This window comes from Thalassophryne amazonica, chromosome 15 (genome assembly GCF_902500255.1).
Source record: "Thalassophryne amazonica chromosome 15, fThaAma1.1, whole genome shotgun sequence".
NCBI lineage: Eukaryota > Metazoa > Chordata > Actinopteri > Batrachoidiformes > Batrachoididae > Thalassophryne > Thalassophryne amazonica.
Window position 1 is genome coordinate 13,460,062 of NC_047117.1, and position 70,548 is coordinate 13,530,609.

General features: G+C 40.7%; 4 protein-coding genes across 6 annotated transcripts; all 4 read left to right on the top strand.

The window, feature by feature from the left end:
- The first annotated feature begins 2,271 nt into the window (after nt 1-2,271).
- On the top strand, nt 2,272-11,515 carry LOC117525825 (perforin-1-like). Its single transcript, XM_034187752.1, has 7 exons — nt 2,272-2,360; nt 5,480-5,751; nt 7,524-7,603; nt 9,044-9,089; nt 9,260-9,396; nt 9,494-9,632; nt 11,498-11,515. Exons 1-7 carry the CDS (start codon nt 2,324-2,326, stop codon nt 11,513-11,515), a joined length of 729 nt encoding a protein of 242 aa, XP_034043643.1. The 5' UTR covers nt 2,272-2,323.
- On the top strand, nt 11,405-33,183 carry si:ch211-14k19.8. Of its 2 annotated transcripts, XM_034187813.1 has the most exons (12): nt 11,405-11,747; nt 14,920-15,285; nt 15,601-17,013; nt 17,047-17,490; nt 19,227-19,315; nt 19,401-19,459; nt 22,293-22,456; nt 25,761-25,926; nt 26,008-26,199; nt 31,013-31,237; nt 32,782-32,941; nt 33,016-33,183. In XM_034187813.1, exons 1-12 carry the CDS (start codon nt 11,702-11,704, stop codon nt 33,088-33,090), a joined length of 3,399 nt encoding a protein of 1,132 aa, XP_034043704.1. In that variant the 5' UTR covers nt 11,405-11,701; the 3' UTR covers nt 33,091-33,183. The 2 variants fall into 2 exon arrangements, with proteins under 2 accessions (XP_034043704.1, XP_034043703.1); XM_034187812.1 differs by having other exon boundaries at nt 15,601-17,490.
- A 5,001-nt stretch (nt 33,184-38,184) lies between these two features.
- On the top strand, nt 38,185-47,013 carry actb1 (actin, beta 1). Of its 2 annotated transcripts, none has more exons than XM_034189084.1 (7): nt 38,185-38,197; nt 44,476-44,600; nt 44,913-45,152; nt 45,544-45,790; nt 45,869-46,060; nt 46,139-46,320; nt 46,399-47,013. In XM_034189084.1, exons 2-7 carry the CDS (start codon nt 44,478-44,480, stop codon nt 46,540-46,542), a joined length of 1,128 nt encoding a protein of 375 aa, XP_034044975.1. In that variant the 5' UTR covers nt 38,185-38,197; nt 44,476-44,477; the 3' UTR covers nt 46,543-47,013. The 2 variants fall into 2 exon arrangements, with proteins under 2 accessions (XP_034044975.1, XP_034044974.1); XM_034189083.1 differs by lacking the exon at nt 38,185-38,197 and adding an exon at nt 43,596-43,721.
- A 5,311-nt stretch (nt 47,014-52,324) lies between these two features.
- On the top strand, nt 52,325-68,356 carry fbxl18 (F-box and leucine-rich repeat protein 18). The gene is made up of 7 exons (XM_034188420.1): nt 52,325-52,519; nt 54,363-54,560; nt 57,322-57,671; nt 60,656-60,791; nt 60,870-61,957; nt 66,057-66,275; nt 67,763-68,356. Exons 1-7 carry the CDS (start codon nt 52,493-52,495, stop codon nt 67,917-67,919), a joined length of 2,175 nt encoding a protein of 724 aa, XP_034044311.1. The 5' UTR covers nt 52,325-52,492; the 3' UTR covers nt 67,920-68,356.
- Nucleotides 68,357-70,548: the final 2,192 nt, after the last annotated feature.

The following is a 70,548-nucleotide window of genomic DNA, read 5'->3' on the forward strand; positions in this document are numbered from 1 at the left end:
CAGTCACTTCTTGTGTGCTTGATTTTTGCATTTAACACTTGCTTTTCCTTGTACCTTGTGTTTTTTGTTTGTTTGTGTGAATTCTAAAGTTTTCCATTGCAATTTTGAATATTTTTCCTTTGAGTTCCTTCCAGCACTGGTCTAGGTCATCTGATTCTGGTGGAACTATGTTTTCACATTTATTATCATATGCTGCATACAAGTCTGTTTTCTTTAGGTTTTCCACTTTGATTTTCTTAGTTGATCGAGAATCGTTTGTCTGTGGTTTCTTAATGGTGAAATTTGTTATCAGAAGCTGAAGGTCCAAAAACCCTCCTGGCATAACTTTCATGTCATTGATAATGAATTACTCAGGAGATAAGACAGTCAATTAATGACACGGGACCATATTGTCCTATGTTTTTGTTCCAGCAGTATTGTGTCATCATGTGGTTATTCTGGTGCTGGAACAAACCGGCAATGATTGCAAGATTGTTCCTTATACAGAAATCAATGAGTCATTCTCCATCTTCATTGTGAGGTTCTTCCCAAATGATCCCAGAGTGATTTCTATTCCTTTTCTTCCCCACCCTTCCATTAAAATCTCTGATTATATTATGTGCTAACAGAGGGAGTATCTGATTGATGGTCGGCTCAAGTTGGTTATAGAAAAGGTCTTTTTCTTCTTCTGAATGTCTTTGCCGTGGACTGGTCGATGTCAAGAACAGTTGCTTGATTGATGCTGCCACCTTTTGTTCATATGGCTGCGCCCTCTGAGGTGTGGATTCCATCAGACTGTCTCGCGTGCTGTTGTAGGATGACATGTCATTACCTGCTCGCAGAGTTTCCGGTGCTCATGCAGCCAACCTTATCGTCGTATGCCACCAAGCATGGAGTGGAGCACCACATCGCCACCATGGTCCCGTCTGTGTACTCCTGGGAGAGACAACTCAACCCAGTAAAGTTCGCCAACATGGAATGCCTTGGTATCATCCACCGCTCCAGCAGCTTGTGGGTGCCACCCCTCCATGCAGTTCTCAAGCCCGGTGGCGAGTGGTGCCCCTGTGGTGATTACCACCAATGTAATGGAGCTACCATTCCAGACCGCTACCCAATGGCCCACATCCAGGATTTTCTGGTGCATTTGGTGGGTAGGGTCATGTTCACTGCTGGAGGGCTGGCAGTTTACGGCTTTTGTCAATCACAAACCACTGACTTCACCATGGCTAAGGTGACTGAGCCATTGTTTGCCCGCCAGCGCTGACAGCTCTTACATCTCAGAGTTCACAATAGACAACATGTTGCAGGTAAGACGAACATCGTCACCAACTGCCCCTCTCAAACCATTGCTGCCGCTGTCCACCTCGGGCTGGACTATCCCCGCATGGCGGCTGATCCGCCCACTGATCCAGATATGCAGTCAATCAGGTCTGCTGCCACTGGACTGCAGTTGACAGAGATCGCTTTCCATAAGGCTGGCACCATGCTGATTTGCGACATCTCCATGGACAGCTGCGGATGGTCGTTTGTCTGGCACGGGCTGAAGAAAGGCGTGAGGGACTTGGCGGACTCCACTCCAAAGCGCCCCTGACACACATTCCTGTGCGTGAGTGGAGATTTGACCACATTAACGTAGACCTTGTGGGCCCCCTACCCTCCTCCTTGGGCTTCATGCACAAAACTCTGCCTCCTGTCTAGCTCATGCACTTTACCGTGCACTGCTTACCACACTTTCATATGCACCGCTGTACATCATCAGTTCCTGCACACCTTGAATTAGTTTACACAAATCACTGTTGTATTTGTCTACTCAGACACTTTTTGTATATCCTGCTTATTTGAATGTCACTGTAGTCATCTGTAATCCTGTATTTCTATTTATATATTACTGTACCTATCCATCTGTATACATGCTTATTTAGGGTTTGCTTCTTTCTCTGCCCCTGACCAAGGCAGTGTCTCTACATCTGGAGTTGGTCAGCGTGTCGGGCACCGGATTGTGGCTGCCCAGTGGTTGGATTGTATCTAACTGTAATTAGGATGGGTTAAACGCAGAACACAATTTTCATTGTATGTACAAGTATAATGACAATAACGGCTCTATTGCTATTACTTGACTTACACTTGGTATTTAATCCTTTTGGGTTTTTTTTTTTTTTTTTGCAACTTCTGGTTGGATGTCAACTGCATTTCATTGGCTCTTCCTGCACTCTGCACAATGGCAATAAAACTGACTCTAATCTAATCATACACATACATCACCTGAGGTTAAGGATAACTTCTGACAATTTCAAAACCTCATGCATGTGTGCACACACACATTTCCTCCTTCAGACTGTGTAAGATGGAAAATAAAATGTTCATTATGGAATTCCCTCCAGGTAAATATGTTCTCCTCATTAAAGTGAACTATAATTTTGCAACACATTTAAAAAATAAACCAACATTATAATGCTTGGATTTCAGTAGAAACTAACTTTTGACAGTTTTGTGAAATTTGAAAGGCTGTACAGCTTTAAGTCTCTCTTACATTTTGATGTAAAACTAACTTTGATCAACACAAACTAATATGCCTGCACTCTAAAAATGAACCGCTGTCTCAACGGGGAAAAACTGATGTCACAATTTGAATAGATTTTTTAAAAGTTATTTCAACTTAACTAAAGTTATTTCAGCTTAACTACAGACGTCTTGTGGCATTAACTAAGTTGAAAGTTGAAATAACTTTAAAAAAAATCTATGCAAATTGTTACATCAATTTTTCTCGTGGAGACAGCGGTTCCTTTTTTTATAGTGTGGTATGTCATGAGGTGTGTTTTTGTTCTGCAAGTTATATTTGAACATTATTTACCTATTTATGTGTATATTTCTGTACATATTTATTCATTTATTCCAAATTCATGTTTGCTCTCCATCGTCTTTCAGGGTTTCCCAGCATGCATTGTGCTGGTGTGGGTCCGCTGGGTCTGTGGTACCTGTTGTTAAGTGTGCTTTAACTAATTTAAGTGTGGAAAGGCCAATACTTGAAAAAAAAAATTGGTTAAAAATAAAAATCACTTGCAGATTTTGGATGTCAAAGAACTTTACAAATTTAATTAAGTCCAATCTGCACATTTTACTGTAGATGAAATAGCTTAATCAGAAGCTATGTTAATTTATATTTTTATATAATTTAATATAATATAATATATAATTTATATGAGCTATGTTAATTTATATTTTTATGATAATGCTCATAGAGTGTGCCTAATCTGTCACTGTATGGGCATTAAAGAAATGGTAAATTATTATTAATGTAGTGCATATTACGTACTTTTCCATTTATATTGTTATTTCTTTGTACTTCTGATTTCATATTTTTGGAACTGTAAATTAGTATTTTTTTTTTCCATTTAATCATTTGTGTACCTCTTGATCATCATTTGACTTTAAGACTTGAAAGCTTTTTGTTGACCTCCATATTTATGCTACAACTAATTCAAATTTCAGCTGTGGGTCTGTTTTTTCGGAATTTAGAGGGGGGAAAAGTCAAAGGTAAATTCACCATAATAGCTGTGGCTTCAGCTTTATCTAAATGTTTTAGTGGTTTGTGGGATAGTGTTGTCACAGTGAACTTTTTACTTGGCTAACTTTTAGTTTATCTGTGCCCATCACAGCTGATTTGGATCTGCACTAAATTAGGGTGCCCATATTTTGACTACCAAAAAAAACCAGGACACTCGGCTCGGCAATGAGATACTCAAAGTTAACTCAGACACCTTATAATTTTGATACATATTCTTCCTCTCCACACAGAAGATTTTGCAGAGTAAAATATACTCTGCCGAGACAACATTTGGTCCCAGTCCAATTAGAGTTAAATACACTCTATTATAGAGTGAAATCAGCTTTACTGTCTTGTCAAATCAAGTTTTTAATTAAACAGTCATTCACAGCATGATAGAGTTGATTTAGCACTGTGAAAGAGTATATTTAACTCTATTTGGACTGGGACCAAATGTTATCCAGGCAGAGTATATTTTACTCTGTAAAATTTACTGTGTATGGACAGAAAATGGTTATATTACAAAATACTACCTATAACCAAAGACACACATTCAGACAGGCTTCCCAGAGAAACCAGAATATGTCCTGGGAAAACAGGACATCTAGTCAACCTACACTAAATTTCACGTGACTGTCACAGGACGTGCATGAAGCATAGCAGGCATTGGCGCAATTTGGTGGGGGATAGGGGGGACATGTCCCCCCCACCTTTTCAACCAGAGGGGACAGAAGATGGTATGCCCCCCCCCACACACACACCTTCTGACATATATGTGTGTATTTGAAACATGCTATGCCAGTCTTATGTGCAAAACCATGTTAGAATAGTATCTTTGTTTCTGAAAGTTTGTATTTTTAGCAGCATTGAGTTGTTTCCAACACCTGTTTCTTGTTTGTTACATTTTCTGGGACTGTATTTGCCCAGATTTGAAACCAAAAATAGTTGCCTCTAGGGACTAGTGTCTACACATAAGTATCAATGGACCATATGCTAATTTACTAAATTCTGAAAGTTAGAAAAGGAAATCAGAAAAGCTATCTGGGACCTCAGAAAGCCCATCTGCAATTATTGCTTGATCTCCAAAATCAGTCTATGCAAGCGAAATTATGTTGAGTATGAGTGTTGTCATTAGTGCCACTTCGAAAATTAAATTCATGGTAAGTAATTTATCCTAAACTTATGATCTGTTGTTTTTTCAAACTTATGCAAAAACAAATCTTGAGAAAAAAAATACAGTATGCGATAATTAATAATTATTAAGAGCCTGTTCTTTCATATTTATGAATACATTTTACCACATTGTAGTTGTTTTTTTAATGAAAACTCAACTTATCATTCTTTTTCAGTTCTACACATGTGGTGATACCTTATTTACACCAGGATGTTAATAAAATCAATGCTGGCTATTCTCAGAATAAAGTACTTATATCCACAGTTTCAAATTGTACAAGTCAAATGGTGTCCAATTTATGGTCTTCTCAAAACATTAAAATTACTGTTCTGGATGCTCAGAATGCATCTGAACTTATCTAGAAACCGTTGGCTTCTGGGGCCTAAAGCGGCCCCCAGACCCCCGGCCTATGGGCTTCGGACCTGCGGGTCTCACACTTTGTCCCCACCAATTTCTAGTTCTAAACTGCACCCTTGATAGCAGGCTTCACTAACTTCACTGTGAAGTTTAGCGTTCAGAATATAAACATGCACAGGTTCAATGAAGAGTAAAATTTCCTCTGGTCAGTTCATGAGGTTTGTGTAGGTCTTCTGAAAGTGTTTTAAGTCAACCTGCTAAAATTCAACAAACTTTCATGAAGCAGAACATGTACGAGGAGTTGATATGAGCATCACCCAACATGCTGATGGGGAATCAAACTGTATACCTTCTGTGACTGCAGATCTCATCATCTTCAGTCAGTCATGTATATTAATGCTCCCTGTGATTTTCTTTGACCTCAATCACGCTCCACTTGTCCAAGCTGCCTGCTCTCGGCCTGACTCTCCTCGTCCTGCTGTTGTACCACTCCGCGGTTTGTCCCTACGAAACCGGAAATCGCAGCCAGTGTTTGTCTGCTCCCTTTGTGCCTGGCTACAACCTCGCTGGAGAAGGTTTTGACATTGTCACCCTGCAGCGCAAAGGAGCCTATTTGATTGACGTGACGACTTACCTCACTGAAAATGGCACATGTACGCTTTACAAAAACCCTCTTCAAGGCAATCAACTGCAAAAGGTAAATCACAAAGGCATGCAGTTTGAAATGATCAAATATCAGGCGATACACAGCTAAAGACTGTGAAGGTTTTACATTCTGGCTCATAAGTGTTTGGACAGTGGTGCTAAGTTTTTGGTATTTGTTTCTGTGTAGTTAATCTGTCTGGAGTACGTGTAGTGGCTGCACTCTGTGTTGTGTTGTTATAACTCTGCCCATTCACTCCTCTCTTGGACGCAAACTCACGATCCTTGGCATGGGAGTCGGACTCTCTAACCAGGAGGCTAAAACCCAGGACTCTGGCCTTGTGACCAGAGAATCCTTTTGAGCTGTTGGAAAGTGAGGTTTACTAACTACATATGCACAGCGACACCTGCGGGCCTCCATTACATACACAGTTCTCAAAAACTGAGTGACCATGCAAGAAGGAAACTAATGAGGGAAGCCACCAAATGTCAATGATAATTTTAAAGTTATAGGAGCTGAGACTGACCCCTGTAATGACACCAACCAGGCATATATGCATGTGTTCAAGCACAGTTTTTAATATCATCTTCCAATAGTTTCTCATTAATTATCTTATTCTGTGTATTTTGGGGGCAGCAAAATAGCGGCTAGTATGCTTCCACCTTAATCAGAAGATTCACATGGCCATTCTCCTTTTTCATTTGGCGTTACATCAAGAAAGACATCAGGCAGAAAATTTGTGCAAAGACGACATGCAGCTCCATAGTGGATCCACTGTGGTGACCGTGAACAAAACGGGAGAAGCCTAAAGAAATTAATATGTTGTCTTCATATTTTATTTGGATACTACATGACCCTTTGTGTCACACACCACGATTGACTGGACTGGTTAGTCCAAATAACAGGATCCCTTGAATAGGATGTTAATTTCATCGGACATCACACTGCTCAAGCTTGTTCGACCTTATGTTTTCAAAATGTCTGTTTTGTATTTTGAAGACCAATCTGAGCACACTATACAGTCTGTTTTCATCAGCAATGATGGACAAAACAAGTGACTTATTGATAGATATTTAATGTATCCGTTGGGTGATAGAATTAGAAATTAATTTATGCCAAGAGTACAAGTCACCTCTATGCACATTGAGGGATAGAGATATGCAACAAAATCTCTCTCTCTCTCTCTCTCTCTCTCTCTCTCTCTCTCTCTCTCTCTCTCTATATATATATATATATATATATATATATATATATATATATATATATGTGGGTGATTCTTAGACTACGGGCACTTATTATGTCCTTTGATCATATTGTATGAAAAACAGAAAAAAGGGGAACTTTCACACTTTTATAGTTATAGATTTCTTAGTTATTTTATTTTTAATAAATTTGCAAAAATCTAAAAAAATCCCCACCTTTTTTCAAATTGTCATTATGGGAGTATTGTGTGTAGAATTTTGAGGAAAAATAAATAAATTTCATCCATTTTGGAATAAGGCTGTAACATAGCAAAATGTGGAGAAAGTTAAGCGCTGTGAATACTTTCCGGATGCACCGTATGCGTGTGTGTGCGTGTGTGTGTGTGTGTGTGTGTGTGTGTGTGTGTGTGTGTGTGTGTGTGTGTGTGTGTGTGTGTGTGTGTCTATAGATAGATAGATAGACAGACAGACAGACAGACAGATAGATAGAGATGTCCATTATTTATCCAGATAAAGTTTTGCTGAAATTAAAATAAATCTCACCATAACTATAATATCTTGTGGCAGGAGAATAAAATGTGTATCATCCTGTACATTCTAACAAAGAGGTTTGACCTTTTTCAGATCCCCATTTCTGTATGGGACTGGCGTGCATACAGCCGCTGCAGGTATCTACTCGAAAACAGTGTCCACACATCTGTAAGGTAAGTCCTCACAATCACTGAAAGTATTTCAATTCAGCTTGTTTGTATAGTGAAAAATCACAATGCAGGTCATCTCAGGGTGCTTCACAAGAGAAGGGTCCATATTGGAGCAGAATCAATGAAAAACATAAGCAAAAATGAAACAAGAGATTTGTTACAAGTTAAAACTGACAGCAACAAAAAAAAAAGTAAAATAACAATAAAATTCAGGAACAGTAACATTCAAATAATTAAAACAAGGAGTAAATGCAAATGAGTGTTAGCTGTAAGACACGGAACACAGATTAGTCTTTAACTCGGATTTAAATGAGTCCATCCAATCAAACTCCCTTATCGCAACTGGCAAACTGTTCCATTAAAAAGGAGCCTGATAAGAAAAGGCTGTATAATCAGCTTACTTCTTCTTAAGCCTTGGAATACACAACAAACCTTGATCCCAAAAACGGACAGCACGGGCTGGTTCATACAAGCAAGTCAACCAAATATAAGTTCAAGAACAAGAACTTACTGAACATCCAGTTTCTCACTGTTGCTACACAATCCTCCAAGGTCCCAATTTGAAAAGGATTGTCAGCTGTCATCGGCATATAAAGCTGGGTGTCAATGGCATATCAATGAAAATCAACTCTGTAGCTTCAGAAAATTTGTCCAAGAGGTGTAATATAAATAGAGAGAGGACCAAAGGACCAAACACAAAACCCTGCGGTACCCCAAAATTTACTGGAACAATTTTCAAAGTGATGTTGCACAAAACGTGGATATCAGTTAGGCACAATTTCAACCAAGATAGAACCTGACTGACCTGGACTCTATTTACTACAATCTTTTCCATCTGAATCAGAAGCTCAAGGCACTTGACTGTGATGCCTAGCTTTCACAGGCACTTACGGCACACCAGGAGCAACTCTGGAATTAAGGACCTTGCCCAAGGGCCATTAGTGATTGTCCGGTTGGCATTTGAAATGAGGATCATCTTGTCTCAAGCCCATTGTTTAAACACTAGACCAGGAGTATTCAAGCCCAGTCCTCAAGGGCTGGTGTCCTGCAACTTTTAGATGTGTCCTCAGCCCAACACACCTGAATCAAATGGCTGAATTACCTCCTCAGTATGCAGTCAAGTTCTCCAGAGTGCTGCTGATGACCTCATTAGCTGACTCAGGTGTATTGAAGCAGAGGCACATCTAAAAGTTGCAGGACACCAGCCCTCTAGACCCCTGCAATGGAACATCACCTCCCCAACTTTCAAGTCTACTAACAATATACAGTGATCTACTGTATCAAACACTGTGCTAAGATCATGTATACTCGTAAGCAACAGCGTGCATCACCACACTGCTGCTTCCACATGAGTCCATCACCAACGCCATACCGCAATCGCTGTCGTTTTATGTTCAGACTCTACTCAAAGTTGGTTTTATAGCATTTATTTTGTGTTCACAGCTCACTGCTGTCAAGCTACTCCAGCCATGACAGCTTCAGCTGGCAGGTAGGAAATATCTCACAGCTGTTTCCCTCCCACAGATCACAGCGAGGGTGAAAAATATTTTCATACCTGTAACATCCTGATTTGTCTGTGTTTGAATGTGTGTGTGTGTTTGAGTAAGTTTACATTATTTAACATTTTTAAGACAGTCACCAGAATCTTCTCTTTATCAGCTTGGCATTGATTATAAGAAGTTTGTCAACCTGGAGGTTCGAGGAACACGTTCAAGGGCGTATAACTTCGCTGAAAACCAGAGTAGATTTGACCGCCACACATTCAGCAAACATGAAACCACATGTATCCATTACAGGTAGCATACTAAGACCTTGCCTCAATTTTATTATTATTATTTTTAGGATTCAACAGTTTGCAGAGTTAATTGTATCATTCCACCTTTTGTTTTATAGTTACAGACTGTCAAATTATCCACCGATCAGTGCAGAGTTCCAGCGGGATATAATCAGGCTACCTTCTAACTACACCAATAACACCAGTGTGGATTACCAGAGGATCATCGATACCTACGGCACGCACTACATCCGCCAGGTCAGTTCATATACACACATCACCATTGTGTTGTGCCAAAGAAAACACATATCTGTAAATAAATATCAAATCTTATCATATACCTATAAATGATACGGCAATATGACTGTATAAAACACTAAAGAATAAATAGCAATACACCCTTTTCGCGGACGGGTAATATTTTTCATACCACCCGAGTAATCAGCCAATCCGGACAGCGGAGCGGCGCCACAACGAAGAGGCGCGGTCAGAGGAACTGTGAAATACTGGTGAGTCACTATTAACAATTTCTTACATGTCCAACCTCGTAGGTTGATCGTTAAATTTAAATTTGTTAGTTCTAAAAGCCATCATAATTATCTATAGGAAAATGTTCTATTTTTTTTCTGCTAAGGTTTGAACTTTGAGTGTTTACACAGGAGAGAAAAGTGAGAAAATGTTAATGCCTGTTTGAGAAAAGTGTATAAAGTGTGTAGTGAGGGGTTTTACAGCCTTAAAACGTCTATAATAATTGTAAAAAATAATGCTGACTACTTCGCGGATTTCTAGATTTTATATTATAACTTGATTTGAACCAAGAGTATTGCATTACTTCTGCATTAAGGTGTCTCTAAGTTTTAATTAAATTTAGTTTGTCACAGAATTTGTTAAATACAGGATTAAGATAACTCGAGAGGTATTTGGAAAGACATTTATCAAACAAATTCCTCTTGGACCAAGTTGAAATTGCCACCAGTTGTTGTGTTGTCAGTAGAGTATGATCATTTAAGATGTTCTACCTGTGAGGTTATTTGTTCAAATAATTTTTTATTGATGTTTTTGTAGGTGTATATGTTGATTAAAATGAATTTCAGATTGCCGATGCTTATGATAAGAATTAACAAAGTGACTGTGATCATCTTCCATAACTGATGTGATCTGGCCTTGTTGGTGGTGTGTCGCATACTTTGCTTTGGGCTGGATACTGTTTTCAGTCAAAATATGAGAAAAACAAACACAAACACAACTTTGGTGTAATATTCTTAAAAAAAAAAAAAAACAGTAAATAACACAAATTAGTGCATGTTTGGGGAAAAAAACAAACCACAGTGATTTAACTTTAAATTCAGAGTATACTGACAGTCCAGGATGGTCAGAACCAAATGATAAACTGGTCACAAGACTGGCAAACACCAATGTGCAAAACCTGCATATTTGGGGAATTTAACAAACACTATTTTACAAATAATGCCAGACTACACAAAACACCCAGATTTTAAAAACATGTGGCTTATGTTCATCATTGACATGAATTTTATGACCTCAACAAGCTGTCCACAAGAGAATCATGTACATGAGGCGTGTCCGTGCAGACGCCTCCCTATTGTGACAACCTGCCCCGGTCTCCCCGACTGCACCACGCAAATGATGCACCCAGGTCCAAATTTTTCGTGGGTGGGGAGGGGGGGGGGGGGGTCTGATTCATCACAATGAGGCTCATTAAATGCTGATGTAATATTATCACTAATATTTTGAAAAAAAAATGTATTTTAGACTAAGAAATTCTGCCAAACACAAGGTTAACAAACTTATAAAACTTTCTCTTGGTCTTTCCTTTCTTGACTTTTCTTCATTTTTACTTTTCCTTTCTTTTCTTCATATATGTTTTCCTTCACATATCCCCCTCACATATCCCCTCGACCTCCCCCTGGTGGTGAGGAGGATGTATCACAACCTCGGTCAGATTCCATCCCTACACACGCGCGCGGAAAGCACGCGTGAACGCGCCACATCCACTCGTTTTCCTTTGGAATGTGTAAAAATCCCGTCCCGCTGCTGGATGATGTTTGATGCAAACTGCCTGAAGGGAAAATGACTTTTTGACACACGTGTGACTAATTTAGGTGTCCGCGTGTCCGTGACGGCGCCGTGGGTTCCGCCACGGAAATATGATGGAGAACTGAAAGTTGGTGACGCCTGAAGAACGAACCAAGAACTTTGTGGGTTTTTTTTTTACGGTTTGTCATGAAAACGGACAAAGATCAGCTGACGTCTGGATGGATTTGGATTAATAAAGTGTCTGTCACTGACATGTCTGTGGGTTGGAAATGCAGCTCCACGTTCAATTCCTGCTGCTTTTTATTATTATAGCGGGTAAGAGAAACCACACCTCTAAAGAACAACATTTAACGTTTACATAAAAAAAAAAAAAAAAAAATCTATGTTAAATGTTCGTGGTGCTGTGGAAATTTTTGCTTTATATTAGTATGTCACTTGTGGGAAAAAAAAAGGAATATTTCACTCAATAATTCAGCTTTAAAGGTAAAAAATTGCAAACATGAGCTGTTTGTTGTTGTTTTTGTTCTGTTTGCATCAGCTCCATAATCATTGGAACAAGGAGGCAACTTTTGTCATTTTGCCTTTCTACTGTAGGTGCCTTGGTGGCTTCCCTCACTGACACACAAACAGAACCACACTGTGTGCATTTCTTAATGATTGATGTAAATGAACTCCAAACTCATTCACTGACTTGGAAATGTTCACGTGTCTGTCCCTTCTGACTTAAAGAATACTGGCTGTAAAAGTGATGATGATTTATGTTGACAATAATTCTCGTATTTAGTGTGTTTTATTACTGATGGTCTGCGAAAATGGTGTGACTGTGTATTAAAATGACTAACTGGTTAAAATTATATTTTTGTTGAACCTCTTTACTTAAAGCTGAAAGTCTACACAACAAGAACATGTTATTTGATTGATTTAAAATTCATGGTGGTTGTGTACAGATGCAAAATCTTTACCTCTGCTTACGAAGTTCTGCAGAGGTTATGTTTTCACCCCCATTTTTGTTTGTTTGTCTGATAGTGAACAGCCTGTAACCCACAATTTTTCATATATTGTTCTGAAATTTTTACAGAACTGATTCAGTTTTCAAGGTTAAAGTCAGGAAAAATATCTTGGATATTGGAAGAATCCCAACCTTTAATACTGAACAAATTTTCAAAAATTAAAAAAGATCAAATTTATTTCATATTTGAGTGCGTTGTGTAGGATGGTATCCTTTATCGACAAAGTCTGATCAGGATCTGATCCAGATTACAGATTTTGTGGCCGTTTAAATTTAAACATTGAAAACCCAATTTAATGTATACTTTACATTATATCTTAGTCAAACGTGCCCCGATCACTCTGATATTTGAAGGTGAGGTGCAGACTGGCACTCACTATCTATCACCTGACAATGTTTGATCTGGATCGAATCCGGATTGCGGATTTAGGGAATATTTGATTTTAACATTGAAAAGCCCTTTTGATCTGTATTTATTTTAGCTTATGAAAAGTCACTTCTAACAGGAAATTTTTTTCCAAGATAAAAATTTGTGGAATTGGAAACTAGTGTTGGGGAGGTTTGTGATCTACAAGCGCAGTGCTCGAGTAAAAATTGTCTCCCATGTTTAGTCTTTTAAAATCCCAGGAAAAGGTGAGAAAATCTGGTCACAGTTTCCTAAAAGCCTAAGGTGATGTTACCAAAATATTTTTGTCTGACTAAAATTATAAACCTTCAGTTTTCCCTGATACAGCATGGTGGATTAGTGGTTGCCACTGTTGCCTCACGGGCAAGAAGGTCATGGGTTCGATTCCCATCTGTGGCCTTTCTGTGTGGAGTTTGTGCTTTCTCCCCGTGTTTGCGTGGGTTTTCTCCGGGTGCTTCAACCTTCTCCCACATCCAAAGGCACGCAGGTTAGCTGGATTGGAAACTTTAAATTGTCCATAGGTGTGCATGCGGGTGTGAATGTGTTTGTTTGTCTATATGTGGCCGTGCCACAGACTGGTGTCCTGTCCTGGGTGTACTTCGCCTCACGCTCTGTGACTGCTGCGATAGGCTCCAGTTCACCGAAACCCTTAATTGGAGTAAGTGGTTGAAAATGAGTGAGTGAGTTTGCCCTGATATAAAACACAGATAAGCAGAAAATCTCCAGTTTACCAGATAGTCCATGCGCCAACTAGGTTTTCAGTACCACTTAAGCGAACCAAACAACACTTACTCGTACAATCCAGCCTCAGTGTACCATGGCTTACACAAAAAGGTGTGGTGGACATCCCAGGGTAGTAGCTATATGCAGGTAGGAGTCAGGGGTCAAATATAAATATGGTCCAATCATATTAAAAATCCTACCACATCATTTCCTGAACATAAACATTCCAAAAAAGGTATAGTTTGGACTACTTGTGACAGAATGTTGTGGAGTTATGGGGTAGAAATGGCAAAAATAGTGACAAAGGTCAATTTATGGTTGTACAGGGGTTAAAAGTTAAAGCTGCTCCAGTTTTGGTCAGATATGATGGAAATTGTTGGTTGAGGTAATAGGGGTTTTAAAGAGCAATAGTTTGCACCATCTGTTGTACTTAGTTTTCACATATGTCATAAAATCCAATGGAGTTCGACTTTGTTTGACCTTTTACATTTGGCGACCAAACATTCAACACAAGCAAAACAATTCTATTTATTAATCCTGTCTGCTCAATAATTTTCAGCACTTTTTAAAAACAAAATTAGAGCTAGGCCGTCTAAATATTGAAAAAAAAAAAGTTTATTTTTGTAAATCCAAGATGGCCGCCATGGTGGCTTCTGGAGAAAATGAAATCATCCATTTACTGACTGGCTGTTGTGTGCCCTTTCCACAAATTTCTTATCTTGACAAAAATTCTAATCAAATTACATAATTAATCTGACTATTTTTTTTTTTATGAAGCTAGAACCAAGACGTTTTAGTGGTGTTGACAAATGACCCAAAAGTTTATTCTGCTATCAACTTTGATCTGACTGATTAATTGTTTCACCTGTTGTTGTTATGAGATGGGATGATCAATAACCGTAAAGCTCATGTGATGTTTGGTGAAACAGTGTTTTTCCTGCATTACAGACTTCAGGGAACACCAACTGTATGAACCGGGACAAACTCGGAGCTTTTTGTCCTCCAAAATTTGACCACCATTTCTGGACGAGTGCTATGAGTAAATAACTTTACTGGTTAAGTGTTGGGCTTGAGACCAGAGGATCCTCGGTTCAAATCCCAGCCTGACCATAAAATCACTAAGGGCCCATGGGCAAGGTCCTTAATCCCGTAGTTGCTCCCGGTTTGCAGTGGGCGCCTTGTATGGCATGAATGTGAGGCAATGATGTGTAAAGCGCTTTGACCATCTGATACAGATGGAAAAGTGCTATATAAATGCAGTCCATTTAATAGACCACTAGACCATCACCTATTAATTACCGACACTCTCTGTTACTTGTCTCCCCCACCCCCACCCCTTCTTTCCTCAGATGTAGCATCGGCGTTGTTACACCACCAGTGTGGTGGAACTCTCCACCTGGACCAAACTCCATCTGGTCACCTCCATCTCAATTTACCAGGTGTTCTTGGCGACACCAACACCCTGAACCCCATAAACCTCCAGACTGACCCGTCCTTGCCAGTTTGCACTTGGATGATAAATATTCCACTGGGTCTGACGGTACTTTTAAAGTTAATTTGGTTGGAAAGTGGTTCAAACTTCACAGTGTGCTGTGTTGGGGATCAGGAAGAGCTGATCCTGGAGACTGGGGGAACTATCCTGCTCAGGAATAATGCTTCCCTAAATTGGACAGGAACCAATCACTCTTTAAACCCAATTCAGCTGTCCTATCATGGTAAGAAACCTTTACTTATTTACCGTTTTTGATTTACTGAAGGCTCCGCAGCGTGTGCTTGTTTCTATATCACAAGTTTAGGCTCATAGCCTTGGCGAGATTAGCATCACGTGCTTTGGTCAGCGCTGTTTTGATTGTGTGACGTATTGTGGAAATGTTGTGTTCAAAGCTTACTGCGAGCTGTGAATGTGTCAGTGGGAAAGTTTTTCTTTCTCACATTCACTGTGATGATCAAGAGATGTTATGTTGTGTTTTCCACTATATCTTTCTACACCCTGTCCCTCTCTGTTTTTCTGTTTGGTCCTGGTTATCCAGTTCAGGAAGATGAGAGGAATTCCTCACTCGGACACAGCAGCCTGGGCTCAGACGGAGACGTCTTAGCTTGGTCTCGGACAGGAAGCAGTTTTACAAGCGGGGATCCTGCTGTAACGCTACAAGGTGAAGAGTTGGGGAGAGGGACTGAAGGGGGCATAAGTCACCTCCACCAAGGTTACGGGTGGACATCAGGGCCTCAGGCGACGTCTGGACCCACCTATCAGGACCGAGGCCTCCCACAACCCCCCTCTTCGCTGCCAGGACTCACTCAGGCTGTGACAGCCGATAGGGAAACTCTCCCTCTTCCTCCGGAACAAGCAAACAATGGAGCGGATACATCTGGAGTTCCTCACCTCACTGATGGTCCTGTGTCTGCCAGAGAAGGAGCACTCCTCTATTTTCCACCACAACATCACACAGAAACACACATAATGCAGACAGAAACAGAAACTCAGACAGCGCACAATCTGAAATATGCAGATGTCAGGAGCTTCAACACATTAAGGGGCACGGACACACAGAAACCCACACCACGTACCAATTCTAATGGATCCGGCTTTGGTGGCCGTTTTCACCGTGTTGCTCTCTCTGGGCTGCCTTCCATGACAACCTCTGAGTCCAGCACCATCATAATCCCACGTGAGGAAATCTCAGTTGGAGAATCAGGAGCCAAAGGAACCCATTCCTGGAGGAGCCACCAAAGCACAGAGAGGTCACCAACTGAACCTCAGTGGGACAACTTGAGTAGTGCATCCTCTGGCATTCGCTCCACAGCCACATTGACCCCCCAGGGTGCCAGCAGAACTGGTTGGTCACACACCACTGATGCTACAGAGGTTAATGCCACAGTGGTGACGTCTGTTTCTCCCAACTTCACACAAACTGGCTCTGTTGATTCGGACGTTAGAAGTCAAATGGCTGCTTTGGGCTCCTCTATAAGTAACATGATTTCTCCTGACACAGCTTCAGCTGCCATACAGAACCAAACAAGATCTCCAGAAAACATCTCCAATTCAACATCTCCCTACACCTCATCCTCACTCACACAGTGGGAGGAGCACACACGAACGCCTAGACATGTTCTAAATGCCATCATAGCTTCAAACACCATTTCCCCTTTATCGGATTTCACCGAAAATGGTGATCAGACAACAATTTTCCAAAGGTCCCCAGTAACCCCAGTAGACCAGAACTCTGCTTTTACTAAAACTCAAGAGCTGGAGCATTTGCAAACAATGGTGACAAAACCTGACTCAAACACGCTGCGTCCCACTCATGCACCCGACACCTCTCAAGCCTACAAACCCTTCCTGACAAGTTCAAAGGGTCCGTCTACCCTTTTGTCTTTAGATGCATCAGATTGGCACTCATCTCCATCTTCATACATCCTGCCTCAGATGCACACAGTTTTTCCTGAAAGTTCACGAACTACTCACGCCCGTGATCCTTCCACCTCCTCTCCTGATGAACCCACCTCGCACACATCCGACAGTAAAACCACACCTCCACCCCAACAGACATCAACAGTCAAATCTCTGCACCCACTTCAAACGTCTTTACTTCCAACCGATGTCCGTACTCCTCAGGGGGCGTTCCATAGTTATACTGCTTCCACACATCCATCAGTGACGACTGCCAAAACAAAGACTGACCGTGGAGTTAAAAAAGAAGGAGAGATGAAAGCTGAGGGGCATTATCGGGGGTCTCCCAGCAGTCCAAGTACACTCACTCCCACAGCTGAACCTCCAGATGAACCTCCATCTTGGACAACTTCATCTCACCGACATTCTGTGCCGACCTTGCCTGTTTCAACCTCCACCTCACCTTGGAGTTCCATACCTCAGATGCCTAAGTTCTACGTTGTGCCGGATCAGTCTGTCACCATCAGAGGTAGTGTTTGTGTTTGGTTGTTGACTCCACTAAGGAGAATTTGTGTGCACTATCATGTCTTTTTGCTTTTCTGAAAGCAACATATCTCAAAAAGACAATAACTGACATCATTGAAATTTGGTGGATATCTCAGCATTGGGTAAAGGAAGAGTTGACAAATGATGTAGATTATTTTAAACGTGCTTGAGCCTTGCAGTCATATGTTAGTTGTGGTTGGCGTTTTCTTTGAGGTGTCCCATAATTGCCCAATTGTGCATTTTGATTTAGTGCCTGGCATAAAAAGCAATTCTCCCCAAACCTAGAAATGGACAACTGTTGGGCCTTAGGGGGCAGCAAACTATCTCTGTATGCCCTGTAGTTACTTCTAAAAAAAACAAATAAAAACAACACATATTTTATCTGAATACTGGTAGTAGGGTTCTACTTTATTCCACAAAATATTTTCAGCTGACCTCAATGAAATTTGGTGGAATAATCAGCTTTATCAAGAGATCTTAACTGGAATCTAGATGTGAATTCTGGATCGGTATTTACTTTGGTACATCACAAGCTAACACTTTTTTTTTCTTTTTTTTTTTGTAGTTTAAAAAATCTGTTGGATTTGTTATATAAAAATGTGTAATTATCAGCTCTATCAAGAATAGGAATCTGAAATTTTGGTATTGATAAAAATCTAGATGTGGATTTCATATCAGTTTGTTTTGGTACATAGCAAGATGATGTATATGTATTTATTTTAATTTGTAGGATTTATTTATTTATTCATTCATTTAATAATAGAATTATCAGGTCTACTATCAAGAGCAAAAATCTGAAATTTTCATATTGATTGGAATCTAAATGTCAATGTTCACTTCGATACATAACAAGCTGAAACTTTAAGTTAATTAAAAAGAAATCTGATGTTTTTTTTTCTTTTTAAAGTAATAATTAGCTCTATCAACAGGACAAATCTAAAATTTTGGCAATGATTGGAATCTAGACATAGGCTCGTATGATATAGGTTATAGGTAGGGTATAGAATATAGATCAGTGTTTACTTTGGTACATTTCAAGATTACATTTTTTTAATTAATAAAAAAATTGTATTAAAAAACAGTGGGCACTCTTGGGATCCCGGGAAGAGTTATAGGACTTGGCCGAGGATAGGGAAGTGTGGGAAGAGCTGCTTGCACTGTTGCTGCCATGACCTGGAACCAGATGCCTGGCTGAAAATGAATGAATGGTGGGGCACTCATGACTGAGACCTGTGTCAAGCTGCCCCCCCACTGTCATTCAAAATATTAAAATAGAAATGTTGTTCATTTGTGCCGTAAAACTTTTAATTTGTGCTATTAAAGCTTTAGAATAATTCAAAAATTTTGTTTGTTTTTGTTTTGCCAAATTCTGTTTTTGTGGCGTTCGTCCTTGACACAAAATACATAAACATACCAAACGGCAAATGTCAGCTCTCCCCAGTTTGTCCGTGATCGAAGTTATACACACGTACACAGAGGCCACTTGGTTTTAATATACAGCAATGAATAATGCTGCAGTCAAATCTATTTTCAGAAAGTGTAGATGTTCAAGAACTTGCTGTTTTGTAAGCAATAAACCCACTAGTGCAATAATGTTGTTTCATCCCAATGCAAATTTGCAGCATTGTCCAGCCTTGGTAGAGGAATGTGGTGTTGAAGCATATTTCTAGCTGTCGTTAAAGTGTCACAGGCCTGTTGAGTTTTGCTTGTTGTGTACAGTGGACTCCATTGAGCTGCTGCTGCAAATCATTGTGGAAGAGTCCAAGTCGGCTTCTCCTGCTGGTTTGGAGGAAGACGCTGCTACCTGGGTGAGGAATGATGCACAAGTAAATATGAAACAGGTCATTTCACACATTTGGTAGGTGCTGTCGTGTTGTCACTTGTTTCTTTCAGATGGAGCCGTACTTGCAGAGAGCTCCTGGCTTCAACCGGCTGCTGGGAGTCTGGAGCAGGTGATATACTGTAATACAACTTCATCAGTACCACATACTTTCATTAGTTCCTGCACTAAGAATACTTGATTTGCAAATTTTGGTTATTCATTTGACATCACTCAGCTGTTGATCTCCAAGGCCCTTGGAGATGCAGTGGAACATGTTTCCCCACAGACGCTTTGTTCAGGTGGATCAACAGAGTGAATACTCCTGTGGAGTGTTAGTGTTAATTTTTACAGCGTTAACAGTGTTGATTTTGTCAAATTATTTGTAACCTAGGAGATTCTGTTTGCTGTAATTAGACACATTGTTGGAAACCAGTGTTACCATGGTAACTACATCATTCAGCCACTATTTTTATCCAAGTAGCTACTCAAACCAAAGAGCACATTTTGAATTAAAATGACCACAGTTGACATGAGGTATAAATTTTGGGCAGCACGGTGGCTTAGTGGTTAGCACTGTTGCCTCACAGTGAGAAGGTCGTGGGTTCAGTTCCCGTGGCCTTTCTGTGTGGAGTTTGCATGTTCTCCCCGTGTTTGCCTGGGTTTCCTCCGGGTGCTCCGGTTTCCTCCCACATCCAAAGATATGCGGGTTAGGTGGATTGGACTCTTTAAATTGTCCATAGTGTGTGTGTGTGTGTGTGTGTGTGGGTGGGTGGGTCTGTGTTTGTTTGTCTGTTTGTGGCCCTGCGACAGACTGGCGTCCTGTCCTGGGTGTATCCCGCCTCACGCCCTATGACTGCTGGGATAGGCTCCAGCCCCCCGTGACCCATAACTGGATTAAGCGGTAGAAGATGAATGAATGAATGAATGAATGATTCCTAATTTGACCTTTAAGCTTGCTGAGATGACCCCTGGCTGTAAATCAGCAACAGGTTGACTTGGCAACCTGAAGGAGTTCCACGTAAGAGAATGTAAAGATTCGCAGTTTAATGCCCATCTTTGAACCCGACTAGGTCGATCAGTGGGATAAGGAGTTGGGCTACCACTATGTAGACCTGGATTTGATTCCTGGTCACGCTACCTGTCTGTGTACTTGGATAAGACACTTTATCTCCACACTGTCTCAGTCCGTTCAGCTATGAATGGGTGTAGGTAGCGTCCCATCCAGGGGAGTCCTAGACTTTAATCTGGTTCACGGTATGGAATCCAGGGATAAGCACCATCACCACTAAGCCTGAGGAGTTACTTCAAATAGTTATGCGCGTGACAGATCAAGGAGGAAACCAACAGATTCTCATAGAAAACACTGGAATAGTTTCAGTACTTCTGGATTCCTGTGAAGCAGGAATCCTGTCCTTCTAATAGATATCCCTTCATTTGTGTTAAATTAGGTGGAGATCAGCTGTAAATAACTCGGCAATCTGTCTGGCTTTCCTTAGCTATCGCAGGTTGAACCAGGGTTTTATTGTCCCATTTATTGCTGAACTGTTGAACCTCTGACACATCTCACCCAACCATATATCATTTATCAATTTCCCTGAGGGAGTCTTCCCAAGGGATCAATAAAGTTCTATCAAATCTAATCTAAGAATAAATGATAACTAAACCTATCTTCTATTACTTTCTCTGACTATCTCAGAAATGTGTTTGAAGCCAGCAGCAGGACCTTATCTGGAAAAACAACTTGCCAATTTTTAAGTACTGTTGACTGTCCAGTTCACTTATTTATTTAGTGCTTCACCCGTGATTCCGAACACTTGGTGGTCTCATTCTTTACTCTGCGCCTATGAAACTATACTGAAGCTACGTAGCATTTTTACAAGTGTTAGTTTTCACACTCAGCTGTCTGAAGTTTTTTCTGCTGTTTGTCATCTGGTTTACAACAGTCATTCAGAAGCAACATTATAATCTAATCTACAACATTATCAGAAAGTTGTCCTCTGTATCTTTATATTATAATAACTGCACCTGTCAGTTTTATATCAGAGCAGGTAACTTTGATTGCAATGTTTTTTAAGAGGTAATGATGATGAAGCTAGTTAAGAAGCTCATAGCAGGCCTGCTAGGACCTCATGTAGCCCCCACTTTGAAAAACGATGGATTGACAAAGGTTTTCCAAAAATTACCAACTTTACAAATGTGGTGCTTCCAGCTACAGTGTATCGAACAACCTTATACTGGCATAATGTCTGTGATTGATGGGCTGTATCACGGAATATGTCAACTTGCAGTTAGCATTAGCGTATGTGGTCATGCATATGGTCACGTCACAACCATGTTTGCTATATACAGATTTAAAAAAAATGCTAGGTGTTGAATGATGTTACACAGTGTAAAGAAAGCAAACCATTTACTGCTGACACCACAATGGGAGGGTCCACTAATCCTAGGGTCCACTAGTCCTAGGGTACACTGATGCTAACCTCTTTATATTATTTGATGGCATATATTACAACCCCAAACTGATTTCTAAGTTCACAAATAAATGTAACACGTTCAAATAGCTAACAGTTTGCTAACCTGGTGATACTGGATAGAGAATATTAATGCACCATCTTGACATAACGGTGTCTGACCTAACTAGCTTCGCGCTCTACATTAGGAAATTTGGAAATTAGTTTGAAACCAGTTATTCAGCTATTATACCTATATTATTGAAACCATGGGACAGTCATTCTGGGGGGGGGGGGGGGGGGGGGGGGCTTGACAGAAATGGTTTCACCACAGGGTTAAGTTGATTCTCAGAATAATTTTTATTATTCATCTGCAGTGACCTTGACAATCCAGATTATAACAGGATGTTGTTAGTCCTGTCATGAATACACATGTATGTATAAATTCATGCCAGTGCTTTTCTGCTCGTTTATTTATTCACATTAATGCAGTCAAATGTTCTGATGTTCTAGTGGCCATGCAGTGCAGAGTTTGGTGGAGTTTAAAACTAGCGGAGTGCTCCAGTGGCTCCACCTTCCTGGACCAGCATCGCTGTTGGAACGAACGGGACTTGCTCAGGCTGTTCGTGAAAGGAGGACCTTCAGATCATCCAGAATCATGAACATAACCATTGGAGGTGAGCTAGACTGCAGTGGTTACTAAAGACTTTTAATAATACAATAATTGGTTTACATTGTCAGCCACACATCATTGTGATGATGCCGCGATAAGAAGTAAGACCCTTTGGCTGCTCCCTTGTTTTCATTCAGGCTCACCGCAGCAGATCCGAGGTGGATCTGCATGTTGATTTGACACAAGTTATACACCGAACACCCTTCCTGATGCAACTCCATATTACATGGAGAATGGGCAGGGGTGGGGTTTGAACCAGGAACACTTCATATTTCAATTATACAAAATGTGATTAACATTCCCAACATTGTGCTGATATTAAACTTGTGTACCCTCACTAATTACACATTTTGTTTCTTGTCAGTTCACATTCACACTGGAACAGTGCTGCATTTAAATGTCAGTGTCCTTAATTATTTAGGTTTCATTATGAGGAGAAATTCACCCAGCAGCTCCTCGGAAACAGATCAGATGACACCAAATAATAACTGATAACTTACACTACAAATAATACACCAAGATTGATAAATTAATTAAGACTGTGCAGGTACATGCTGGGAGCTGGTACATAAAGTTACATCCACCATTTAACTGCAGAAAATGTCACCAGGTTGAAATTAAGAAAATGTTAATTAATGTGATAATTATCAGGAAAACGAATCACTTGAGGAGCATGTATGGTCTCTGAAACAATTGATAAGTTTCAGTTTTTATTCAAGCATATTGGCTAAAGCTAATTTTACATTACATTATTCTGAGCCAATCTGCGAAAAGTAGGTTCAGCCTCAACTTCACCCCCCCCCCCCACTCCCCACCCCGCCCACACACAGTTTTTTCTTATAGTAATAATAATAAAGAAAAAGAATACAGTAGTGTTCAGAATAATAGTAGTGCTATGTGACTAAAAAGATTAATCCAGGTTTTGAGTATATTTCTTATTGTTACATGGGAAACAAGATACCAGTAGATTCAGTAGATTCTCACAAATCCAACAAGACCAAGCATTCATGATATGCACACTCTTAAGGCTATGAAATTGGGCTATTAGTAAAAAACAAAAAAAAAAAGTAGAAAAGGGGGTGTTCACAATAATAGTAGTGTGGCATTCAGTCAGTGAGTTCGTCGGTTTTGTGGAACAAACAGGTGTGAATCAGGTGTCCCCTATTTAAGGATGAAGCCAGCACCTGTTGAACCTGCTTTTCTCTTTGAAAGCCTGAAGAAAATGGGATGTTCAAGGCATTGTTCAGAAGAACAGTGTAGTTTGATTAAAAAGTTGATTGGAGAGGGGAAAACGTATACGCAGGTGCAAAAAATTATAGGCTGTTCATCTACAATGATCTCCAATGCTTTAAAATGAACAAAAAAAAAACAGACGTGTGGAAGAAAACAGAAAACAACCATCAAAATGGATAGAAGAATAACCAGAATGGCAAAGGCTCACCCATTGATCAGCTCCAGGATGATCAAGGACAGTCTGGAGTTACCTGTAGGTGCTGTGACAGTTAGACGCCTGTGTGAAGCTAATTTATTTGCAAGAGTCCCCCGCAAAGTCCTTCTGTTAAATAAAAGACATGTGCAGAAGAGGTTACAATGAGCCAAAGAACACATCAACTGGCCTAAAGAGAAATGGAGGAATATTTTGTGGACTGATGAGAGTAAAATTGTTCTTTTTGGGCCCAAGGGCCGCAGACAGTTTGTGAGATGACCCCCAAACTCTGAATTCAAGCCACAGTTCACAGTGAAGACAGTGAAGCATGGTGGTGCAAGCATCATGATATGGGCATGTTTCTCCTACTATGGTGTTGGGCAGTTTGGATATGTCAAAATATTGAAGAGGTCATGTTGCCTTATGCTGAAGAGGACATGCCCTTGAAATGGGTGTTTCAACAAGACAATGACCCCAAGCACGCGAGTAAACGAGCAAAATCTTGGTTCCAAACCAACAAAATTAATGCCTCACAGATGTGACGAAATCATGAAAAACTGTGGTTATACAACTAAATACTAGTTTAGTGATTCACAGGATTGCTAAAAAAGCAGTTTAAACATAATAGTTTTGAGTTTGTAGCATCAACAGCAGATGCTGCTATTATTGTGAACACCCCTTTTCTACTTTTTTTTTTTTACTAATAGCCCAATTTCATAGCCTTAAGAGTGTGCATATGATGAATGCTTGGTCTTGTTGGATTTGTGAGAATCTACTGAATCTACTGGTACCTTGTTTCCCATGTAACAATAAGAAATATACTCAAAACCTGGATTAATCTTTTTAGTGACATAGCACTACTATTATTCTGAACACTACTGTAATAATCAAAAAGAGTACTGAGAGAACCCTTATCTTTACAAAGACCTCATTCATTTTTCATTTGATTTAAGTCCCAAACTTAATTCCATATTGATTCTGCTGGACCACCCCTATCTGAAAATACATTTTTGCACAAAAGGATCTGGATCATTATCTGGATCTGAAGCAAAGTACACCTTTGGTGAGACAGTCATGTGATCCTGATCACTCACTTTTGTTTCTGAATGCTGACCCTGTCATCGCTCATCTTTAATCACTAAACTTTGATCCTCATTGCTGAGCTGTGATCCTGATGAATCATCTTTGATCACTGACCTTTGATCCCAGTCCTTCATCTCTGTTCCTGATCTTTGATCTTGGTTGATAAACTGATGTATTATTGAATGTATTGTTTGTCTGTTTGTTCATTTGTCAGAAAGCTATTTCAAAAGGACATCATAGATTTTAATGGAATTGAATTGGAGATGTCGACCATGGACCAAGAAAGAACCTTTAAATTTTGGTGCTGATCCTGTTTCCTTTCATTCTGATCCTGGCTTTGAACTTTAATCTCTGATCATATAATTCCTGTGATTATAACTATAGGATCAGAGAAATTAGCAATAAGATCTAAGTTAATCAAGGGTCGGAGTCCACTTTTTATCCTGTAATCTGCATCAAAGTTAAAAGACCAAAGTCACGATATTCCCCTTGAGCGGGATCTTCATCCAAATTTAGTGGGTTCTTCCTTGACTCAATGTGTGCATCTCCACCAAATTTCATGGAAATCTATTTGTTTCCTTTTCAGATATCATTCTGACAAATAAACAGATTGTTTGTTTGTTAGTTTTTTGATGGAACAGGTAAAATTTGCCTCCATTTGATGAAATTGTACCTGTACCCATGTGTGTATGTAAGCACTGCGTTGAACTAGAATACTTGAGCAGTAGTTGTGGATAAGATGTAAGTTTGCTCTCAGCCATGCTCCACAGGTTGTTATACTTTCTCATTTCCCCTCCAGGTCTACAAAGTTCTGTTTGTGAGTGGTTACTGCAGTGCGCGACAGGGTATGAGTGCACGTCCCATCCTGGCACTGCAAACTACAGCTGCTCCTCCAGCTGCCATTTTGACTACTGTCACCACCACGGAATCTGCACACATCATCCAGATGATGTTCCGGTTTGCCAGTGAGACCTGCACGTGCATGCATGTAAAGCTCGTGTCCCAGTCAGTCTTTTGTATGATTGCTCATGTTTCTTGTGTCTCAGCTGCCTTGTGGGAGAGGATTTCTGGTACATGGGTCATAGGTGTGACATCAGGATGACCCGGGCGCGGCTCGTGGGAGCGTGTCTTGCCATCCTGCTCGTCCTGGTGGCAGTGATTGCCATTTTGGCCTTTGTGGCAGTAAGGCGCTACCGTGCTATCCTCATCCAGGCCAAAGTAGACCAGACTAGAAGCAGGTATACCCACACTCACTGATTTACAGAAGTTGACTATAATCGCAGCTTACACACAGTATAAAACGGTGTACTGAGATAATGACATGATTAGAGGATGAGGTTGATGGAAGGCGAAATATGAACAGGCAACACTTCACAATCAGGGCACATTAACAGTGTATTAATAGTTCCCTCTGTTTAGTAATAATTGATTGATGGTATTCATGTTAATCAAGGTACTAGCTTATATACTAATAAATTTTAAAGCTAATGAACACTATTAATAAATTATTAATAAACATAATTAAATCTTAATTCACTGTTGTAATGCTTAATAATACATTAACTAACATAGATACATTAATAATTGATTACTAAACACATTAATTTATGCTTAACTAACTTAATGTTTATTAATACATTAGCTAACATGAACACATTAATACATTACTACTTAACACCTTAGTTAATGCTAAATTATCTTAGTTAATGCTTAACATGAACACACTAACTAAACACCATAGTTACTACTTAAATAACTTATTTAAATGCTTAACATGAACACATTAATATTAACTAAACACCTTGGTTAATGTTTAACTAACTTAGTTAATGCTGAATGTGAACACATTAATAATAAATGCCTTAGTTAATGATATGCTCTGGAGAGAAGGGGAATGAAAGTCAGTAGGAGCAAGACTGAGTACATGTGTGTGAATGAGAGGGAACCCAGTGGAATAGTGCAGTTACAAGGAGTAGAAGTGGTGAAAGTAGATGAGTTTAAATATTTGGGGTCAACTGTCCAAAGTAATGGAGAGTGTGGTAGAGAGGTGAAGAAGAGAGTGTGGGCAGGGTGGAGTGGATGGAGAAAGGTGGCAGGAGTGATTTGTGACCGAAGAATATTGGCAAGAGTGAAGGCGAACGTCTACAAGACAGCAGTGAGACCAGCTATGTTGTATGGTTTAGAGACGGTGCCACTAACAAAAAGACAAGAGGCAGAGCTGGAGGTGGCAGAGCTGAAGATGTTACGATTCTTTTTGGGAGTGATGAGGATGGACAGGCTTAGGAATGAACATATCAGAGGGACAGCTCAGGTGTGACAGTTTGGAGACAAAATCAGAAAGACGAGATGGAGATAGTTTGGACATGTGCAGAGGAGGGACCCAGGGTATATAGGGAGAAGGCAGGAGGAGAAGAGGGAGGCCAAAGAGGAGGTTTATGGATGTGGTGACTGGTGAGGGAGGAAATGCAGGTGGTTGATGTGACAGAGGAAGATACAGAGGACAGGGTGAGATGGAAACGATTGATCTGCTGTGGCGACCCCCAACGGGAACAGCCGAAAGAAGTAGTAGTTAATGATTAACATGAATACATTAATAACCTAACACCTGTGTTGATACTTTATTAACTGTTAGTTAACAATTACCTTGAACACATTAATAAACCTTAGTTAATGCTTTATTAACTGTTAGTTAATTATTAACAAGAACACATTCATAAATAAACACCTTAGTTAATGATTAACATGAACACATTCATAAATGGGCTGCATTTATATTGTGCTTTTCCATCTGCATCAGACACTCAAAGCGCTTTACAATAATGCCTCACATTCACCCCGATGTCAGGCTGCTGCCATACAAGGTGCTCACTACACACCAAGAGCAAGTCGGAGATTAAGGACCTTGCCCAAGGGCCCTTAGCGATTTTCTGGTCAGGCTGGGATTTGAACCAAGGATCCTCTTGTCTGAAGCCCAACACCTAACCACTAGACCATCACCTCCACCTCCCTTAATGAATAACTGAACACCTTAGTTGGCACTTTATTAACTGTTAATCTTAACATGAACACAATATGAAACAAACAGCTTTGGTAACTGCTACTTAATGCTTCTTACTGCATAATCTAATGTTTGTTATTGTACTTTTCTTGTGAAGTGGTGGCTGTGGGCTTCAAATGAGCTCTCTTGTGGTCCAGTAGCTCCTGCTGAATTAGTTCTGTACACTGGGAGGTATTCAGCTACTCACTGACATTTGACTTCTCTCTGATTTGTCCCAGAAAAAGTTGGTGAAGGTCAGCACCCTGTGAACCCGTGTCATGGGGTTGTGGGATGAGTTTCATTTCATTTATTCCAAACATGTTGGTTCGGTGTTGTTGAAGGTCTCTTACACGTTGTCCCAGATAAAAGTAGGTGAAGGTTGGTGCCCACTGAACTTATGAGAGAGGTTTGGGAGATGGGTTTGTCCAAAATATCTTGCATCTTCTTGAATAATCTCACACTCACAGCCTGTTTTTGTGCATTTACCCAGATTTGACCAAGAAAACCCCAGTTAAAGTTCATGATTTCTGAGGCCACTTGGATGTGCTCACGGACAGACTGTGTAGTTTTACATGTCAATCCGGATTTGATGTATAAACAGTGGGTCAAGGTCAATGGCCTCTGAACTCACATGAAAGGGCTGAGGGATGAAATCTCTTGGCTCTGTTGTGATTTGCTGTTGAGTAATCTGTCAGTAAGTCTCACGTCACATCATCTGGACCTGAAAGTACATTTGCCTTCGTATGACTCTACAAACCAAACGTCTTCAAATTCTGTGTAATTAATGCAAATATCTGGGCAGTAGTTGGATTTTTTGTTCAGCGAGAAGGTAAAAATTTATAGCTTTAACTCCATGAAAAATGTTGCATTTACTTTAATCTCCACTAGGTGTCAGTCTTCCATCGCATAAAGCTGAATTAAGGAAACCAGTTTTGGTTTTTGCATTGATTTGAGTATAAATATAAAGTGGACTTGCAGTAGAAATGAGATTTTGAACCTTGTGGCAAAATATGTAGGATTTTTATTCTGTGGTGCTGAAGTGAAGTGCAGAGAGGAAAAAAAAATAAACTTTTCCAAAATACCTTCTGAAGAGTATAGAAGTTGTACAGTGTGTGTGTGTGTGTGTGTGTGTGTGTGTGTGTGTGTGTGTGTGTGTGTGTGTGTGTGTGTGTGTGTGTGTGTGTGTGTGTGTGTGGAATAACAGTAGTGCTATGTGACTAAAAAGATTAATCCAGGTTTTGAGTATATTTCTTATTGTTACATGGGAAACAAGGTACCAGTAGATTCAGTAGATTCTCACAAATCCAACAAGACCAAGCATTCATGATATGCACACTCTTAAGGCTATGAAATTGGGCTATTAGTAAAAAAAAAAAGTAGAAAAAGGGGTGTTCACAATAATAGTAGTGGGGCATTCGGTCAGTGAGTTTGTCAGTTTTGTGGAACAAACAGGTGTGAATCAGGTGTCCCCTATTTAAGGATGAAGCCAGCACCTGTTGAACATGCTTTTTTCTTTGAAAGCCTGAGGAAAATGGGACGTTCAAGACATTGTTCAGAAGAACAGCGTAGTTTGATTAAAAAGTTGATTGGAGAGGGGAAAACTTATACGCAGGTGCAAAAAATTATAGGCTGTTCATCTACAGTGATCTCCAATGCTTTAAAATGGACAAAAAAAGACGCGTGGAAGAAAATGGCAAACAACCATCAAAATGGATAGAAGAATAACCAGAATGGCAAAGGCTCACCCATTGATCAGCTCCAGGATGATCAAAGACAGTCTGGAGTTACCTGTAAGTGCTGTGACAGTTAGAAGATGCCTGTGTGAAGCTAATTTATTTGCAAGAATCCCCCGCAAAGTCCCTCTGTTAAATACAAGACATGTGCAGAAGAGGTTACAATTTGCCAAAGAACACATCAACTGGCGTAAAGAGAAATGGAGGAATATTTTGTGGACTGATGAGAGTAAAATTGTTCTTTTTGGGTCCAAGGGCCGCAGTCAGTTTGTGAGACGACCCCCAAACTCTGAATTCAAGCCACAGTTCACAGTGAAGACAGTGAAGCATGGTGGTGCAAGCATCATGATATGGGCATGTTTCTCCTACTATGGTGTTGGGCCTATATATCGCATACCAGGTATCATGGATCAGTTTGGATATGTCAAAATATTGAAGAGGTCATGTTGCCTTATGCTGAAGAGGACATGCCCTTGAAATGGGTGTTTCAACAAGACAATGACCCCAAGCACACTAGTAAATGAGCAAAATCTTGGTTCCAAACCAACAAAATTAATGCCTCACAGATGTGAAGAAATCATGAAAAACTGTGGTTATACAACTAAATACTAGTTTAGTGAGTCACAGGATTGCTAAAAAAGCAGTTTGAACATAATAGTTTTGAGTTTGTAGCATCAACAGCAGATGCTACTATTATTGTGAACACCCACTTTTCTACTTTTTGTTACTAATAGCACAATTTCATAGCCTTAAGAGTGTGCATATGATGAATGCTTGGTCTTGTTGGATTTGTGAGAATCTACTGAATCTACTGGTACCTTGTTTCCCATGTAACAATAAGAAATATACTCAAAACCTGGATTAATCTTTTTAGTCACATAGCACTACTATTATTCTGAACACTACTACTGTGTGTGTATGTATATATATATATATATATATATATATATATATATATATATATATATATATATGGTTGAAGTTATTACATTTTAAGTAGAATTGGTCTGTTTAGTAAATATTTAGGTCTGCTTTAAAGAGATGAACATTTTGAGATGCACCTCTGCTTACTGCTGCCCACTAATGCCGAATATGACCTTATTTTAATACCGAGTCCGAGTAACCTAGTAGGTATCTTCAGTACAAAGGTCATAAAAGTATCATGCATCAGGATGAACGTCAAGGAAAGGTTAGCGATTAGGGTCAAGCAAGTAATGTAGATTATATAATGAATGAAAGCTGAAAAATCTATTATGTATTGATAATATTTACTCCGTGCAGTTATCGCAGGTTCAACCACTTTGACGAGCTGTCGAGTCGTTTCTGGTTGCGGTCGTGGGCAGGATCAGCAGACTCTCTGAATAAACCCACCGCCTTCACGCGCTCTGATGAGTTGCTGCACATGCGTGCTCTCGACCGCCCGTGCTGTTACCACGATGACACGTTGTCGCTGGTTTCCACCTGCCCCAGTCACGGAGCGTACATCAACACGATCTACCCCCACAGGTACGCGCACACATTCGTGCATTTAGCCATCTAGACGTGATGAATGTGACTTGCTGAAGTTCAAACCGAGCATCAGAATGGGGAAGAAAGGGGATTTAAGTGACTTTGACATGGTTGCTCGTGCCAGACCGGCTGGTCTGAGTCGTTCAGAAACTGCTGATCGACTGGGATTTTCACACACAATCATCTCTAGGGTTTACAGAGAATGGTCCAAAATAGAGAAGATATCCAGTGAGCGGCAATTGTGTGGAGAAAAATGCCTTGTTGATGTCAGAGGAGACTGACATGATGCCATCATGTCAGTATGGACCAACATCTATGAGGAATGTTTCCAACACCTTGTTGAATCTATGCAACAAACATTTAAGGCAGTTCTAAAGGCAAAAGGAGGTCCAACCTGGTACTAGCAAGGTGTACCTAATAAAGTGGCCAGTGACGGTATAGACATTTGTGAAGCACTGCATCTTTTAAATTATAATGCAGAAGAAGAATTCTTGTGATTTTTCAGTTGTCAGGGAAAAATCCAGTGTTGTGATGATGAGCAGACTGCACATGCACATGGCAGCATAAATGACGTCAGATGCCACAACTTTGTGTACATTATTAATGCTGCATCAGATTTTAAGTGCAAATCTAAAAATGTCCTCATGAGAGATCACACCTCTGCCAAGGCCCAAACATCAGATCTTACAGGCCTTTCTTTAGTAATGCATTTAAAGCTTCCAAGTTTTGTCCCGTTATTCACATTCATTCAAAAATTAAATGTTGGAACCATGAAACAAATGCAGGGGACAAAATGAAAGACCGTCTTGGAGGGAGGTAGAGAAAAGAAAGGTGATTCTTGTGAGTACAAGCCTCTGCAAAGCTTTGGTTTATTGAATATTAAAGGCATTTATTTCTGGCAATATCCAAACATTTTTCAGGATTTTGTGAAAATCTTCGTTATTTCTCATCGCAAGGCCACTTGGAGCACATAGACCTCAGACAAGGCCGACAGTCTGCTCTGGCATGATTTGCTTTTCTACCATTTCTTAGTGTGCACTGAGTTTAATGACAGTCACCCCTGCAAAAGTACACTGAATGTTTAGTCGAATTTGCATTAAAATGTTCATATTTGTGCATAGTATCAAAACAACTGTCTGATTCCCACACTAATGATGGGAGGATTTGTTTTAATTAATTTATTTATTTTTTTACCTTTAAAGGTGGCTGTCTTCACCTGTTGAGCAGAATCCGCTCCAAATTTTAGTGGGTTCTTTGGCCCATATTCCTTATGAAAGTGGGTGTTGTAGTTTTTGCATTAATTCTTCAGCCAGACAGATGTGACTGAGGTTTAAAAAAAAAACTGTTTTAGGAAAATATCCGAACTGCTCACCAGGCTGAAGATTTTCCACAGAGTTTAATGAAGGTTGGTTTATTAATTTCAGAATAATCCTGCAAAACATAAAAATAAAAACCTGGTCAGAAATGATGGTGTTGCTTAACGTGCAAATCACAGAATTTAACCTTTGTCGTTGGTTGCTTGGCATTGTGCCTTCCTGCAGCTCTCAGTATGGTTGGCGTGGAAGCGTGGCGAGCGCAGGGGACGGCGTATTGGACTCTGGAAAAGCCAGTGACCTTTCTGTGTGTAGTTGGCCAGTGGAACCCATCCAGTGGACTCCCTTCCCTCTCCTGCAGCAGCTGTCCTCACACCGGACCACCGCTGTGAGTGTTTGAGTGCGTCTGACAGTTATGTGTGGATCTGTTTGTGATTATGTGCTGTTCCTCTGCCAAACCAGGCGAGGGCGTCGAGGCCGCGGTCCTACTGTGAAGGCATGGAGCTGGTTGATCTGGGGAAGAGCTGGACTGCTTAGATCCACCGCTGTGCTGATGCTGATGTTTGTAGCTCTTTGTGTCATTGCAAGGCTAAAATATTCTTTGTTTAATAAAAAGTGTGAATATGTACGTGTGTCTGCATGTTTCCTGAAATCCAAGTTATTTCTACGATCTCCTGAGAGTCACTCTGAGGATATAAAGATTCTAAATTATAATAGCTGGGACTAATAAGTTTATCTTCATCAGTTTGTTTGTAAATGGACAAGTTTTTTTTCTTGCTCAAATTAGGAAATTATGCACTAATATAACATTTTAAGGGTGTTTGACAAACATACCGGTCCACAAATATTCTTTTCTGTCTGTTTTATGTCCATCACAGTGTATTGAACTTGAAAACAAATGACTGTCTGTTTGGTCAAAGAGTGAACTTTGAGCTTTGTTTTCAGGATATTTACATCCAAATCATGTGACCAGTGTTTGAATTGCAGCGGTGTCATTCCCCTGCATGTTTTAAGAACAAAAGTAGTCCAAAAAACAATTACAAATAGTACTTTAATAGTACTGGATTGGAAATTCTTTGCACTGTGTGACTGCCTGATGTCAGTAAACTACAGATGTCACCTGATGCTGGGTTTTTCTGTGGGTGAGGATTTCTGCTGTTTTGTGTTTTGCTTCTTTGAGCGTTTTGCTTAAAAGCAAATGACAAATGTTTGACTGCAATCAGCTGATTAAAGACGATGCAAAGCCTGCATCATAGCACTGTTGCCTCACAGCAAGAAGATCATGGGTTCGATTCCCACCTGTGGCCTTTCTGTGTGGAGTTTGCATGTTCTCCCAGTGTTTGCGTGGGTTTCCTCCGGTTTTCTCCCACATTTAAAGGCATGCAGGTTAGGTGAATTGGAAACTTTATAATTGTCCAGGTCTCCCTCATAAAAGAGGTCTCGATCTCAATGGGGCTAACCTGGTTAAATTCCATTAAATCATGTCCTCTAAATGAGTTTTAAGCACTTCAGGTGAATGTGAATGGATCATGCAGTTCAATCCATAAGTATTCAGACAGTGATGTAATTTTTTTATTATGTGTTTTATTTTGTCTTTGTACAATGAAATGTGCTTGTTTAGAAGTTTAGCTTTATTTCAAGGGGTTTAAGAAAAATATCACACTAACCTTTTAGGAATTACAGCCATCTGTATACACAGGATTGTTCCCACAAACACAGCAATGTGAACAGGGTAATGTAATCGGTCATGTATGTGTGTGTGTAGATGATTAGCTTTTGGAACAGACAGGTCAAAAGTCAACATCAAGCAAAAAGTATCTCAAAAACATGTTTACTGTAATATCTGCATCATAAATGTGGCTATTGGATCAAAAGGTCACTGATCAGTGAAATCTTTTTAATGGATTGATATAAGTGAGGCAACACAGCATTTAGCACTGCTGCCTCACAATGAATAGATGCTAGATTTGAATCTGACCTGGTCCTGTTCTCCCTCCAGGAATTCCAACCTCCTCCCACCTCCAAAAATGTGCTGATTAGGTGAACTGGGAACTATATTTGGCCGTAGATGTGAGTGTGAATGAATGTCTCTCCTGTGTTGGCTCAGTGATAGACTGGCGGCCTGTCCAGGGTGTACCCCACCTCTCACCGAATGACTGCCACGATGGGCTCCAGCCCCCATCCCCAGTGTCCCTTAAATATAACAGACGGTAATGACTGCATTTATGGAAGGTGGTCTTCAGAAAATCCTTGAAACCTTTGATGAAGCCGATACACCAAGCTTGGTCTTCACATCAATCTGAAGAAGACACAGGTCCTGTATCGGCCTCCTCCCAACATGGTCAATCCAAAGGCTTCTGCACAGGTCCTGGAGAATGTGACATATGCTGGCATCGATCAAGATATCCAACACCAACTCAGGTTTTAGGACCTTGCGTTTTCTTCAACACGAGACAAAAATCCTCCTGTACAAAGCTGTTGTCATATACGGACCTGAGACCTGGACGACCTACTGCCACCACCTGAAGAACCCCAAGCAATTCCACCAACATTGCCTGAGGAGTATGCTCTGCATCAGGTGGGAAGGCTACTGTACTAACATCAGGGTCCTGGCAGAAGCCAAGCTGCAGAGCATTGAGAACAAGAACCATGAACCAGCAGGAACATCAAGAACCAGCTTTGGTCGGTGTGTTACGTCATTACAATGGATGACAGCTGAATTCCCAAGCAGATCTTATACTCTCAGCTGAGGTAAGAAAAACAGACCAGAGAAAGACAGAAGAGACATTACAAGGACCTCCTGAAGCACAACCTCAAAAGCTGCTCCACTAACTGGAAGACCTTGGAAGAACACGTGCAGGACTGAGCCAGCTGTCGAGCAATGATCCACTCGGGAGTGGCAGTCTGTGAAAAAATAAGGATGAACAACACAGAGGAGAAGAGAAAGGAGGAGGAGGGAGAGCAACTGGAGCAACCACGTACAGCATCTGTCAGAAACCGTGCACTTCAAGACTGACTGGGCCTGTTCAGGCATCTCCGGGTCCACCATCCTGAATGACAAATCAATCAAGAGACAGTCTTCATCCCCACTGAGGAACTGCCACAACAATGAAAGTGCTTTTATTCAAAACACTATAATTTCTCATATTCATCCATTCACATACACACTGATGACTGCATGCTGCTGCTGCTCAAGGTGCTCCAACTGCACACTGCCAGAAATTTAGAGATGAAGGATAATCGCTAAGTTTAAGTGACTTTAGTGATTTTTTTTTTTTTTTTTGGTCTAACTTCACAATTATGTCACAAAGAAGTCAGAACACAAAGTCATAGACACCGAATACTAAAACACACATGAATACTACTCCACTGTCTGTGCTCCCTCAAAGCTCACTGCACATATAGCAGTGAGTGTCGGTGTACAGCCATTTTCAGATCTCTCCAGAGATGTTCAATCTATTCAGGTCTGGACTCTGGCTGGGCCACTCAAGGACATTCACAGAGTTGTCCTGAAGCCACTCCTTTGATATCTTGGCTGTGTGTTTAGGGTCATTGTCCTGCTGAAAGATGAACCATCACCCCAGTCTGAAGTCAAGAGCACTCTGGAGCAGGTTTTCATCCAGGATGTCTTTCCCTCAATCCTGACTAGTCTCTCAGTTCCTGCCACTGAAAAACATTCCTATAGCATGATGCTGCCACCACCATGCTTCACTGTAGGGATGGTGCCTGGTTTCCTCCAAACATGACGCCTGACATTCACGCCAAAGAGTTCAATCTTTGTCTCATGAGAGAGTGCAGCAGATAACAGAATATTTACAGAGGAATCCTTCAAATCTGGAAACAAGCACCAAAGTTGGCAAAAATACTCCTTAGACATTACTCTTTTGAAAAAAACTGAGTATCCACTTGAATTTTCAGTAGGTGGCCAGGTAGGGGTCAATTGAAGAGTTACACAGGGGTCAAAATTTAAAAATGCTCCAATCATATTGAAAGCTATACCACATTATTTGTCTGATCACAACGACGCCAAAAAGGTATAGTTTGGACTATCTATGACTGAATGTTATGGAGTTATGGGGTAAAAACAGCAAGAATGGTAACAAAGGTCAGCATTAGTTTGTACAGGGGTCAGATGTTAAAGTTGCTCTAAATATTGTAAAATGTGATGCAAATTATTGGTTGAGTTAATAGGGTTTTAAAAAGGAATAGTTTGCACTATGTGGCATGCTTAGTTATCATGTTACAGGGTAACATATGTCACATGTTATAGAATCCAATGGACGTCGACATTGCTCTACCTTTACCTAGCAGACCAAGCATTCAACACAGTCAAAACTATTTCATTTATTAATCCCATTAGTTCTACCAATAATTTGCACCACTTTTTACATTTTTTTAAATTGGAGCAACTTTAACTTCTAACCCCTGTACAAACTGAAATTGACCTTTGTCACCATTCTTGTTGTTTTTACCCCATAACTCCATAACGTTCAGTCATAGATAGTCCAAACTATACCTTTTTGGTATCGTTGTGATCAGACAAATAATGTGGTATAGCTTTTCCAAATCTTGTCCAGTCAACTGAATTTACTCCAGGTGGTCTCCAGTTAAGCTGTAGAAACATCTCAAGGATGATCAGTGAAACAGGATGCACCTGAGCTCAGTTTTTGAGCTTCATTGCAAAGGATGTGGATACTTATGCACGTGTGTTTTCTTAGTCTTTGCAAAAAATCTCAACAAAAATATTTTTCACATTGTCATTATAGGGTATTGTGTGTAGAATTTGGAGGAAATACAATACATTTCATCCATTTTGGAATAAGGCTATAACATAAAATGTGGAGAAAGTGAAGCGTTGTGAATACTTTTTGGATGCGTATTGTGATTTAGTGCTGTATAAGTTGAATTGATAGCACAACTAACTTTTCAAGTTATTATTCAAAAACATTAGCAGCTTACATTGGCTGACAAAGGAGGAAACTATTAATCCAAAACTGACAATAAAAAGAATTGTGTCTGCTGTTGTTATGTTGGTTTTAGGGCAATGGCTTCTGAAGTGGTCGGCAACCTTTTAGGTCATGTGATGGAGCTGACCCTCTGGTAATCTGACGTAGTCATGGTAAAATAGAAATATACTCAACAAAAATATAAACGCAACACTTTTGGTTTTGCTCCCATTTTGTATGAGATGAACTCAAAGATCTAAAACTTTTTCCACATACACAATATCACCATTTCCCTCAAATATTGTTCACAAACCAGTCGAAATCTGTGATAGTGAGCACTTCTCCTTTGCTGAGATAATCCATCCCACCTCACAGGTGTGCCATACCAAGATGCTGATTAGACACCATGATTAGTGCACAGGTGTGCCTTAGACTGCCCACAATAAAAGGCCACTCTGAAAGGTGCAGTTTTGTTTTATTGGGGGGGGGATACCAGTCAGTATCTGGTGTGACCACCATTTGCCTCATGCAGTGCAACACATCTCCTTCGCATCATTCGTGAAGAGAACACCTCTCCAACGTGCCAAACGCCAGCGAATGTGAGCATTTGCCCACTCAAGTCGGTTATGACGACGAACTGGAGTCAGGTCAAGACCCCTATGAGGATGACGAGCATGCAGATGAGCTTCCCTGAGACGGTTTCTGGCAGTTTGTGCAGAAATTCTTTGGTTATGCAAACCGATTGTTTCAGCAGCTGTCCGAGTGGCTGGTCTCAGACGATCTTGGAGGTGAACATGCTGGATGTGGAGGTCCTGGGCTGGTGTGGTTACACGTGGTCTGCGGTAGTGAGGCTGGTTGGATGTACTGCCAAATTCTCTGAAACGCCTTTGGAGACGGCTTATGGTAGAGAAATGAACATTCAATACATGAGCAACAGCTCTGGTTGACATTCCTGCTGTCAGCATGCCAATTGCACACTCCCTCAAATCTTGCGACATCTGTGGCATTGTGCTGTGTGATAAAACTGCACCTTTCAGAGTGGCCTTTTATTGTGGACAGTCTAAGGCACACCTGTGCACTAATCATGGTGTCTAATCAGCATCTTGATATGGCACACCTGTGAGGTGGGATGGATTATCTCAGCAAAGGAGAAGTGCTCACTATCACAGATTTAGACTGGTTTGTGAACAATATTTGAGGGAAATGGTGATATTGTGTATGTGGAAAAAGTTTTAGATCTTTGAGTTCATCTCATACAAAATGGGAGCAAAACCAAAAGTGTTGCGTTTATATTTTTGTTGAGTGTAACTTTATATAGAAATAAAGACATGCTCACTGACAACACACATATCATTTGACAAAGTGGAGTATGTATAGTTACGGAAAACCCAATTTGAAAGAGTTTATCCAAAGAGTATGTCATCTTATCCACAACTGTAGTGGGAATGTGAAATTGGCTTTAAAATGTGTATTTGCAAATGCCCTTTAAATTCTGTCAACCCACCATGAAAAAAACCCTCTGGAGCCGCTGCTGGTCACTGAGCACCATTATGAACATGCCGCGGCTCTTCTCAGAGCTTCAGATGAAACTCAATTGGAATGTGATGCCATAAATGACTGGGAGATCTTTCCATAGTGTGAAACGGACAAAAGTGCACTACGCTGACCTCATGCACTCCTATAATTGTGCCTCTCCTGGGAAAGCAAATAAGGAAACACTGAATTTGAGGACTGGGGAAATGGAGTAAACAAAGGGAGAGAATGAATGTGTGTTTAAGACAGAGGGATGAGTAAAATATGGACAGAAGCTACCTGCTGGCTTCTTCCTTATACGGTCTTAGTCGAAGCCCGGAGCCAGGCCTGCGAGTTTCTGTGACTGAGTGAATAATGCAAGGAGGGAGAGTGTGTGGTGCAATGCATGCATGATTCATGCACCCTGAGTTTTGAAATTTCTCAAGGAATGCCACGAGTGAGGAAAAACGTGTTTAGGGAGGAGTCTGTGGCTGCAAAGTTTTTTTCATCACTTTTGTCTTTCACCATCCTCGTATTTCTCAAGCTTTGTTTTACATGAAACTATGAGTCGGCCTATATCGCTTCAATACACATACATGGCCTTAAAAAGGGGGACTAATTCATTTCCTCTCAGTGGTCACATGACCTGGGCAATGCATTCTTCTCCTCCACGTGACTCGCTTCAATATCTCCTTATATGGATGTCATCCAAAGGAACTCTTTTAGGGATGACTGTCCTCCTGCACTGGGTCTATTAAAGATGTATGTTGACTGCCTGAGTGGAGCAGGACAATGACGGTTCGAAAGGCCAATACCACAATCAGGTCACACCCGCTGGTGTCCCATGTAACATGGCCATGTAGTGCTGTAGTGAAGCTCTACAAAACACACTTCCTGACTCTTTTAGTGAACGGACTCTATATATCCTTATTAGGAGCACTTAGAGAAACCCAAGTGTAAGTTTATGAGTTTTTGTCCGGTGCCCTTATTGAGTTAAAGGCAGCACCCTGACCCACCCACTTTGCTTGCTCAACAAAAAAAAGATGTGCTTCAAACTCTGTAAACACGAATGCACATGCACACTGTTGCACATCAAAGGTGCCCGTGCACCCAGTTGTTATCTTTGACTCAGCACTTCATGATGACGCATTGATTATTTGCTGGGAGTGTGCATGAGCAGGTGTGAAAATGTGAGTGAGTTAAATATGTGTGACACTGAGTTATACTGCTGAGTTTTATGTCCATAATTAGCCACGTGACATCACTTTGACACCAAATGTGTCATCCGGGCAAGATAATCTCTCCCTGTGTGCACTCACACATGAACGAAAGATAAGACATTTACAGCCACATAAGAGTTAACTGAAAACATACCGCAGCATGCCCACCTGAATCAGTGTCACTCAGCTGAGGCGGACATGTCAGGGTGCCAACAGCACTGTTAGAGCTGTCACCGCCTTCCATGATCTGTCACTAACATCAAATTCCTTGTTTTATTGTGAGGAAGGCTAAATAGTTCTCAAACACTGATGAAGGTTACATGATCGCCCCTTTTTGTTTGACCAACTATAAGCGGGACATCCGAATAAGTAGGGGATGGATCAGGAAAGAGTTGATTAAATTTTGATCATCTGGATCTGCCTCTTGCTTTATGACATCCCATTAAAAAACTAAATCAAATTGCCCTACTTTGTCAGTTGGCGGAAGTATCATATCTTCTGGGCTGTAAGTGCACGGGAACATAATATAAGTCACATCTGTCCAAAAATGTGTCATCAATAGGGAGGGGGGACGCATTTAAGTCGCAACGGTGTATAAGTTTTAAGTTTTATAAGTTTTTTAAATGTGGTGTTTCCATTTCATGCAACAAGAAGCAAATTAATTTAATCAGTACATTACTTATTTATAATGTAAACACTGCATTAGCAAGCAGAAGCTCACAAGCTAATCAGTGTGATTATACGACACATAGCAACAAAAGTACATTGCTTCTTGTGGCCACTAAACAAACTATCATGGCTGAGGTAAGCGTGCAGTGTAACTAAAACAGCACATTATATATTTATAGCTCAAAAACAATTGTGAAGGCTAATAAACATATCTTAGCTGTCTTGAGTTGCTGTTCTTGTTGTCACACATAGTCCAAACAAGGGTTGTTTTGAGTTGTATAAAAGTAAAAGTAAAATAAAAGTAAAAGGCCTTCAGTTTGAGACCATGATCTGTTAATTTTACTTGTTCTCAATGTCAATGATTTTTTTTTTCATTCAGAGCTTCTTCTTTTGCTTCTTCTCATTCTTCTTCTGGTCCAGCACATGAATCACACTACCTCATTCAGTATAGATCAGCAGCTTTTCACTCTTTTAGGTGCTGCCCTCTTGTGACCATAAATGATAATACAGTATTTTTTCATACAGACTTTGCTTCTGAATATGTCACAGGACTTCCCAAACTAGTGAAAATGTTGTGACATCTAGTTCAGAAAATATGGTCTGTGCCCTTGAGAGCCCTTCTAGCTGAGTTGTGAACCCTTACAAGGGTCACCAACCCTGATCTGGGAGACTACCTACATGCTGTAGCCATAGCTGATTCATGAAGCGTGGTGGTTTCTAGCTCTTGATTGGCTGATCTTTCATCTTGGGCCCAAAGCTAATGTTTCATATTATTATGAATATCTACATGACTGAATGACATGAGCTGAGCTCAGTTTCATCAAGTGTTTGAGGAAGCTTAGCCCTTAGACCTTCAGTGGAAGACCATCTAAGCCTTTTTGGGGTCATATTGTTTAAATTTACTTTTTTTGTACATTTTACTGCCAAATATAGTTGAGGTTCCATGATGAACCTCTTTACAGTAATTCTATGAGTGTGCATGTGGAAACTTCCTTGTTATAAGTAGAACATGCGCTTGAAAAGAGTAGTCTGGACTATATTCATTATTGTTTTCGCAAATGTTGATTGAGCTGGAAGGCAGCACATTGGCTTAGTGGTCTGCTGCCTCACAACAAGAAGGTCCCAGGTTTGCTTCCAGCTTGTCCTATCTGTATAGCGTTTGCGTTTTATGTGTGGGTTCCCTCTGGAGATTCCAGCTTCCTCCCACTTCCAACGATATGCAGGTCAATTGACTTGGTGACTCTAAATTGATCTGCAGCAGACTTGCAGGTTGTCCAGGGTGTACCACTGGGATAGACTCCAAACCCCTAGGATTTTAATTGGAATAAGTGGGTATAAATGAAGGACTGATCTTGTCTGGTGTCTGTGCAATACAGCAACACTGTCTGTGTGAGAGACAGGGAAAGAAGCAAGAGGAGTTTGGCAATCAGCAGCTCCTTTCCATTTAAAGTGAAGAAACTGTTTTTAGAGATCTTAAAATGAGTGGTTAGGTGAATGGATCAGGAGCAAACCTGCCTATTTATAGACATGGGATCAAATCCCACTCATGCTATCTGTTTGTGTCATCGGACAAGACCCTTAATCTGTGTTGTCTCAGTCCACACAGCTGTAAAAATGAGTGTCAACCTTGACTGGAGAAGTAAATATGAAGCATAATTGTAAAGGGTTTTGAGCCGAATAGATTACTGTGATAGAAATGCAGCCCTTCTTGAATAGTTTTAATGATGCATCGCCTCATTTTCTATGGAGCAGTTCTGGCTACAAACATTAATAGGATTTTAAAGGTCCCAGAAATGATTTACTTCCACTTAATGTTGCACTAAAGCACCAGCAGCATCTCAGACCAAAACACTGTCCTCTCTTTGGCTGCTTCCCCATATAGTAACATTTAAAATGTGGTTTAAAGGACCTGTAAAACATGGCGTGACTGATATTAGGCTGTTAACAAGGTGGAGGTTATGACCCCTTTAAAATGTTTTTAAAAAATGGACTCTGGATCAATGTGGATCTTGTGGGTGGGAACATGTTATATCTGTCACCTGCCTTGAAATTCCAAAATGGGGAAATAATCAGAGATGCAAAAATCTGCAATTTGTGTGTAATGATACAAATGATTCAAGAAAGATCACTGTGCTTGTGCATGTGTGTGTGAGGGGTTGTGCAACTTAAATCATCAAATCAGTCGAGGTATTTTGTCTATCTTTAGATGTTTCATGTGCATATTAATTGTGCTGTATTTTGCATTTTATTATCCCTAAGGAGTGAACACAGTGATGATATGACATTTGATGACCTTATGGATGAGCAACGTTTTCACACTTATGTGCTTGAACACTGAGACAAATCATTACTTAAACTCAAATTAAAAAAAAAAATTAATCTCTGCTATTCACTGCAGGATTTCGCCACTTATACAGCAAACGAGTTCTCTAAATTTTCCACATATCGCTATTATGATGGTGAGCATGAAGAGGGAAAAGGGTGCTGGCTGAAAGAGTGACCTAGGCCGAGAGATAAGAATGTGTATTATTGAAAACTAAAACAGATTACTAATTTTTTCAGTCTTTTTTTTTTCCACGCTGCTTTTCACCACCAGCGGCACAGCGGTGATCTGCAGGAGCCACACCCAGTGGACGCGTCTGGACCAATCAGAAGGCTCCGTTATGAAAGGTTTCCTTTTATGGTGCGAAGGGGCTGCAGCACACGCGCGGATAAAATCCTGCAATTTATCGGCCTCTGGTGTAGTCAAACCCACGCAGGGAATCTGAGCGGAGAGCATCCATTCAGCCACAGGTCATCTGAAGCCGCTAATCTTTTACAGGTAAGAAAGACGAGCAGCTGTGTTTACATTCTGAAATATTAAGTGGAAGCAAACTGATTTTTTTTATTTTAATTTTAAATATACATGCGATCTGAAATAGGAGATTTCTGCGTAGGGAGATTTTTTTTTATTAACCTTTAAATATGCGTTATTCAGTTTAATTTTCTGACCTCTAAATGTTAACGGCAATATTATAGCTTTTTATTGCTGTTGAAGTTGGTTTGTCGTGTTTAGTTCAGTCCAGCCTGTCAGAGGAGGGCTGTGTTTTTTTTCTTTATTTTTGGAATATCTCTGTGGGTTCTTATTCCGGTTCTGGTGGATCTGGTAGCGGGAGTGGCTGCTGTATCACTGGAGGTTTGACTGCGGCTTCCCGCCGTGTCTGAGCCGCACTCTGTCCTTATATGGACATAACCCGGACGACGAGGACCCGCCTTTGTCTCTGTTCTGGCTCAGTAGAACCCGCGCCACTGCGACATCTAGCGTCCAGCCTCTGTAATTACAAGCTGTCGCAGTAAGAGTTAATAAATTGACTTTTTTTCTTAAAGAAATTGCATTTTTACAACTGACTACTCTGACTGTAAACTGTCAAGTGGAAGCAGAAATGGCTGCTTCTGTTGTCTGTAGATCAGTTACTCCATAAGTGTCATTTAGATGTCACTCTTCTGTACTGATCCTTAATGCAGAATTTATGGGTCACTCAAACATTATGATGCAAAGCTGTTGCGTTTTTTTTTTTTTGATTGTTTCTTTCCAGAAATGGAAGACGAAATTGCCGCCCTGGTTGTTGACAATGGCTCTGGCATGTGCAAAGCTGGTTTTGCAGGAGATGATGCTCCCCGTGCTGTGTTCCCCTCCATTGTTGGACGTCCTAGACATCAGGTACTGTTTCCTTGAAGCACACTGCAAATGATAAAACTATAGTGACAGTGTGCTGCTGCAGACTCAAGACAGCTGCTGTGACGTACAGCATGCATCAGAAATTAAAATGCTAATTATCTTGTTGTTAAAGAAAATGAGCAAATGGAACATCTAGTTCAAATCCTTCAATCCCGCATCTTGACAGCTGACTCAAAACCTGTAGTTGATGATGCAATTGTAACATTAAACGTGTGCACCCTTGGAAAACTGATCATTTGCACAATGACAAATGAGTCTATTCTTGCATTTCAATCTCCCTTCTGTTCTTTGTAGGGTGTGATGGTGGGTATGGGTCAGAAGGACAGCTATGTTGGTGACGAGGCGCAGAGCAAGAGGGGAATCCTGACCCTGAAGTACCCAATTGAACATGGTATTGTCACCAACTGGGATGACATGGAGAAGATTTGGCATCACACCTTCTACAATGAGCTGAGAGTTGCTCCTGAAGAGCACCCAGTCCTGCTCACAGAAGCACCCCTCAACCCCAAAGCCAACAGAGAAAAGATGACCCAGGTAATGTGTGCATATTGTTCATGAACATGTCCCAGCAGCACTAAGCTGCTGTTGGATATTTCTTCGACTCACTTTCCTCCTGCTGCTTAAATCTCCAGGTTTCTTCTCTCCTGAGCTGATCTTTCATCTCTGCTGGTCCTTCAGGTGCTTAGCTGTAGCATGGTCATTGTCTGATAGTCAGGCTTGCTTGACCTGTGTGAAATAAAAAATGCCTTCTAATTAGGCACACTGACTGCATGATGCAAAAGATGGCAATGAAGAAAGTTTGACTCTTTTTCATAATAATAATGCAGAAAACTTGCTGTGTGCTGGCTTTTCCTGACTGCACGAGCACTGCTAGTTTACTTGACTCTACATTAGTAACAATTTCTTGTTTTAAATCCTCCTGCAGATTATGTTTGAAACCTTCAACACCCCTGCCATGTATGTGGCCATCCAAGCTGTACTCTCTCTGTACGCCTCCGGCCGCACCACTGGTATCGTCATGGACTCCGGTGACGGAGTGACCCACACAGTGCCAATCTATGAAGGATACGCCCTGCCCCACGCAATCCTCAGGCTGGACCTGGCCGGCAGAGACCTCACAGACTACCTCATGAAGATCCTGACAGAGAGGGGTTACAGCTTCACAACCACAGGTTGGCATGCAAACATTCATGTTAAACATGAGCTGACTTTTTGGAGGCTGGAACTTAACGGATTCTCTCGTTGAACAGCTGAGCGTGAGATTGTGCGTGACATTAAGGAGAAGCTGTGCTATGTTGCTCTGGACTTTGAGCAAGAAATGGGTACTGCTGCTTCTTCTTCATCCTTGGAGAAGAGCTATGAATTGCCTGATGGGCAGGTCATCACTATTGGAAACGAGAGGTTCCGTTGTGCTGAAGCGCTCTTCCAGCCGTCCTTCCTTGGTAAGCTTGACAAGTTGGTGCACTGTGTAATGGATAAAACAGGGTTGTTGTGGCTTTAAAACACTTATACTTTTTCAGGGATGGAGTCTTGTGGAATCCATGAAACTACCTTCAACAGCATCATGAAGTGCGACGTGGACATCCGTAAGGACCTGTATGCCAACACAGTGCTGTCTGGAGGTACCACCATGTACCCAGGCATTGCTGACCGTATGCAGAAGGAAATCACTGCTCTGGCACCCACTACCATGAAGATCAAGGTAACTAAAACAAAAATCCTCTCTGGCACATGCTACGCTGCCATCTAGTGGTCAAAAGTTTAACGCATCTTCTTGCAGATCATTGCTCCCCCTGAGAGGAAGTACTCTGTATGGATCGGCGGCTCCATCCTGGCTTCCCTGTCCACATTCCAGCAGATGTGGATCAGCAAGCAAGAGTACGACGAGTCCGGCCCCAGTATTGTCCACAGAAAGTGTTTCTAAAGAGACTGTCCCACCCAAATACACTGCTATAAACCAAACAACTGGCTCTTCATACACTTCTACAGAAATGCTGTATGCAGTGCCCACAACACCTCTTCATCCTTCCCTCATCACTTTGGCACCATGCCCCCAGATGGGGAGAAACTGTGCAGGAAGTACAGAGCGTTGCAGGTGGTATGAATGTGAGAAACACAAGGTTTTTGTCATTGTTTGTGCAAGTCATTCCAGATGTCTTTGTTCACCACCTTATTTGCCTCTATGAAGGTTTATTCTCTTCTGGGCCCACTGCCCAACAGAGCTGTAGTATTAATATGTAAATTATATTGTAATCTGAAGACTTTTTGTTTTTGTACTTTCAGCCTTAAGTGATACTTGGTCCAACTTAAAAGTAAAATGGTACCTTGTAAAGAGGCATGTTGAGGCTCTTGGCCTCTGTACAAAGAACTAAATAAAGTGCACATCTTGAATTCATGTTGGTCTACTTTAACTATATTGTGACACGTGTGGTGTTTCATGTCTGTAATGGCAACTTTGAGTCCTCATGGCTGCCGGAACAAGTAGCAGTTGAGTTTCCTTCAAGAACCTCAACAGTAACTCAGGGTTTCATCCAGGCTGCACTGTACTTTGAGAACTTTGTCACATTTACAAAGTAAATGCACAGTAGTGTGAACTTCAATTTAAAAACTAGTATGACGCATTGACCCAATTCAAATGGTCAGTTCTTCTGTACTTAAACTTTCACCTGCACCCTATATTGACTTTAAAAATGTGCAGTTCATCTGACTTGGTGACACTTAGATTTGGTCACTGTACAGTGGAGCACAATAAAAAAAAAAAAAAAAAAAAAAAAAAAAAAATCCAAAGGTAATGCAGTATTATGCCGTGGCAGACTGAAAGTACAGCGGCCATTGGCAGTAAAGTCACACTGTGCAGGTAGTGTGGATGGTTCCCGGTTCAAGCCTCACCTCACCACATTTCTCCATGTATTGTGGACTTGCATCAGGAAGGGCATCCGCCATAAAACTTGTGCCAATTCAACATGCAGAGCCACCTCAGGTTTGCTGTGGTAACCCAGACTAGAACAAAGGAGCACTTCACATGAAACTGACTCTTGTGGTTCAAGCCCAGAATGCTCTTTTGAGCAACTGTTAAACTGAATGTGATTCTACACAAACTCTCAACCCTGCTAACATTTCTTATCTGTACATGCTCAAAGTTTCATGAGTTCCAAATGGGCATCATAGGTTGACATAAGCACTAAATTATTCCAAAATAACTTGGCAAATTCTCCAAATTGCAATGCAACATCCTCTACAGCATAGGCACTGGGCTTTGGTCCCCGATCAGTCCATGTTGGGTCCAAATTGTCTAATCCTGTTCTCACGCAAATTGGCCAGAACTCAAGTATTCACTGCTCTGTACAGGTGTAATAATGAAGCACTATTCTCAACGTGGCTCAGTCATGTGACTAAGGATAAGCTTGCTGTTCACATTTGAGTTTGTATTTAACTGCTAAAACATTGGGTGTATCTGAGCCACCACAATTGGCAAAAAGGTTTATCATAGCAATTTAACCCTATTATGACCATTATGCTTTTTTTTTTTTTTTAATTGGCAGCATAGCCCAAAGTGGGTTCACTGGTTTGTATTGGAACCCAGAAATTTGAGAGCTAAATACAGTTTTTACTTGAATTTTGCTGACTCAATCCTCTGTATGTCCCACCAATGACATGGAGCCATTTTTGCATGTTAGACTTGGTTTACTATTGAAAGTGGTACAAAAAGAAATGAACTCTTCAAGAATGACAAAGTGCTGCTGAAATGTGGAGCCATTGTTGGGTTGAAAATGCCCCCACAGTGATAACTGGGATCCCCATTTACGTGCACACCACCAGTCTGCTGATGAGCGGACATCTGAGACATGTAGAGGACCAAGCGGTCACTCAGCCTGTTGGGACTAAATGCAACCCAAAATCAGTTAAATTCTTGTTTAAAGTTGATTACATTTTTTTAATAAACTGCTGTAACTAAAGCAAAAAAAAAGGGAAAATGCCTGTGAAAATAAATCCATTATAGTTTATTTTTCATTTTTGTGCCTTTTTTTAGTTTCCAGTTCTTGAGTAAATGTTTCTGTACTTCTAGTTCCTTCCTTTAGAACTACCAGCTCTGTCCTGAAGTCCTCCTGGCCTGTCTCCTCCTGAAAGCTCACCTCCTTGGCTGCCACATCTTTAAGGAAACCATCAGTCTGAACATGTCATTCTTGGCCTCCAGCAGCTCCTTTTCCAAATGGCTTTTCTGGGCCACCAACTCCTCGCTGAATCACTGCTCCCGAGGTTCTGATGCTCCTGAAGTCCTTCTCATCTTTGAAGTCCTGTTGAAAACAAATGTCTTGCTTCTATCTGAAATTCTGGCCAAATTTTCATGTATTTTCCTGACAACGGCCCTCAGACATCCATGGTGTATCTCAGTACTGCTCTACAACATGTGGCTAATCGTGCTTCCATTATAACACATTTTTATGCTTGCAGAACACATTATCTGCTAAAAGAAAAAAAAGAAAAAATTAACTGCATTTGAGTTAAACAGAAGCTTCTCAAGTTTGTTTCCCTCCTTTTCTTTCCCTTGACTTGACAAGTGAATAGTCTACCCTCTGCTGGCACACCTTAAAACTACAGTACTATTGTTGAGATACTTTAAAATGTTGGGCAGTGAAAACACGTTAAATTTGGATGGCTTTTGCCAACATTCGTACAAATAAATGGCACTATTTACATGCACGTTCAGGTCATAGATTTCAAAAATACTTTCCATATAAAACATCCAAGATACAGCAATAAAATGATAAAACTTAAACAAAATTAAACACAATAAATGCAGAAATCCCGGTGATAGACTGGGGGCTTGTTCAGACTGTACCCTACCTCTCACCCAGTGACCTCTGGGGTGGGCTCCAGCAACCCCATGACCCTTAATTGAAATAAGCAGGCAGAAAATGAATGAGTGAATGTAGGTGTAGGAGTCTGTGGCTGTGACGGGAAAGACTTTGCTCAGTACAACTCTTGCACAAAAAAAAACAAAGCAAAACAAAAAAAAAACATGTTGGTTTTTATGTTACATGAGCATAAGTCTAACATGTACTGTAGCTTCTACGATGTAGAATCAAGTTTTATGGGTGAACACATTCAAAACATGTGGTTTTAACATAACATGCAACAACTTAAAATTTAACTTGCTCAGTGAATACAATAAAATTATGGAAAGTATTTCCACCCAAGTGACATGTGTTAACATAGCCAGAAATAACTTTGCTGAGTGACCTAAATGTAAATTTGTTGGGTTAACATGATGAATTTGCATTACTGTTACTTAATTACCATGGGTCAGGCCAACTAGATTTGTAAGGGTAAATGTAGCAAAAAACAAGTTAAGTCCCTTTGCCTGCTCGCTTGTTTACGCTCGGGGTCACCACAGTAAACATAATAGCCAACCACTCTGAGGGAACCCTTATATGTGGCGGTGACTTCAACCTACATATTCAACCCTCCTTGGACGTATCAAACTCAAAGGTAACCACAAAAGTAATACACAGTAAATTCAACAAATCAATAAAAAATATTGGGTTAATTGATATTTGGAGGGAAATGAACCCCAATAATCACCAATATACCCATTTCTCCAATCCACACACAGTCTATACTAGAATAGATTACTTTTTTATTTTCAAAAAAGATAGGACAAAAATAACAAATGCAACTATAGGAACAATAGAGCTGAGTGACCATGCTCCAATTTACATTACAGTAGAACTGGGAGAAAAACAAAAAAATACACTTCCTTTACACAGAGAAAAATCAAACAGCGCCACCTCTGGTGCTTACATGTAAGTTAATGTAATCAAACGGGAGGGTTTGAGTTCAGATTGTTTTACACAAACATTCTGTAAACTGACAAAAACACGAGATGTCCAAATGTTCTCTGTTTACGTCTTTGTCCAAAGGGAGTGGGCCGCCAAGTTTGGAGCAGTTTTACAGTATTTGTGTGTTATTCAAAAAATAAACACATATTACATATTTTATATATTACGTATAATAATATTACACACACTATTTTAACAAAATATGCTGACAGAATATCCAGAATGTTTTTATGTTGGCAGTTTTTTTTTTTTAAAGTAGTCTGGAGGTCTTTAGTGAGACTGTGAGGATGTCAATCTTAAACTAACGAGGTTAATGAGGTTAAAAAAAATTACATTTTATTAGAATATTATAAAATATATCATCATTTAGTCTTGTATATGAACTGAGTCACGTGCTTCCCTCCAGTCAGCCAACTATTTACCTTCAAATAAATACCATAAAATATGAACTCTTCAACGAGAACCAGGCAAGGATGAACAAAACAGAGAATCAAATGAGGAACAACTTACCTGTTTCTTTTTTTTGATACATTTTATAACTAGTGATGAGAAAGTTTTAGGATTTCTTGAAGGTTGGGAATAAAATCTAACATTGCTTTTGTCGCTGCTGTGGTGAGAATAACAAACACTGCCAACTGTACACAAACAATAATCTTTATGACACACAAGCAGCTTTCTGGAGCTCACTTTCATACCTGTGTATTCATAATCATGACAACAAAGCAGCTGCTAATTAATATTCACAGCATTTATTAGGCCTGAGACCCCCAGAATCCACCCTTCCTTCTGTCCTTAATTCCTTCCTTCCTCCCCCTCCCTTCCTTACTCCTTCGACCCCCTCACTTCCTCCCCCCTTTCCTTCCCTCGCTTACTTCTCTCCCTCCCTCCTTCCTTTCATCAAAAAAACAAAACAAAACAAAAAATGATGTCCTTCCTTCCTTCATTCCTTGCTTCCTTCCGTGTTTCCTTCCTTCCTTCCTGCCTTCCTTCCTTTCTTTCTTCCTCCCTTCTTTCCTTTCTCCCTTCCTTCTTTCTCCCTCCCTTCCTTCCTCCCCCTCCCTTCCTTACTCCTTCCCTCGCTTCCTCCCTCCTTTCCTTCCCTCCCTCCTTCCTTTCATCAAAAAACAAACAAACAAACCAACCAAAACAAAGAATGATGTCTATGGATGTAATATGGCCTAGTTCAAAAATAATGAAGCCAAAGTGTGACATAACCATCAAAATTTAAAAGTGGTCTTTTTTGTGAAGGTTATCATTTTAGGTATGGTTATATATCAGAGTTTCAATATTTCTATTGGTCTCAGTTCAGTCATTGCTAGAAATTATCAGTGTATATATATATACTATAATGTGCTAGAGCGAAACGCTTGCGACAACAGTTGAAGGTATCTTCTTTAGTCTGCAGAAGCCTGAAACAAAGAAATTCTGTCCATTAGTTCCTGGTATTATTGAACAAGTAATATAATTATTCTATAGAAGCAGAGTAGGAGACATAGCTAAGGTTTTGATACAAATAAATCAAACAACAAACAAACTGACAAAATACAAGGTTATTTATTTAACATTCAACTTTAAATGATAATGCTAAATATCAATGTCACACAAAATTGATGAAAAAAGTGCTATTTTTGGGGTAAATTTCGTACATATCTCTGGAACCGTGCAGAATTTTTCCATGAAATTTTCAGTACCTGTCAAAGAGACTACAGGCAACGCACAGATGAATCTGGATGGTGCTAAATAAAATAATGGCTTGTTCATGACAAAAGCAATGCAAATCAGCAGTTAGGCTTCATTATTTTTGAACTAGGCCATAGAATTTCAACACCTACAACACCGGATGGGAACATATTTTGGCTGAACAGGAAGTTCGTCCGACTCTGAAAGATGTCCGATGTTTCACAGAACGTCTCATTCCAGCGGTGTTCAGTTTGACACAAAGTTTGGAGATTTTTCTGCTGAATGTTCGAGCTTAACATGTAGTTTTTGGTTCGTGTTGAGACGCTACAGACCGTCAGTGCAGCTGTGGGGGTGATGGCAGAGGACTCAAACCGACAGCACGTAGGTTGACCGACAAGCCTCTAAAACACATTAAATAAACGTTAATATTCGTTTGGTGTTTATTTAAAAACGGCAGTCTTACAGAACCGCACTGTGCCTGTTTTTTGTTGCGACGTCTTAAAACAGACTTTTATTTCTCTTCTGTATGTTGTCATAAGTGGAACAGTAGGTTTTACTCTGAGCTGTTACTAAATTACAGTCAGGGGGTCACATGAATCTCTGTCTATATATCTTATTGATTTATTTTATAAAATTGGATCAGATAGTAACTTGGCCTGTCAGTAATTCAAGTCCAAAATCTGCTTTGTAGCCTCAGTGGTTCCTCAGACACCACAGCTGCAAATCACTGGGTCAGAAGTCAGAACTGTTATTTAATGGGCATTTTTTTTTTATTATTCTAAATGCTCAACTAGATCAAATAGAAGCTTGGTGTTTCATGAATAATTTAAGTCCAAAACCTGCCAACTTGGCTCAGTAGTTATACAGCTGATTGTATTTGGTACCAGATCTCAAAAATCTGTTCTCATTAATTTCAACAATGAAGTTAAATTGGGTAAAATAGAAAATTTGTGATTCTTGAGTAATTTAAAGCCTGACATATGTGTATTCTGAGTGGTTACTGAGATACAGGATGTCAAAATCCAACCCCTTGTCCATGTCGTGACTGGGTGATGGATCAAGTAGGGGATTGCCTGTTGGGATGAAATACGGTGGGGATCTTATGTGCCCTGCGGCCGCTACGATAACCATGAAGGTCCAACAGGAATCCTGAACAGTGCTCCGGTGAAACAAGAAGACTCCTCAACAGTGGATCAGGTGGAGGAGGTGATGGCTTGTAACCCAACGGCTGTGAAGGTCGGATGAAGTCTGCAGCAAGTCCTTAGACCCCGATTGTCTAGGATTTCCCAGCCACCAGTCCAGGGTTAGGATCTATCAAGGACTGTGTGTTTATTAGTGTGTAACAACATTCCCATGTTAAACAAACCCATGCACAGCTAGACATCTCTGGATGGACCCTGAATGAAGAATTCCATCCTCCCATCCGGAAATCAACCAAGAGACAAGCTTCCTCGCCACTGAGGGATTGCCATGACAACGACAACTGAGATACATCAGTAGATGACTTCTTTGATGTGAAATGTAAAAAAAAAAAAGCAGTTATGGTAATTTTTTATGATAAATTTTTTATTGGTACAAATAGAAACTTGGGCCCTTTGAATAATTTATACCTCAGATCTGTTATCTTGTCTTAGTGATTGCTGACAGCAAAGGGTGATTTCAGTTGGACTCAAAAGTCAGTCTTTGGGGTGGCCTCTTTTAGTAAAGATTAATTGGTTTAAATACAAATGTGGGGTCTCTGAGTAAGTTAACAGCACTTTTTTTTGGTGTGTGTGTGTGTTAGGCGTCTGGTCGGACACAGCAGCTCATACGCTGTAGTTTAATCAGGAGGTGAAACGAGTGATTCATCACTGTTGGAATTAAAAGAAAAAAGACATTCACATGTTTTATTATAATTGATATATTTAAACACATTTGGGAAATGTGTGTCTGTGTTTAATGAATCCTAATCACACACACACTGAGATCACTCAGAGCAGCGGACAGCACTCAACAGTATCCAGGAAATGTATTATTACTGGAGTTTATTATTTATTATCTCTATCAAGACAACATTATCTACATCATTAGTGAATCAAGTAGACTTTTTTGCTTTGGTGCAAAAGCAAAGTCTAAAATAAAATACCACAAATTTGTGATTACAGACATATAGAAAATTTATTATATCTTTTTGCCCCCCACAGTCTAAAAGCCTCTAATCCTGGAACGTGTTATTGTGTCTCAGGCTGTAGTTGACGAGGATGCAGTGGCTTCTTCCTCTGTGGGAATGTCAGATTTGTCTGATGAGATCCTGCTGTACATCCTCCGCCATGTTCCAGTGTGTGACCTGCTCCTGAACGTGGCACGTGTCTGCCACAAATTACACAGACTTTGTCACGACAAGACTCTGCTGACCTGTGTCACCTTGTCAGAGGAATATAAGGTGAACTGTTCGCAAAGTGTAGTTAGTGACATTTTATTTGATACGGTGTGTGGCAATACTGCATATAGCTTAATAGGGTGATTCTTAGACTACGGGCACTTATTATATCCTTTGATCATATTGTATGAAAAACAGAAAAAAGGGGAAATTTCACACTTTTATAGTTATCTTTACAATGAAAGTGTGTTAAGAAATTTGTTCTAGTAGTCTTATGATAACTTTTTCACCTTTTTTCAGCATCATTATATGCAAATATTGCCGTTTTGTGCTTGTCCCACACCCATACTTTTGATCTTCAATGATAAAAATGAATGGTAAAGAAATGTTTTTTCTAATGTTTTAAAATATCTCTGAATAAAATATCAGTAAAATAATCAAAACATAATTGGGGTATTCAATGTCATACAACTGTTGTGATTTTTTTTAAACAAAATGTAGTTGTCCCACACTATTGCCATAATTTCCACCACAACACTGTAATGTCCCTTTAAACAGTTTGTATGAAACATTGTTTGGGTAGTTTCTGTGGAGATAAACAGTGACATCAGAGCACATGTATATAGCGCCAAATCACAACAAACAGTTGCCCCAAGGCGCTTTATATTGTAAGGCAAAGGTGTGGTGGAAATTACATTTACAAGGCCAATAGTGCCCGTAGTTAAAGAATCACCCAATAATATTTTTCACACTGTAAGGGAGATTTGTTATATTTTATATAATAATAGTAAATTTATACAGAGCCTTAAAACAGGAAAGTGCCCACTCACTCACTCATCTTCAACCGCTTAGTCCAATTAAGGGTCACAGGGGGGCTGGAGCTTATCCCAGCAGTCATGGAGCGGGAGGCGGGGTGCACCCTGTACAGGATGCCAGTCTGTCGCAGGGCCACAAACAGACAAACAAACACATTCACTCCTGCACGCACACCTGCGGACAACTTAAAGTGTCCATTCCAACTAACCTGTGTGTCTTTGGATGTGGGAGGAAGCCGGAGCATTCGGAGGGAACCCACAAAACACGGGGAGAACACGCAAACTCCACACAGAAAGGCCACAGGTGGGAATTGAACCCATGACCTTCTTGCTGTGAGGCAACAGTACTAACCACTAAGACACCGTGCTGCGAAAGGAAAGTGCTTTGAATAATAGCAAATCATGCAGACTACAAATTAAAGCATTCACATCTATAACAGTGTTAGAATTGTTCTGTAATTTGTGTCTGTAGCATGGCCCAAGCAGAGAGTCACCCCTTTCAGTCTGGTCTGCTTGAAGTTTCTTCCTCAGGGGGAGTTTTTCCTTACCACTGCTGCTCTTGGGGTTAGTAAGGTTAGACCTTACTTGTGTGAAGCACCTTGGGGCAGCTCTGTTGTGATTTGGTGCTATATAAATGAAAATAAATTGAAATTAAATTAGAATGTTCACAAAAACACAAAATTAAATGAACCAATTATGAGTAATTATAATATGGCACATATTGATGACTTTCAACTTTGGGTTTAAAACACTCAGTAGAATCAGACTGTCTGATGGGGTGGGCGGAGCACCTGTGTCACCATCATCACAGGTGTGATAGAGGGCCATGATATAGATTGCGCAGTACCATCAACACTGTGATAGTACAGCTGTTCGGCCCTTTATTATTATTTAATATTTGTTATTTTTTTATTACGCCAAGGGAAAAGGAGTGCAGAAATAATGCCAAATATCATTCATTCATTCATCTTCTACCGCTTAGTCCAGTTAAGGGTCGTGGGGGGCTGGAGCCTATCCCAGCAGTCATAGAGCGTGAGGCGGGGTACACCCAGGACAGGACGCCAGTCTGTCGCAGGGCCACAAATAGACAAACAAACACAGACACACCCACACACACACACCTACGGACAATTTTAAAGAGTCCAATCCACCTAACCCGCATGTCTTTGGATGTGGGAGGAAACCGGAGCACCCGGAGGAAACCCACGCAAACACGGGGAATGCCAAATATCCATTATTATTATTATTATTTTTTTTAGATCAGTCAACATTTTGGCTTTGATCAGAACTACAGATGGAGGTTGTCTGCGCCGTAATTTTTTATATATTATTCTGGTTAGTCAAAACACCTGTTAAAATACTTTTTTATAGGCATAACTCTTTCACAATAAGACATATTATTCATGGACAGGGTTTAACTGTACCAGCAGACTTTCTGTGCTGCTGACTCGTTCACAGCCACAGACCTTTTATATTATATATAAATTATTTATAAAACTGTAAAAGACTGATTCGTTGAGTTTTTCCACTCAAATTTTAACTTTGAAGGAGAAGATTTGAAAATGAAAACAGTCCAGGTTAAACTTTTGCTCAGAAAAAGACAATTATTAAAGGGGTCATATAGTGTAAAGTTAGTAATACAGTTAGTAATATAATACTGTCACTGTCTAAAAAAGTTTAAAAAAAAACTTATTTGTTGGTCATATCGCCCACCCCTCCTGTCTAATATTGAGGATATTATGATTACATCCCATCCCAGTCCTCATTGGATGTGTTGATGTATGATCAAGCAGGGCTTCAGAATTGCAACCTTCTGTCTGATTTTGAGAGTGTGTCTTCAGTGAATTTATCAAAAGTTTGTTGGGTGCAAAACATGCAATTTGGTGCTGTGATCCATTAAAATTTAGGCTAACTCTGACCATTAATAGCTCCTTCTGTGCTGAATTTTGTAAACAAATAGAAATATTAACATTTCTTCTATTTGTGTGTGTGTACGTGTGTGTGTGCAGGCAAATGATCTAACAGTGCAGCAACTATTGAAGCAGCTAGCCAATCATGTGCACTCCCTGAGCCTGAATGGCTGCTATTGGCTGTCTGGCTCTACCGTGGATCATCTTGTTCGCTGCAGGGCAGTGACGCACCTCGATGTTACCGGCTGCCGCCTCACCTCGCTCCGTCTGTCCCGCCTCCTGTCCTCCCTCACGTTACTCAGATCACTAGCGTTTGATGTGATGCCGGGTTTCAGCGCGGCGCAGCTCAGCTCGGTAGCAGTCGATTCTCTGAGCCGCTTGTCGGAGCTCAAACAGACGCTGCTGACGCCCAGTTATGGCGTGGTGCCATGCTGTGCACAACTTCGCAGGTTGGGAATTGTTGAGTAACTTTGTCACACAGTGCACTGTGATCACTTGCATCCTTTTTTGTGTGGTTATTCCATAAGGCCCTTCGGCTGCTCCCTTGCTTTCACTTGGGGTCGCCACAACAGATCCAAGGTGGATCTGCATGTTTATTTGGCACAATTTTTACCCTGAATGTCCTTCCTGACACAACTCTACATTACCTGGAGAAATGTGGCAAGGGGTGGGGTTTGAACAGGGAACTTTCGCACTGAAACTAAGCGCACTAACCACTTGGCCACCACCTCTGCCAAGAACCATAAAACTCTCAAAATGGAACCTTTTTATACAACCCCTGGCAATAATTATGGAATCACCGGCCTCGGAGGATGTTCATTCAGTTGTTTAATTTTGTAGAAAAAAAAAAAAGCGGATCACAGACATGACACAAAACTAAAGTCATTTCAAATGGCAACTTTCTGGCTTTAAGAAACACTATAAGAAATCAGGATAAATACTTGTGGCAGTCAGTAATGGTTACTTTTTTAGACCAAGCAGAGGGAAAAAAATATGGACTCACTCAATTCTGAGGAATAAATTATGGAATCACCCTGTAAATTGTCATCCCCAAAACTAACACCTGCATCAAATCAGATCTGCTCCTTAGTCTGCATCTAAAAAGGAGTGGTTACACCTTGAAGAGCTGTTGCACCAAGTGGACTGACATGAATCATGGCTCCAACACGAGAGATGTCAATTGAAACAAAGGAGAGGATTATCAAACTCTTAAAAGAGGGTAAATCATCACGCAATTTTGCAAAAGATGTTGGTTGTTCAGTCAGCTGTGTCTAAACTCTGGACCACATACAAACAACATAGGAAGGTTGTTAAAGGCAGACATAAAGGAAATGGGATTTACATACAGAAAAGCTAAACGAAAGCCATCATTAACACCTAAACAGAAAAAACAAGGTTACAATGGGCTAAGGAAAAGCAATCGTGGACTGTGGATGACTGGATGAAAGTCATATTCAGTGATGAATCTCGAATCTGCATTGGGCAAGGTGATGATGCTGGAACTTTTGTGTGGTGCCGTTCCAATGAGATTTATAAAGATGACTGCCTGAAGAGAACATGTAAATTTCCACAGTCATTGATGATATGGGGCTGCATGTCAGGTAAAGGCACTGGGGAGATGGCTGTCATTACATCATCAATAAATGCACAAGTTTACGTTGATATTTTGGACACTTTTCTTATCCCATCAATTGAAAGGATGTTTGGGGATGATGAAATCATTTTTCAAGATGATAATGCATCTTGCCATAGAGCAAAAACTGTGAAAACATTCCTTGCAAAAAGACACATAGGGTCAATGTCATGGCCTGCAAATAGTCCAGATCTTAATCCAATTGAAGTTGAAGAAAATGGTCCATGACAAGGCTCCAACCTGCAAAGCTGATCTGACAACAGCAGTCAGAGAAAGTTGGAGCCAGATTGATGAAGAGTACTGTTTGTCACTCATTAAGTCCATGCCTCAGAGACTGCAAGCTGTTATAAAAGCCAGAGGTGGTGCAACAAAATACTAATGATGTGTTGGAGCGTTCTTTTGTTTTTCATGATTCCATAATTTTTTCCTCAGAATTGAGTGATTCCATATTTTTTTCCCTCTGCTTGGTCTAAAAAGTAACCGTTACTGACTGCCACAATTTTTTATTAACACAGGGAAGTCAAAGATCTGGCGCCCCCCCCCCCCCCCCCCCCAAAAAAAAAAAAATCAGCCATTTCTGACAGTTATAACTGCCGTTTTTAATTTGGGTTTCAAGTAAGAAATGTTCATAAGCCGTGAAATGCTCGCATCACCCGTCATCACATGGCGACAAGAGCTGCTTAAATGTGCGGCAAGATCTCAACTGTTTATTCGTTTTCATTATATTTGAACAAGTTAACTTTTGGCAAAAAAAAAAAAGATCAACTTATTGTTGTGTTCCTTGTCCTTATGAGCAATTTACTTGTGCTTACATTCTGTAAATTAAAAAAAAAAAAAGACTAACATTGCCACATTAAAAAAGAGCTATTTTGCTTGTGTTTCACACATACACGATGCACCTTGTTTTGTGTGCAGCTGTTACAATCAGTTGAGCAGCTAATAATTAACTACAGGAACGAAACTAGAGGAATTAGTTTTTTTTTTTTTTTTTTTTTTTTATTGCTTATCTAAAACATTACATCACTGTTACAGCGATGAGTTCTGCATTGGAACTTCTTCCCTCTTCCCCAACCCTTCCCTAAGTCTGAGCCATCAATATTAATGAATGCCTATAATAACAGTTCACAAAAAGAAATATGGGTGACAAAAAAAAACAAAACAATATTCCGTGTACCTATACACACACAAAAATAATGATTAAAATATAATCAAATTTAAACAAAAAACATAAAAACCTGGTGTGAGTTTTTAAAAAGACTGCAGTCTGCGCCAGTAATTAGCAAGTTTAAGAAATTACACCATCAGGTTTAGATTGTAAGCATTGAAGAAATAATCCCATATTTTATTTTTAAAAATTGGCTTTTTTGTTTATTGTAAGCCTTTTAATTCTTGTATATGATGTTTCAAAGGTTCACAGTTGGACAAAATATACTTTTCCGATATCTCTCAGTAAGCCGTTTCATTTGGATGAGACAAAGATTAATCAACGTGCTTTCATCATTTCTCAGAGCTCCCGCTTCCAGAATGGCACTAAGAATGCAGATCTTTTGGTGTAAAGGGATGGAGTGTTTGTTTGTTTGTTTTTCATTTAAATAAATGGGTATAGAAAATGAACAAATTTAGATTTTTAAATTATTTTGAATATTTGTTTCCATAATTTTTGTATCTGTACACTTCCAGATTTTTTGGCAAAATAATTTTTTTCCTCAGTTAGTCCACTTTTTCATCCACTTAAAGTGGATTGATTATTTGCTTTCTTTCAGTGAGAACAAATGTGAGTGCATGCATGTGTGTGTGCAGGCTGATGCTACAGTTTGACATCCCGGATGTGACCAGAGAGGGCGTCGGTGTGAGCTGTCAGCTGATGGTGGGCCAGAGCAGCGTGCCACATTACCAACAGCTGGAGGAGTTCAGTGCCAGACTGGCGCCTGGAGAAGTGAAATCTGTTCCTGTATATGTGTGATCGCGTGCAGTCTGCACCTGTAGCTAATGAATCTGTTTGTCATGTTTTCAGGTAAACCAGACCTTGCTCCTTCTCTACCTAGCGGTGTTCAGCGTTCACCTTCCAGAGCGTCTTCGGGTTTTCCTAGTGTCTATTCCCGGCCCAAACCCCGCCCACTGGCCCGCTGCTAACTCGCTGGCCCAGAGCTTGGGTCAGCGTGGCGACGTAGAGGCCCTGCAGCTTCCTCGATCGTGGCTCGATTCTCTGTCTGTGAAACGAGTGCTGCAGGGCAGCAGCCCCAAGTGCCTCAGCTTCAGCCGCTGCCCCGCTTTATGGCCGCAGGTGTTCCAGTCGCTGCTGGAGGGAGGTGTCAAAGACCCCAAGAAACTGATCAGTCTCAATCTGAGCGGGATCAGCCACGTTTCTTTCACAGACTGCAGCGGGAGTCGTGGTGGTGAAGATCTTCTGGTCGCTGGGACTATGAGCCAGTTAGCTGTTGTTTGTTCCAAACTTAAACACCTAAATCTAATGCACACCCATTATCACCACGAGAAGACGCCCGGCTTAAGAGGGGAAACGCACTTGTGTGCAAGCTTGGCCAAGTTCAAATACCTGCACTCGCTCACGCTGCCGGCCTGCGCGCTGTCGAGTGGCTTAAACGCACATCACATCTCAGCGAGCCACACGGCTCCACCATCGCTCTTCCTGGGTTTAAAGAAGTCTCCACGCGTGGGGCTCCAGAATTTTAAATCTGATTCAGAGCTGCCTTCTTCGAGGGACGGCACCTCAGGGCTGGCTCAGCTCTTTGCTGGATGCTCTTTGCTGCAGACCTTAGAAATCATTGGACCTGGTTTTGTCTCTGTGCTTCCTCGGCTTGAGCCCTGTACACGTGCGAGCGTGGAGCCTCGCGGCATGTGCGCTTGGGCTCGAGCAGTTGGTGACGCGCACGTGGCGGCACTCGAGGCTTTGCCTCAGTTGCGTCGTCTGACTCTGGCTGGGCTTCCTGGGGTTCTTAAGGGAACGGGGCTGGTCCACCTGGCCAAGCAGTGCAGGGATCTCCAGGTTCTGTCCCTCGCCAACATCGGGTCTCTGAAAACCATCAACTACAGTCCTGCTTTGCTGGAAACACTCAAACACTGCACGCAGCTACGGGAACTCAGGTTAGAAGAATCTTGGTTTACCCTTCAGTCACTAGAACGCCCCCCCCCACACACACTCTGCTATACTAGCTGCATGCATGTATAATATGTTGGTGGTTGATGTTTAGTTGATAAAATCCACTTTATTGTGATCACAGCCAATAAATTTGGCAATAACCTGTTGAATCATTAGTCTTTCCTGAGAGTAATTATTGTGTATTTAGCTGTTGTATAATAAGCCAATTCAGGATCTCAGCATCCATGGTTCACAACTACCCAAAACACAATAAGCGCTGACAACAATGTAAATATTGAAGATTTTCAGTGCTGCAAAGTCGACATTTTTGCCAGATACGGGTACAGATAGATGGGAAGCAGAAGAAAGAACTTGTGGTCCTAGTTTATTCACTCACACTGCAAAATGATCACCGTAGTACTAGCTAACTAAAGAAGACGAATAGAAACCCATCAAGAAAGACTGTAAGTCTGTACTGAGGGCTGCCCGTTGACTATTCCTGATCCATCTGTCAGATGGTTGGGAAAATGAGACATCTGCAACAAGCAAATGTTCCCCCTGCGTGGATATTAATGAGTATCTCACACGGAAAGATGAGCAAAACTTGCATGGCCAGGAAACACAGAGTACACCGAGACCTGTCCATTTCTAGGTTGGTTTTTTTTATATGGAGTCTATATTCTATGTATTATATACAGTGTATAAAGTATAAACTGTTCTGTTTATTAATCCTGTTAGCTCAACCAATAATTTGCATCACGTTTTACCAAAATTGGAGCAACTTTAACTTTTGACCCTTGTACAAACTTGAAATTGACCTTTATCACCATTCTTTCTGTTTTGACTCCATAACATTCAGTCACAGAGAGTCCAAACTATACCTTTTTGGAATCTTTATGATAAGGCAAATAATGTGGTATAGTTTTTCAATATGATTGGAGCATCGTTAAATTTTGACCCCTGTGTAATTCTTCAATTGACCCCAACCCGGCCAAGTGGCCAATTGTTTTGTTTTTTTTCAAAAGAGTAATGTCTAATGAGTATTTGTGTTGAATTTGATGCTTCTATCACCATTTTCAGGATTATTTCAGTTATCTGCTGTACTAATATAGGATAGTAGATACAGTAGTGTTCAGAATAATAGTTGTGCTATGTGACTAAAAAGATTAATCCAGGTTTTGAGTGTATTTCTTACTGTTACATGGGAAACAAGGTACCAGTAGATTCAGTAGATTCTCACAAATCCAACAAGACCAAGCATTCATAATATGCACACTCTTAAGGCTATGAAATTGGGCTATTAGTAAAAAAAAAAAGTAGAAAAGGGGGTGTTCCCAATAATAGTAGTGTGGCATTCAGTCAGTGAGTTTGTCAATTTTGTGGAACAAACATGTGTGAATCAGGTGTCCCCTATTTAAGGATGAAGCCAGCACCTGTTGAACATGCTTTTCTCTTTGAAAGCCAGAGGAAAATGGGACATTCAAGGCATTGTTCAGAAGAACAGCGTAGTTTGATTAAAAAGATGATTGGAGAGGGGAAAACTTAAATTATAGGCTGTTCATCTACAATGATCTCCAATGCTTTAAAATGGACAAAAAAACCAGAGACGCATGGAAGAAACCGGAAAACAACCATCAAAATGGATAGAAGAATAACCAGAATGGCAAAGGCTCACCCATTGATCAGCTCCAGGATGATCAAAGACAGTCTGGAGTTACCTGTAAGTGCTGTGACAGTTAGAAGACGCCTGTGTGAAGCTAATTTATTTGCAAGAATCCCCCGCAAAGTTCCTCTGTTAAATAAAAGATGTGCAGAAGAGGTTACAATTTGCCAAAGAACACATCAACTGGCCTAAAGAGAAATGGAGGAATATTTTGTGTACTGATGAGAGTAAAATTGTTCTTTTTGGGTCCAAGGCCCGCAGACAGTTTGTGAGACGACCCCCAAACTGAATTCAAGCCACAGTTCACAGTGAAGACAGTGAAGCATGATGGTGCAAGCATCATGATATGGGCATGTTTCTCCTACTATGGTGTTGGGCCTATATATCGCATACCAGGTATCATGGATCAGTTTGGATATGTCAAAATACTTGAAGAGGTCATGTTGCCTTATGCTGAAGAGGATATGCCCTTGAAATGGGTGTTTCAACAAGACAATGACCCCAAGCACACTAGTAAACGAGCAAAATCTTGGTTCCAAACCAACAAAATGAATGCCTCGCAGATGTGCAGAAATCATGAAAAACTGTGGTTATACAACTAAATACTAGTTTAGTGATTCACAGGATTGCTAAAAAAGCAGTTTGAACATAACAGTTTTGAGTTTGTAGCATCAACAACAGATGCTACTATTATTGTGAACACCCCCTTTTCTACTTTTTTTTTACTAATAGCCCAATTTCATAGCCTTAATAGTATGCATATCATGAATGCTTGGTGTTGTTGGATTTGTGAGAATCTACTGAATCCACTGGTACCTTGTTTCCCATGTAACAATAAGAAATATACTCAAAACCTGGATTAATCTTTTTAGTCACATAGTACTACTATTATTCTGAACACTACTGTATTTTCCTTCATGCACATCTTTACATGTTGTGTTACTGCTGTGTAATATTTAACTGAAACCAACTAAAGGACAGAAAGGGTGATGCTGAAATACCCCTCACATTTTTGTTGTGCAATTTAATAAAGCTAATGCAGTCCTGTTTTTTTTAATCTATAATGCAGTCACTTCTCTTTCTTCAGGGGTTTATGGAAAATTAATACACACACACTCATCTTCAACCGCTTAGTCCAATTAAGGGTCGCGGGGGGCTGGAGCCAATCCCAGCAGTCATTGAGCACGAGGCGGGGTACACCCAGGACAGGATGTCAGTCTGTCACAGGGCCACAAACAGACAAACACATTCACACCCACTCGCACACCTACCTATTTAAAGATTCTAATCCACCTAACCCGCATGTCTTTGGATGTGGGAGGAAACCGGAGCACCCGGAGGAAACCCATGCAAACAGAGAGAACATGCAAACTCCACACAGAAAGGCCACAGGCAGGAATTGAACCCGTGACCTTCTCGCTGTGAGGCAACATGGAGGTCACCATGTTGCACTGCAGTTTCTGTCTTATGCATTTTTGCAGTATGGCTGGAAGAATGGAAAAAATAAGTGTGATAGAACAGTTAGTGGCTGCTCCCTGTACACGGTCTACTGGTTGCTACTGCAACCGAACAAGTTTGACAACCTTTCTTTTTGCAAAATGGAGAATCATAGATATGCCTTATCACAAGAGACTGCAACGGAGCATGAATCCCCATCACCAAAGAAGAGAATACATGAAGGGAAACAAAAATCATGTCTGGTGTCTGTAACCTCACCAATAGATGGCACTAAAACTTACACACTTGCACTTTAAAGTAGATTCAAAAGCATTAAAGGCAGTTTTTTTGTTTGATGAATTTTCTTCACATAGAAGGTTGATCAAAAACCAGTGCATCCTGTTTTAGAACTTTTAGCTGTACAATGGTTGAAACAAAAATCAATGTACTGTTCGAATGATTTATTGATTTATTTGGAAGTCAAATGTATTGTTGCCGTTACTTTCCTGGTGAGCATTACTGGCATCCACTGAATTTAAATTATGTTCAAAAATAATGCAAATGAACACATTTTGTATCAGAATATTTGTCTTTTTACATCACCGGTCGCAGCTTCATGATGAAAATGTCCGTTGTACAGCTGGAGGCAGATAAATGAAAAAAGGGATGGAGCCAGTACAATTTAAAATTATCGCTGTTCATAATTATTTTTGTTCATTTATTAATTGTAAGATTGAGCATTTTATAAATAAACATATTTTCCCTAAACTTATAAGGCATTTGGGGGCATAACCAGGAAATTCTAAAACAGTAAAACAGTAATTAAAACAGTTAAAACAGTACTACTGCTACTACTAGTTCTACTACTAATAATAAATGAGGTGGCGTGAGCCTTGCATGCACTCTGCCCTTCTAGTTTCTGGAGTTAATAATCATGTTGTGATGATGCCATGTGTACAGTTGTATTTTAATTACTCACTGCGTGAACAAATCACTTTTTGTAGGCTGGAGCAGCCCTACCTGAATGCCAACGCTTCCTTCTTTGAAGCTCTATCTTGTTGCTCACGGCTGCAGCGCGTCTGCCTCATCTCACGCTGCGGCATCTTCGACGCGCTTGCCGCAGAAGCCTTCATGGAGCGCTGCCTGCACGTCGTGACGTGCCACATGTTCCTGGGCGGGCCACTGGTCACCTGCCGAACGCTGCAGAAAAGGCTGCTGGACAGGTCAGTGTGTGTTCATGTACGAGGTCTGTGAGAAAAGTATCGGACCTTTTTATTTTTTCAAAAACCATATGGATTTGAATCACGTGTGATTGCATCAGCCAACCTTGAACCTTTGTGCGCATGCGTGAGTTTTTTCACGCCTGTCGGTTGCGTCATTCTCCTGTGAGCAGGCTTTGTGTGAGCACTGGTCCACCCTCTCGTCGGATTTTTATTGCGAATAAATGTCTGAACGATTTGGATCTTTGCTGCATCAATTTTTTTTCCAGAAACTGTGAGAGACCTCCAGGTGGACACCGTTTGGAAAATTAATATGGCTTTCAGGGATGATTTTACGGGGATTATACAGATTAAGGAGTGCTACTGCCGCTTTAAGGACGGCCCACAACTGCTGAGAGCGCGGCGCGCTCCCAGCACCGATCGACATGCTCAGACCCCGTTGAAACAACCAGATCATTTCCAACGTGAAGCTGTGACGCTGTGATGAAGTCTTCCAGGACATGTTGGGGCATGTCCAGCTCATGCACAATCACAGTCGGATAATCATACGACTGAAAAGCAACCGGAATCCGTCTGAAATCCACCTGAAAGCCATCCTGTGAGACCAACACGGAGGTGGTTTTGTCCCGCGTAATGAACGGCTCCGTGGCGCGTCCCTCCGCTTTTCTTTCCATGAAAAAAAACTCCTGTAACAGTGGAATGTGCCGAAAAAGTGCTGATGTCCACGCCTTATGCCTTTTTGTGAAAGTCAGACGAGGTCCCGGATCAACAAAGCTTTCATGTTGGAAATGATGTGGTTGTTTCAGCGGGGTGTCAGCCTGTCGATCGGCGCTGGGAGCGCGCCGCGCTCTCAGCAGTTGTGGGCCGTCCTTAAAGCGGCAGTAACACTCCTTAATCTGTATAATCCCCATAAAATCGTCCCTGAAAGCCATATTAATTTTCCGAACGGTGTCCACCTGGAGGTCTCTCACAGTTTCTGGAAAAAAATTGATGCAGCAAAGCTCCAAATCATTCAGACATTTATTCGCAATAAAAATCCGATGAGAGGGGTGGACCAGTGCTCACACAAAGCCTGCACAGGCGAATGACGCAACCGACAGACGTGAAAAAACACGCATACGCACGAGGGTTCAAGCTTGGCTGATGCAATCACACGTGATATGGTTTTTGAAAAAAATAAAAAGGTCCGATACTTTTCTCACAGACCTCGTATTTCAGGGGTGGGCAACTTGTTCCAGAAAGGGCCAAGAGGGTGCAGGTTTTCTTTGCAGCCACTGATTCCACCAGGTGATTTCACTGATTATCACTTTGAGCAGATGGAATCAGTTAATCAGTGAAATCACCTGGTGGAATCAGTGGCTGCAAAGAAAACCTGCACCCTCTTGGCCCTTTCTGGAACAAATTGCCCACCCCTGGTGTATTTGTAGCAGAGGATGCAGCATGCTCGAAGACTTAACATGGAGATGGTCTTTTCCGTGTCTGCCTCTCAGGTTTTCGGCTGAGCGCTCGGCCCTGAGCGTGGTCGTGTATCCGTTACAGCACGAGGATCTGCCTGCAGTCATCAGGGAGATCCCAATGACGCTGCTGGATCGGATAACCTTGTTCCAGAGCCATGTGGCCCAAGCCCCGCGTTTGTCACCGTGCTGACACGACCGGAGGTTTTCTGTGATTGGTGCTCAAACACATTTGATGTTACACTCTGATGTGCGATTGTGAACTTTTACTTCTGTGCATAAAAACAAAAACGAAACACAGCGGCACATTCTGATCTGTGACATCGTCAGCTGTCAGGCCGAAGAGTGCATGTTTACTTTTACATGACACTGTGACACTAGAATTCAGAGGATAATACCCCTAGGATGAGCTCAACAGGGAGGTCAAAGGTCAAATGATGCTCCTGGATGTGGTGGGGATTTTTAATGTGGTTCAATTCCAGCAAAAGTTGGTGCTCCTGATCTTACAACTCTGGTTTCTCAGAAATGTGACTTCACTGGTCTAATACTTTGACAATAAGTGGCAAAAATAATCCAATAGAGCATGTATTTAAAAACAAAGGTGCAGACGACAAAAAGAAAATACTGTAATAAAACCAAATTGGTCCAATTTCTGTCTGTGGACTACTTTTCGATTCATGTCAGAACCTTTTTTTTTAATTTATCACAAATAATGTAGAGGCGTGAGTGTGTGTGTGTGTGTGTGTGTGTGTGAGAGAGAGAGAGAGATATCTCATCTGCATTCTGGGTGAGGTAGTGACTTAGACATTATATACACTCAACAAAAATATAAACGCAACACTTTTGGTTTTGCTCCCATTTTGTATGAGATGAACTCAAAGATCTAAAACTTTTTCCACATACACAATATCACCATTTCCCTCAAATATTGTTCACAAACCAGTCTAAATCTGTGATAGTGAGCACTTCTCCTTTGCTGAGATAATCCATCCCACCTCACAGGTGTGCCATATCAAGATGCTGATTAGACACCATGATTAGTGCACAGGTGTGCCTTAGACTGTCCACAATAAAAGGCCACTCTGAAAGGTGCAGTTTTATCACACAGCACAATGCCACAGATGTCGCAAGATTTGAGGGAGTGTGCAATTGGCATGCTGACAGCAGGAACGTCAACCAGAGCTGTTGCTCGTGTATTGAATGTTCATTTCTCTACCATAAGCCGTCTCCAAAGGCGTTTCAGAGAATTTGGCAGTACATCCAGCCAGCCTCACAACCGCAGACCACGTGTAACCACACCAGCCCAGGACCTCCCCATCCAGCATGTTCACCTCCAAGATCGTCTGAGACCAGCCACTCGGACAGCTGCTGAAACAATCGGTTTGCACAACCAAAGAATTTCTGCACAAACTGTCAGAAACCGTCTCAGGGAAGCTCATCTGCATGCTCGTCGTCCTCATCGGGGTCTCGACCTGACTCCAGTTCGTCGTCATAACCGACTTAAGTGGGCAAATGCTCACATTCGCTGGCGTTTGGCACGTTGGAGAGGTGTTCTCTTCACGGATGAATCCTGGTTCACACTGTCCAGGGCAGATGGCAGACAGCGTGTGTGGCGTCGTGTGGGTGAGCTGTTTTCTGATGTCAATGTTGTGGATCGAGTGGCCCATGGTGGCGGTGGGGTTATGGTATGGGCAGGCGTCTGTTATGGACGAAGAACACAGGTGCATTTTATTGATGGCATTTTGAATGCACAGAGATACCGTGACGAGATCCTGAGGCCCATTGTTGTGCCATACATCCAAGAACATCACCTCATGTTGCAGCAGGATAATGCACGGCCCCATGTTGCAAGGATCTGTACACAATTCTTGGAAGCTGAAAATGTCCCAGTTCTTGCATGGCCGGCATACTCACCGGACATGTCACCCATTGAGCATGTTTGGGATGCTCTGGACCGGCGTATACGACAGCGTGTACCAGTTCCTACCAATATCCAGCAACTTCGCACAGCCATTGAAGAGGAGTGGACCAACATTTCACAGGCCACAATTGACAACCTGATCAACTCTATGCGAAGGAGATGTGTTGCACTGCATGAGGGAAATGGTGGTCACACCAAATACTGACTGGTATCCCCCCCAATAAAACAAAACCACCTTTCAGAGTGGCCTTTTATTGTGGGCAGTCTAAGGCACACCTGTGCACTAATCATGGTGTCTAATCAGCATCTTGGTATGGCACACCTGTGAGGTGGGATGGATTATCTCAGCAAAGGAGAAGTGCTCACTATTACAGATTTAGACTGTTTTGTGAACAGTATTTGAGGGAAATGGTGATATTGTGTGTGTGGAAAAAGTTTTAGATCTTTGAGTTCATCTCATACAAAATGGGAGCAAAACCAAAAGTGTTGCGTTATATTTTTGTTGAGTGTATTATTGCACTCAAAAATCACACTCTACATCAAAAGTGCGACACGAAAAGGCTGTGAGTATACAAAATACTGTATTATCACCGATCTTTAAGGTGCTTAAGGATACATTAAACTTAAAAAAAATACAAAACTTTAATGTGGCAATTAATTCACAAATATTAATGTACATCAATTATATATGTAAAAGGTTAACAATAGCAAATAAGTTGCTTTTTTTCTGTAATTTTTTTGAATATGCCTTTGTCCTTTTTCAAAAAGATGAAAAATCTTGAAGAAAATGTTCATTAATATAACATAAGAAAATAACTTGAAATATGAAAAGCACTTCATATTATAAATTATTGTATGATAATTTAGATTTATTTCTGCAACACCAAATCACAACATAGAT

Bases quoted from the DNA above. Each gene is read 5' to 3' on its own strand.
- actb1 (XM_034189084.1), top strand. From the start codon at position 44,478: ATGGAAGACGAAATTGCCGCCCTGGTTGTTGACAATGGCTCTGGCATG. The intron at 44,601-44,912 runs GTACTGTTTCCT...TGTTCTTTGTAG, and splicing joins TTGGACGTCCTAGACATCAG to GGTGTGATGGTGGGTATGGG. The intron at 46,321-46,398 runs GTAACTAAAACA...ATCTTCTTGCAG, and splicing joins CCACTACCATGAAGATCAAG to ATCATTGCTCCCCCTGAGAG.
- LOC117525825 (XM_034187752.1), top strand. From the start codon at position 2,324: ATGGAAAATAAAATGTTCATTATGGAATTCCCTCCAG. The intron at 2,361-5,479 runs GTAAATATGTTC...CTTTGACCTCAA, and splicing joins CATTATGGAATTCCCTCCAG to TCACGCTCCACTTGTCCAAG. The intron at 9,397-9,493 runs GTAGCATACTAA...TTTGTTTTATAG, and splicing joins ACCACATGTATCCATTACAG to TTACAGACTGTCAAATTATC.
- si:ch211-14k19.8 (XM_034187812.1), top strand. From the start codon at position 11,702: ATGCAGCTCCACGTTCAATTCCTGCTGCTTTTTATTATTATAGCGG. The intron at 17,491-19,226 runs GTAGTGTTTGTG...TGTTGTGTACAG, and splicing joins TCAGTCTGTCACCATCAGAG to TGGACTCCATTGAGCTGCTG. The intron at 32,942-33,015 runs GTGAGTGTTTGA...CTGCCAAACCAG, and splicing joins CCTCACACCGGACCACCGCT to GCGAGGGCGTCGAGGCCGCG.
- fbxl18 (XM_034188420.1), top strand. From the start codon at position 52,493: ATGGCAGAGGACTCAAACCGACAGCAC. The intron at 61,958-66,056 runs GTTAGAAGAATC...CACTTTTTGTAG, and splicing joins ACGCAGCTACGGGAACTCAG to GCTGGAGCAGCCCTACCTGA. The intron at 66,276-67,762 runs GTCAGTGTGTGT...TCTGCCTCTCAG, and splicing joins CAGAAAAGGCTGCTGGACAG to GTTTTCGGCTGAGCGCTCGG.